At 57.0% G+C, this 69,982-nt stretch overlaps 1 protein-coding gene and 1 long non-coding RNA gene across 8 annotated transcripts; one reads left to right on the top strand and one right to left on the bottom strand.

Annotated features, from left to right (window-relative positions):
• Nucleotides 1-26,627: 26,627 nt before the first annotated feature.
• MTHFS (methenyltetrahydrofolate synthetase) lies at nucleotides 26,628-61,218 on the bottom strand. Of its 6 annotated transcripts, none has more exons than XM_044230420.1 (3): nucleotides 61,032-61,210; nucleotides 55,924-56,185; nucleotides 26,628-26,987 (listed from the first exon to the last, which is right to left on the bottom strand). In XM_044230420.1, the coding sequence occupies exons 1-3, from the start codon at nucleotides 61,149-61,151 to the stop codon at nucleotides 26,752-26,754; spliced, it is 618 nt and encodes a 205-aa protein (XP_044086355.1). In that variant the 5' UTR covers nucleotides 61,152-61,210; the 3' UTR covers nucleotides 26,628-26,751. The 6 variants fall into 6 exon arrangements, with proteins under 6 accessions (XP_044086355.1, XP_044086358.1, XP_044086359.1 ...); XM_044230423.1 differs by lacking the exon at nucleotides 61,032-61,210 and adding an exon at nucleotides 60,779-60,857; XM_044230424.1 differs by lacking the exon at nucleotides 61,032-61,210 and adding an exon at nucleotides 60,384-60,456.
• Nucleotides 61,219-61,285: 67 nt separating this feature from the next.
• Nucleotides 61,286-65,702, top strand: LOC122894277. 2 transcript variants are annotated; one of them, XR_006381760.1, is made up of 3 exons: nucleotides 61,286-61,348; nucleotides 62,032-62,131; nucleotides 62,248-65,702. It is a non-coding gene; the product is annotated as an uncharacterized LOC122894277 (long non-coding RNA). The 2 variants fall into 2 exon arrangements; XR_006381761.1 differs by having other exon boundaries at nucleotides 62,032-62,142.
• Nucleotides 65,703-69,982: the final 4,280 nt, after the last annotated feature.

The raw sequence follows: 69,982 nt of genomic DNA, 5'->3' as shown, positions 1-69,982 counted from the left end.
GCTTCCAAGTCCAAGCGTGGCCTCCCTGAACTACAGCCAAGGGGTCAGCGAGGCTGGCTCTTTCTGGAGGCCCCAGCAAAGAATCCGTTTCCGGGCCTTTTCAGCTTCTCGAGGACCCCTGTGTCCCGAGATCGGTGGCCCGTGAGCTCGTCGCCATCTCGCGCCTCCCTGGTGTGGGCGCCTCCGTGATGAGCGCGCGCCCAGCCGGACCATCCAGGACGCTCTCCTCGCCTCGTCACGCGCTCCAGGGGGGAGGACACAGATGTCCTTCAAAGCCATTGTTCTGCCTGGCACAGGCTGTGAGCTCGGGGCCCTCGGGCAGCCGTGTGGGGGAGCCTGACCACAGGAGACGGGGTGAGCGGGAGAAAAGGGGCCGAGAGAGCCAGCGGACAGCACCCGTGAGCCTCCGGGTTCCCCGTCCCTGAGGGAATGACAGTGTGGAGCCCCTGGGCCCGCGTGGAGGCAGCCGGCCGGGAGACGGGGAGGGGCGGCGTTAGGCCCGTGGCCCCGCTGGGCTTGGGTCCAGCATGTTTGCGTCACTAGCGATCAAAAGTGAAAAAGTACCATGTTTTGGTCACGAGGGAGGTATAACCACCACTTTCTAGTGTCAGGCAACTGCCCCAAAGCTAGTCCTCAAAGGTAAGGACAGGGGAGCAGTGAAATCGGGGGAGGGTTCTGGAAAAGGTGGCTGGTACCCAGGGGGACTGTATGAAAACACCATTCATCTGGGAAGTTACAGGTCCTTGTAATTTTTCCAAATGACGTAATGTTTTATAGAAGAGACACCTCCCATCGCTTCCCCTTCGCTGTCATCCAATTCTTAGAAAGTACCTCCATGATCGATTCCCCACGGGCCCCTCACCACAGGGCCACTGTGGATGGACTGGGCCGGGACCCACGGCACGCGGACCAACGAGGCTGCCTCCCGGGCACCAGAGACTGGACCCCAGGCCGCTGGTTCCCGCTGCGGGGTACATAGCCCAAGTTTTCCACCACGTCCAGAGAGGGCGGGGGAGAGGGATGTTGTGAATGTGCAGAGGAGCACAGGGTCGGCAGAGCAGAGAGCGAGACAGCGACGGACACGCGGAGACACACAGATGCATGGACAGAGACGGACACGCGGAGACACACAGACGCAGGGACAGAGACGGACACGCGGAGACACACAGACGCAGGGACAGAGACGGACACGCGGAGACACACAGACGCAGGGACAGAGACGGACACGCGGAGACACACAGACGCAGGGACAGAGACGGACACGCGGAGACACACAGACGCGGAGGCGCAGGAAGGCAAAGGCAAGCAAACACGGTAAAACTGTAACACTTGGGGAATCTGGATGAAGCTCGTCTTGGGATTCTTTGTTCTATTCCCGCAACTTTTCTGTAAGTCTAAAATCATGCTAAAATTCTTTTAAGATTCAGGGGCGCCTGGGTGGCTCAGCGGGTTAAGCATCTGCCTTTGGCTCAGGTTATAATCCAGGGGTCCTGGGGTCGAGCCCCGCATCGGGCTCTCTGCTCAGTGGGAAGCCTGCTTCTCCTTCTCTCGCTCCCCCTGCTTGTGTTCCCTCTCTCGCTGTGTCTCTCTCCATCAAATAAATAAAATCTTTAAAAATTTTTTTTTTTAACTTTTAAAAATAATGTAAACAATGGAAACACTCCAAGAACAAGACACTGTTCAGGAAACGCCAGGGGAGGGCAGGCTAGGAGAGACCCTTTACAAAACCCACATCCGACAAGGGACTTAAACCCAAAACACATAAAGAACGCCGCCATCCAAACGATGAGGCGACAACCTCAGTTTTCTTGGAAGGACAAACAATTTGAACAGTTCGCTCGCCAAAGATGAGTAAGCGGGAGTAAGTACAGGAGAAGTGGCCAACATCGTGGATCGTCAGGGAGTGACGACTAAACGGCGCTCGCCGGCCCGGCTGAGAGTAAAGCCTTGGCCTCACACGGGTAAGCGTGTGGGACCCGCAGGCTCACACCCTCTCTGCCCCCGGCACACCCTGCGGGGAGTTTGGCTGTTTCTTAGGAAATCAGACACACACTCGCTCTGTGACCCAAAACTCTCACTCCTGGGGGTTTACCATGAGATGGGAAAACCCAAGTGCACAAAAAGGTCTGTCCTTGATTCGGGGCTAGCAACGACCCAGATATCTACCACCTGGTGGGAACCGCACGGAGCCTGCAGCCAACAAGGCCGACAGGCACGCAAGTGTCTTGCTGAGGCAAGCGGCAGACACAGCACACACAGGGCGCAGAACCCGCGTAGGAGACACGGGATGCAAAGCCAAACTAAAGCGAAACGACTGGACACAGAGACACCAGGGACCCACGTGGGGCTGGGACCGGCCGCCCAGGGGCACACAGGAACTTCCGGGGGGACGGAAGTGTCCTCTCTCAGGACTGCGGCCGTGGTCCCGTTATCGTGTGTCCTTCTCGAAGCTGACAGAGCTGTACTTTCAGATGGAAGTACTGTACGTAAATGACCTCCATGAAGAGGATTTAAAACCCTCCCCTCTCCTAGAGCAGAGGACACGCCCGACCTCCAGCAGTGTGGAGCAGCCCTCCCCAGAAGGACGGAGAACACCCCTCACTTCTCCGGCAGGTAACCCCCCATTCCGAAAACCTCCCCCTTCGCCTTGCTCTGATGTATGGTGAAAAGGCTCCGGCTACAGTATTTCTTGATGGGAAATTAAGTTTCTTAAGTAGCCCAGGAAGTCCTAATTACCTAGAAATAGAACATCACAGAATCTGCTAATACTGCATTCAGACGGCGGCTCCCGTCGGCTAATTCCAGCACGCCGCGCCCCTCCTACCGCTCGGCGCATAATCAGAGCGATTCACCCTCCAACTGGCAGCAAGTCCTTTTGAGAGAGAAACTCATCAGACTATAATGATCCCAGAAATTAAGATGTTCCGGGCAGATCGGTCCCCGTGTTCATTCTTCCTGCACGTCACACAATTTGAAGTTCAATTCTCCATGATTACTCGGTTGTAGTCGCTCCCGCGCTACCCATCTGGACCGTGGCCTCCACGGAGACCATGGCCCTCCTCCCGGTCACTGACCACGCGCACGGGCTCGGAACCACAGCAGCGTTGGGCAGTGAGCACCGCAGGGGGTGTCCCCCCACGGCAGGAGGGCTTGCTGCTGCATCAGCATTCCACGGGACACCCACAGTTTCGTCCATGGAGCCACCCTGGGCACGGAGTGGGACACTCTCTCCGGGTGTGAGCCCACCGTGCTGGGGGAAGGGGGTGGCGCTCGTGGGCGGGGAGCTGGGGGAGCTGACAGCTGCAGACCCTGCCGTTGGGACTAAGCCCCCCACTCCGCTCCGGAGCACAAGGCCCGAGGCTGCGTCTGGTCCTGGGGTACGGCAATAACACCGCAAAGCTGGGTCTCTCAACAAACACCCGCGTTCTGGCTGGGCCTGGACTCCAGAACAGGAAGGGCAGAGAGGGCTGTTCCAGGCAAACGTGACCCAGAAAGGGGGCGCCCCCAAATCACCGCCTCTGAGCACCTGCTCCGGGCAGACCCTTTGTTGAGCTCTGCGGACGCGGTAACAAGTGAGACAGACCGGGCTTTGCCCTCTGGGAGGCCTCATGGGGACGCCCCACTCACACTGTCGCAAGGACAGGTGCGCGGTTACCTGTGGGGGCCGTCTGGGGCGAGCAGGGAGACAGCAAGCACATGCCAGCAAAGACTCTTCCGGGTAAGTGGCATCCAAGCTCAGACCTGAAGACTAAGTGGGAGAGGGAAACTCCAGGTATATGCCTGGCATGTGCAAAGGCCCTGTGGCAGTGAAAAACCCAACACTGAGTGTTGGAAAATGTGCCTGCAGCCAGGGAAAGGAAGCATGGCACGAAATGAAGCTGGAGACATGGGAGGTCGAGCCCCGCAGCCTGAGCAAGGCCACAGACCTTATCTGAGCGCCACGGAGGCCGATGACAGCTTCGCAGCCTGGGAGCGGCCTGATGAGACTGGGGTTTGGGAGAGCAAGTACGTGGGGATGGGACAGCTGGGGCAGCGGTCCCCGGAGGAGCGCTGCACAGAAATGACGAGTTCCACGAGCGAGGTCCAAATGAAAACATCCAAGGAGGTGCAGGGGATCCGAAAGGCCTTTCCGGGCGGATGCCATGGGAGCCAGGCCTCTCAGGGTGGGCGATGGTGGGCTGTGGCTGGCATGGATATAGTGTCCTGGGCCGAGGGGCCAGACTAGGTAGCCGTCCTCCGTGCACGCCAGGAGGCGGCCTGGCAGCAGCCTAGCTCCACGGCTCCTCCTGCTACAGCCCGCAGCAGCATCGTGGTGGCGGCACTGCTCACGGGTGGCTCGCACGTCGCGAGGAACGGTCCCCATCCCGCCGGGGCCGCTCTGACCACGTAAGCTGGGCTGGAGTGCGAAGACACTGGGAGGCAGCAGGAAGCCACCCAAGGGCGTGGCTGGGCACCTGCCGGGTAGGCTGTTTGCTGGGCTCCCCACCCTCTAGTCACAGTCCCTTGCTCCACTAGACCGGATACGGGCCATCGGATAACCACCTAAAACTGGTTTTCCGTCGGGTGTTTCAGTCGATGTGCGCGTGTGTGCGCGTGTGTCCGCGTGAGCCCGCGTCTGCACACGTCCGCGGATGAGGCCCCCGGCCAGCGGGTGAGTAGCTCACAGCTCAGCTCCCGTCACTCATCGGGGGCTCCATCTTTGCACCCGGGTCCCCTGATCTGGTCCTCACAGAGACGCCGTGGCTGGTCCGGAACCCCGCTGTGCCCACCTCACTGGTGAGGGGAGCCAGGAGAACTGAGATGCGAGGGTGCAGAAGGCTTGCGGGCCCCCAGAATCCCAGGCCACGCGTCGGCTCCTGGAAGGAACGAGAGTCTCATCTCAGCCAGCTCGGGCGGCACCACGCCAGGCCCCATTACCAGGAAGCCTTCCAGAACCCTCCCCAGCAGCTGGCTCTGAAATACCAGGGTACCGGTTTTCCCGCGGTCCGTCACCGGCTGTCTGCCCAGTGCCCGGGAAATGCTGCCGTCCTGCGGGGATGGAGGGCACGGCCCGGTGGACCAGCACTGGCGGGCAGGGCCGCGGTCTCTCCGCGCTCAGGACGCAGCTTAAGACTTGTCGTCCGTGGTGTGTGCTCTGCGAACACCGTCCGACCCACAGCTCTCACAAAACAAACAAGTAAAGTTTAATTTGTTCAAACACACACTGTTTTTCGGTTTCCGACACGTGAACAAACACCCCGCAGGTGAAGGGCAAAGCATCCAGGGCCCGTGTTTCCACTCCAATACCTCGATTCGGCTTCGCGCACGGCTCTGGGCGCTCCCAGCTGACCGGCACGAGACGTGTGTGCACGGGCATCGGGGGGCGTGACGCCGCTGGCACCCCCCGTGCCGACCCCAACAGACCCGGCCGGCCACGGCGAGTCCACACTGGCCCCTTCTTCCCTGGGGACAGCGCTCCAGCCCGGGCCCGGCTGGCACTCCCTGCAGCCAGCACCACGGCCGCCGCCGCTGTGGGCTCTCCTCTGTCTGCCTGAAAACGTGCATCCCCCCAGCCCACGGCGGAACGAGCCCAGGACTCAGCCCATCCTGCACTGATCCCAGAGGCCCCTGCATCCCGCTGCCCTCACCTTCCTGGACATTCTCCCTGCGACGCCAGGACCTCGCACTCTGCTCCGGGCCTGCGACGCTCGTGCTCCCGGGCACCGGACGGGCGGCTCCAAGCCCCTTCACCACCTCACATCCTGCTTTTTCAGAGCGTCAGAGAAGCAAACCTGACCCCTGTCTGGAGGGTGGCATGTCCCATGTCTTGTGCATCTACCTGGGGGACAGGAATGCAGGGAGGCATGGAACCGTGTGCCCAACCTGGCGCGTGAGTCGCGCTCGGGGAAGTGGGATGCACGAACGCAGACAGAGGGTCTGAGAAACCCCTGTGAGAGGAAGGGGCCGGCGGAGAGAGACCAGATGCTCTGGCTGGGGGTCCTCACCCACCCTCCAAGCCTCTCAGCCACGGCCCGCGTCCCTCCCCAGCCAGGATGCACACAGCGCTGGGGGCTCCGGAGCCCGGCTGGCTGCCCCGCACTCCCTCTGCCTGTGGCTCCCAGGAGACGCCCGGTGCTGCTCCGTAATATCCAGGCCCCGTGTCCACCCTCTCCTCCCGCCTCCCTGCCGGGGAGCCTCACCACATTCTGACACCACTGCTTGGCATGGCGTGCCAGGCTCCCCACGGTGGGAAGGGCCCTGTGGGCAGTGAGGGTCCCCAGGCCGGGGCATGAAGATCTAGGACCCCAAACCCCTCTGGTGTGAAGGCAAAGGGTGCCCTCGCCGTGGCTCCTCAGAACACTGCACACAGAGTCGCCGTGGGGCCTGGCTCCGCTGCACTTGGTGTGCGGCCAGACGGAGGAAAGCGGGGCTCACACAGACCCTCGCACGCCCGTGGCCGTGGCAGCGGCACTTGCGACGGCAGAAGGCAGAGGCAGCCGTGGGATCGACAAACGGACTGCGGCTGCACATCTGGTGGGACACGGTCGAGCCCTGAGGAGGAAGACCAGGCTGGCACCTGTCACCTCACGGGAGAACCTGAAGACGCCATCGCAACAACCTGCGGTGCCTGCACAGGAGCCGCCAAGTTCAAGGGGGCAGAAAGCAGGATGGCGACACCAGAGCCCGGGGCTGAGGGTGTCACAGAACTGAGCTCAGTTCAGCAGGAGGACAGAGCGCGGGAGCTGGCGGGGGGCTGGGGTGCAGAGCCACGGGCCCATCTTCACGCCGCCACACGGTGCGCTGAGCCACGGGGAAGGCGGTCGGCTTGGGTTACGTGTGTATTTTTTTTAAAGACTCTATTCATCTAACATAGAGAGAGAGACAGAGAACAAGCAGGGGGAGCAGCAGAGGGAGAAGTGGCTCCCCACTGAGCAGGGAGCCCGATGCGGGGCTCGATCCCAGGACCCTGAGACCATGACCTGAGCAGAAGGCAGACGCTTCGCCAACTGAGCCCCCGGGTGCACATCACATGACATGGTGCAAACTGAAGAGACAGGATGAGAAGCTGGAGACGGGGTAACAGAGGCCTAGACCTGGAGCAGGAGAGGGTGTGCAGCGTCCTTCGGGAAGAAATGACATCGTGGCTCTCACAGCAGAGGAGGGACAACGGGCTTGGCCCAGAGAGGCACGTCCCAGAAGAGAAAGGGGTGGGAGAGGCTGTGTTCTGGTGGGAAGGAGAAGGTATTCTGGGGGGCTGAGAGGTCACAGAGCTCAAGGCAGAAAGCAGCCGGCAGGGTGGGGGGTCAGAGGGCACCCCCACCCCGACATGAGGCTGCCACAGGCTCCCTAGGGCTGGTGCGCCCTCAGCGCGACACAGCAAAGAGCACCTGGGTGGATGCCAGGCCCAGCACCCGCACCTGCCGGGGCACCTTCCCAGGGCGGGCTCTCATTTAATAGACACCCCCCCCCACCGCTGCCCAGAGCAGAGGGCAGCCTTCGTCCACTCTCTTGGTGGTAAAATCTCCAACCCTTTGCACCCAAATAGGACCTTAGTCCCAAGAGGCTGCTCTAAGATCTCCCCGGGGAAGCCCAGCAAATCCTCAGGCAGCGGAGTTCCAGGAGCCTTTGTGCACAGAGGGAAAGCTCCCCACCACCCCCCCGGCCGCACCCAGCCTGCCCACTTACCAGCACCTGGCGCTCTCCGTGTCACAACGGGGTCCTCACTCGCTCCGACGCTCCCTCCCCCTCCACCCGTTCTTGGAGTCCTGGCCCCTGAGCCCGCAGCTATGCTTTCCAGAAATCAGGGGCCCCGTGGCAGCCTCCAGTCCCCCAGCTCCTTCAAATCTATGTCTTTCTCTCTCTGCTTTGCGTCTTCTGGGTAATTAAACCAAAAGAGCCTAGAAAAACCCCTTCTAATCAATAATTCAAAGTGTTGGTCTCCTGTGACTTTTTTTTTTTCTCATTACAATTCTCTGGGTCAGGCATTCATGAATTCTACAGGATGGAGCTCCCTGCTGGGACACAAAAGTAGAATTAGTGTTGTCTTTGGGTAATTATGTATTTTAAAATTATCCTTTTTTTTTTTTTCTCTAAGCAGCCAGAAAGACTTGTTTATGAATAAAGGGAAATGCTACGGTCTCATGAGTTGAGCACTTGTAAAGAAAGAGACATTGGAGTATTTGCTGAGCCAAGAAAGAGGTGAAAATAGCTCAAGCCCCGTTTAAAAAATCCTGACGTGACATTTCGGCTTTGTAACAAGCACCACTGGGTGTCCTTCCCCTCCGCTCGCCCCAGCCACCACCTCTCTCTTCCCGGCTGTGGGGACCACGCCAACACTCGTTCTCTCCTTCCCTCAACGTTCTATTTCACTAATGGAAAGCTGATTTTGTGCAGCATGGCAAGGTGTACAATTTAAAATACCTCCCAACTCTACCACAGCTAGACGGGACCAGGTGAACGTGTCTGGCCAGCGAGACATGAACAGGAGTCTACTGTGTGAGACCTCGGGGAAGACAAAGCCAACTCGGCTGGCATAGGCTCATGCCTTGCCTTTCCTCTGCCTGGAATGTCAAAGTGATGGCTGGAGGAAGAGCAGCCACTCTGTAACCATGAGGATAAAACCCGTATGTGAAGAATGGCACAGCAGAGCGCTAAAAAACAAACCCAAACCCTAGACCCAGCTGCACGGGTCCTGAACAGACTTCTCTGGGAGTCTTGTGATGTATGAGAAAGTAATTCCTGTGCACTGAAGCCGCTGTTAGCTCACTTTTCTGTTGTGCAGCCAGTGTAAGCCCCAAATGACACACGTTTCTAGAGGAACACACAGAGCCAACTAGACCATCACAACTGCAGGAGCTCTCCCCAGCTGGACCCAGGATTTTGCCGACTCTGTGCCTGGAGGAGACACGGCCATCGTCCGAGGTCATCCTCCACACTCCTGAATGGGCTTCGCTGACCCGCAGGCTGGGAATGCAGAATCGAGTAACACGGTCTCTGAGGTCCACTACTTCCGGGGCCACAGTGACCCTCTGCCACGGGGGTTCGAGCCCCACAATGCCCCTGCTGGAGCCCAGGCTCCTCAAGCTCCCCGCAGTGGCACCTTCCCTGGTGCCCCCGGCCGCCTGAGGTCACTGGCCTCACAGCTAGTCTGACACGGCACCACGTCCCTCTCCAGCCCATGACACCCTGTCCCCTGCCTGTGGCACCCTCTCCCCTGCCTTGCCTCCTCTGCCCTTTGCTTCCCCCCCAGGGGCCACTGTTTCCTCCCCCTCCTCGCCCCCTTGTGTTTGGTGGATTTCCACGAGACCCACCCCGGTCTCCTTCCTCCTGGGACCTCCTCCAGGCCAGGCCATATGATCCCGGGTGCCAGGACTCAACCCCTTCTCTCCGCGCAGCAGCCCCCACTACCTGCACCTGACTGCACCCCTGCAAGGGCTCCGAAGATGCTGACGCCTTAGGGTCCACACGTGAGGGCTCATCCCACGTAAATCAAAGCCACCAAGAGGAGCACTTCACACCCATGAGGACGGCGGTTCTTTATTTATTTATTTAGGCAAACCAGGAACAACCCACCTTGGCAAGGGCGTGAAGAAACTGTTGGCGGGCGCGTGAACTGGTGCAGCCGCTGTGGGAAACAGCAGGGCGGCCCTTCAGAAACTAAGTACAGAATCCGCGCACCACCCAGCGGCTCTGCTCCTGGGCACGCGCCCCGAAGAGGGAAGGCAGGGTTTCCGACAGATCCGTGTCCGCCCACGTTCAGGGCAGCAGCGCTCACAGGAGTCGAAATGTGGACGGACCCGGGGGTCCACGCACAGATGATCGCGGAGGAGAAGGCGGCCCCACACGGTGCAGGACTGCTCAGCCCCAAAGAGGAAGGCCAGGCTGCACCTGCCCCACATGGGAGAACCCCGAAGACCTCACAGTGCGGGAGGGACAGCAGTCATGGGGAACGGAGGAGACGGCGGGGGCCAGGGCTGGGCGCCGAGCAGGAGGGACTTGTGCTGGATGGGGACCGAGTTCTGGTGCGGGACCACGAGGACGTTCTGGAGATGGATGGTGGGGGCTTCCCACCCCCGGGACGGCACACTCACTCAGGAACGGTGAAGAAAATACATTTTATGAGAAATGTATCTTACTACAACTTGTTAAATGTTTGTTTTACTCTCCCTCTCTTCCATCAACCTTCCCTGTTTGTGTGTGCGCTCAGACGCGCTCACCTCCCCAAAACTAGGGAGTCGTCCTTCACCCCCTTCCAACTGCCCACCAGCCGTAAGCAAGCGCCGTCCACACCTCCTGCGACTACGACCCAATGTCAACCTGCCTGTCTTCGCGGCCGCCACGGTGATCCAGCACATCCTCCTGTCTACGCGGGCCGACACTGGAGCCCCGCCTGACCTCGTGGAGCCTTCCCGCCAGGGCAGGCCGCCTCCCTGCCTCCCACCGATCCACGGCTGCGGAACACACCTGCAACCACGGCCACGCCGCTCGGCGCACAGCCTCGTACAAGCCGTTCCCGACTCCCTCTCCGCCCTCCCCTCCCACGCCCCATTCCCCATGGGGCACAGCCCTCCAGCTACCCCACCGAGCACACCAGGGCCCTTGCTGTGGCGCTCCCCTGCGCGGGCTGCACTGAGCACCAGTGCACCCTCCTTAACCTTCGGTGCCTCCCGGAAAGCCACCTGCTCAGACAGGCGTCCCCTGACCCCCGACCGAGGGAGCCCGTCTGCTGTGCTCAGTCACAACATCCACTTGCAATTCCGCGTCTGTGGACCTGTTGACGTGCCTCCATGACCGGACCGGAGCTCCTAGAGGACCGGATGGCCTCTGCCTGTCTGGCACACAGCAGGTGCTCAATAAACGCTTGCTGACCGAATGAAGACGTGGGTACGCCGAGCTCTCCCGATCCGGCCGGGGGCCGGCAGCTCCCTCTGGGGCTGTGATTTCCCCGGAGAGAGCGGCTCACCCGTTGACCGTAGTCACGCACTAGGATCTGCGGTTTAGTGGCACTTGTTCCAAAGGGAAGAATGCTTCCACCAGAGGGCACAACTGTCACTTGTCTGACCTAGAAGGGGACTCCGTCATCAGCCACACTGGGCTCCTCTTGCCACCGACTCAGCAGGCCCGGGGCTTCCTGTGCTGGCTGGGATGACCGGTACCAACTGTTAAGGTTAAAACGGGTTGGTTCTGCGCCACGAAGGGAGGAGGAGTGCGGTCCACTGCAGGATGTTCTCGGGGGTGCCTCTTGGGTGTCCCAGGTCCCGTGACCAAAGTCAACTGGACAACAAGACCAACCCAATTCTAACGGGCACAGCCAGTGGTCAGCCAACTACAACCCACAGGCCAACTCTGGCCCCCCACCTATTTCTGTCAGTACAGTTTTATTGGAACATGGCAGTAGCCATTGGTGAGTGTCATCTTTGGCTGCTTCTGCAGTGTATGGCCCTCAAAGCCTGAATGTTTGCTATCTGACCCTTTACAAAACAGGTGCGCCAGATCCTGGCCTCGGCCCACCGCCGGAGAGCCCACCCAAGGCAAAGGGAATGTGGAGCCAGTAGTGGATTTAGTGGAAGGTAATGACAAAGACCGGCCACGACCAGTGGCCACTTGTAGAAATGAGGCCACAGTACATATGGCCGTTCATTCCCATTTTGATATAAATGTTCGTATAGACAAACCAAATATATTTGATTTTCTCCCTCCATCAACCCTCCGTCGTCGACGTACGATCCACTCACAGCAGTGAACCTCACATCTGTGTGTACACATGTCATATGTATGTCAGAGGGAAGGTTTTAATCAGCCAAGAGACGACTAAACATTACCCCCAAGACAAAGATCGACGTCACGTCCTCCTCTAGGGGCGGGACCGCCATCTGTCTGGTGGCACACGGGTTTGGCCGTCTTGCCTTATGTGAAGCGAGGGCTTTTATCGCCTGTACGTGGAGACTAAGTGTGTTCTAACGAGATGCGTGTGGGCGTCGAGTTGACAGAGTGGACCGCGGTGAGGACATTTCCCGGAGGCTGGGTCAGGCGGGTGGGGTCGGGTGCGGGGTCTGGGGAGCCGGAGGAAGCAGCAGCCGATCTGCTCAGGTGCACGGTCGCTGACCTGCAGGCCCAGCTGGCTGGTGTAACGCGGCAGTGGGCCCCAGCCACCCTGTCGTCCCCAAGTCCTTCTTCAGCTTCCCCCTCCTGGCCCGGGCATGTAGGGTCAGCCCCCGACAGAGGGCCCGGCTCTGCAGAGCGCCTGCACCGTAGGTTGGAGGTCAAGAACAGCCCCAGCCCCTGGCCCATCCTCACGACTCCAGCTCGTACGGGGGTTGTGGGCTGTCCTGTCTTCCCCCATGGCCACCCTGTGGACTTCACGTGCCCACACGGGACCAACACCCACGCTCCTAGAACTAGGCCTACGACAGACACAGATCCCTGTGTGGGCAGCCTCGCGGGGCGCTGTCTTCCTGAGCAAGTGGGCCTCGGGGGGAGCACCTCAGCATAGCTTTTTCCCATCCTGTGTAGAAGGGGTTAATGCGTTTTGGTGAGACGGAGTGCGAAAAGGTCATTCTGCAAATATTCGAAAGCAATTTCATGAAACAGTGAGCTCTCATCCATCTGCTGAACCAGCCTGGCGGGCGCCGTGGAGCCCAGAGCCCGTGCGCCCGGTGACAGGATGACTCCCCCGGGGAGGTCGCGTTGTCTCGTCCGGGGCTGAAATGAAAAGATCTACAGTCCACGGTACGCGCGGGCCCGCGGTGCCGGGGAGACGTCGGGAGCCGGCGCTGCTGTTTACGGAAGATCCGTGATAAATCAAGCCACATAATTTGCAGCCGACGGTTTCATTTGTTCTTTAATGTTCCTCTGATCTTTTGGAAATGAAGGAATTTCACATAAAACAAGGAGTCTGACGAACTTTCTTCTCGCCCATAATTGAATCGTAAAGTCGGGCACGTGCAGTAATTAAAAGGACAGAGACAAAGGAGTCGGCGTCGGGCCTCTGCCAGGACGAGGGGCTCGGCTCAGGGCACACGGCCCCAGGAAGGCCCCAGGAGGGAAGGCTCTGTGGGCATTTGTTTGCTGGATGGAGGGAATCGTGTGCGAGAACCAGAGCCTGCACACAGCAATGGCCTTGAGTGGACATCACTGATAAAGGTCAGGCTTCAAGCAGGGGGAGGAAGTGCCTGATTTTTACTTGAGTGAGTTCAGGCTTGCGCGCCGTCTGCACGCGGGCCCGTCCGGTCCCCACTCTCCGCTGCTCCTCTGCTCCAACACAGCCTCGCAGCCGGCCCACGAGTCCCCCAGGTCCCGTTTCTGGGCTCCCTGCTCATGTCTGCCAGGCCCCTCCCAGCCCCAGCATCTGGCCACCAGGACTCCATGCGGGACCTGCAGTGGCCTGGGGGGCCCCTGAGCGCAAGCAGCTCAGTCACAGCACGTTGGTAGCTTCTCCAGCAGCTGTCCATGCTCCGCCCTGCTCAGGACCACAACTGACCTCTGACCCTCACCTGGTAATGACCCGGTCCCACCGGTGGATGCTCTGTGTCCAGATCCCAGCCAGCTTACTGCAGCTGGCCACGCCAGGTCCCTCCAGCCCCTGCCCTCTGTGGCCCATGGGAAGCTTCTCTGCAGCTCAGCAGGGACTGGACGGGTTCCCGGACACGCGCTGACGACGGAGGAACAGGACGGGTTCCTGGACATGGACTGACGACAGAGTAACCAGGGGCAGGTTTCCGGACACAGGCTGACGACATAGCTGCCGACGGCCTCCGGAAGGCTGGTCTCCTTTGAAAAGGGCTGCAGTGCGCTTGTGAAGACAAGAGACAACAACGGACTGAGGAGGGTCCGTCCCCAGCAAGGCCCCGAGTACACCTGACCACACCTGCCCGGGGCAGATCCACCTGCTCGGAGGTGGGGACCCTGCTGCTCACCGAGCTCGGGCTGGGGACACGGGCCGCGCCTGCACGCCAGCGAGCAGACTGCCTGCACTTTGTCTCGCTTCGAAAATCCCATCTCTGGGATCTCTGCGCACGATGAAGCAGAGATACGGCTGTGCCAACGGTATCGTTCACATTCTTCCATTGATGGTTTCTACAAAATGCAACCGCCAGGATCTTTTCCCACAAAATGTAATTATATTGTGACATACAACTTGGTAAACAGTTTTTTTCTTTTTAACTTCAGAACTTGAACATTCCTCATCTTTCAATATTTGTCAACAATACTTTTAGCCTCCTGGCGTCCACTGGCACAAATGAGCAGCCCGCCACAGCCACAGGGCTGAATTCCACGAGCTCACACCACTCACCCCTGCGAAAGCAGCTCCAGGCTGAACGGCCTTGTACGTGATGCTTTGCAAACAGCTTATATGATTTCAGGGAAAGTGAGAACGCAGGGTCAAAAATCATGGCAAATTATAAGACTTTTGCTACATTTTGCTAAAATGCCTCCCAGAAAGACTGAAGAGCTCACACCCGCGGAGCAGTACACGAGAGTCCGTCTCCCCCCACCGCTGCGCCCGTTAGCTAGTACTTCTCACGTGGTCTCGCCTGTGCTTTTGGTGGTTCATGCAATTGAACGTTTGTCTCTTCTTTTATGAATTACCTTTGTGTGTCTGTTTCCACCAGGCAGAGCTCACAGTTTTCTTCCCAATCTGGGGAGCACTTGCTGGGCCCCTGGAGCGGGACAAGGAGAGCCCGGAGTCCTGCTGGGTGGGCCGAGGGAGGGCCTGTGAGAGCCCGGCCCTCCTGGCTGAGCAACAACGTGGCTGGGAGGGAGGGGGAGAGGGTACCAGAGGGCTCCCCCCCTTCCAATTTCAGAACAGGAAGAGGGGAGAAAGGGAGGGGGGAGGAAGGGGAGGGGGAGGGAAGGGGGGAAGGGCAGGGAGAGCAAAGGTGAGGAGGTCTCAGGAAAGAGAACTCTCCGCAGGATGGTGGGGAGTCCACGGGCTAGAAAGGGCGTCGGCGAGAGGCTCAGAGCCACACCCCAGTCCTAGGACGGTGGTCTAGGACGGTGGTCTGCAGACTGTCAAGCAGGACAACGGAGCTTACACCAGTGGTGGCAGGATGGGAGGTGGTGAGGGACCCCTACAATTCCTGGCCCACTGCGCACCCTGGACGCGCCCTGACGCCCGGCATCTGGGCCCTGCTCCTCTGTCACACTCTGCCTTTTGCACCAAAGCCACCGAATCCCTGTAGCTCCGAGGTGCGCATCATCTCCTCTCCGACCGAAATGCTAGTGAAAGGCCAATCATTTTTCATTTCTGATTAAAATGTCACAGATGAAATTGGGAATAATTCAGCAAAGGAAGCTCCCACTCCTGTTGGTGCGGGAGGCAGACGAGCTTTGGGGTCGGGGGAAGAAGCCACACCCTCCCCCTGCCCAGCAGCACCATGGAGCCCCTCCCCCAACACGGCGGGGTCGCTGCGTGCGTGGGCTCCTGGGGGTGGCAGGAATACACGCGGGCAACCAGAGCACGACATTCCCGCTCAGGGCTCTCAAGAGCCCCCTGCTCAGCTTTTTCCAAGAACGCTCCGTTCGAGGTGCTCGGGACCACAGGCGCTTCTCCGAGGAATCGGACTCGGCATGCCTGGAGCAGGACCGGGAAAGCAGCATTTTAAAACAAGGGCCTCAGGTGTTTCTTACGATCAAGCAAAGAGCTGATTTTTGTCCAGCACTTCTCACATTAAAATTTTGTTAATTTAAAATTAAAGGGAGATTTATTTTATCTTTTTAAAGACTTTATTTATTTATTTGAGAGAGAGCACAAGCAGGGGGAGCAGCAGAGGGAGAGGGAAAAGCAGGATCCCCTATGCCTGCTTGTGATCTCTCTGTCAAATAAATAAATAAAAATCTTTTTTAAAAATAAAAATAAAAATATCCTAGAGCAATAAAACACGGGAGGTATTCAGGCGTCTCAGAGATCTCAGAACGAAATCACAAAGGGGACCCGATACTCAGCACAGCCCTCCACCTTGAAGCATCTACTGATTCCTGGTTAAAATCTAAAAGCTGAGAAGCTGTGCTTTGTAGGAGCTGGTCAGTGCCGACGCCGAGGGAAGGAAGGACGAAATAGAACCAGCAGCCAAGGGGCTGTGAGGCCAAGCATAGCCCTTAGAGTCTGACCCCTGGGAGGGCAAGAACGGGGCTCAGGGTGAGCAGGGGAGGCTGGCACGCACCCCAAGCTTTCAGATGGAATCAAAGCCCAGCAAAAACATACCGGCTTGCACGAGGACCGAGGCCTGGCTTCTAGTCTGCTCCATCCCAGGCTCGGTTAGGACGTTGGCCCCTCCCTCACTTCCGAAAGTACAAGCACACCCTGCACACCCTCTCAGGAAGCAGATGGAGTCACCCAGACCCTCGAGTCACTTCACAGTTTTCACACATCGTACCCGACGTCCGGGAGCAAATCACACAACGGGAGAAGCAGAAGGCTCAGAACCAACAGAAGAAACAGACGTAGAAAGAGACCCAGAGAGACTCAATTTGGGAATTACCAGACAGACGCTTCCAAAATAGCCGTGACAAAGATGTCCGAGAAAACGAAGGACCAGATGGAGAATGTTAGCAAAGAAAATTTTAAAAAGTTCCAACACAAGGACGCCTGGGGGCTCAGTCGGCTCAGTGCGTTCGGCACAGATCATGATCTCAGGGTCCTGGGATCGAGCCCCGCATCAGGCTCCCTGCTCTATGGGGAGTCTGCTTCTCCCTCTGCTGCTGCTCCCGCTACTTGTAGGCTCTCTTTCTCTCTCTTTCCCTTGGACAAATAAATAAATAAAATTTTGAAAAAATAAAATAAGAGATCAAACACGAAGTCTAGAAGTGCAGGATCCAATCACCAGGACCGAGAACTCTATGGGTACGTTTGGTTGCAAATCAGGCACAGCTGGAGAAAGGATCAGTGACTTCGAAGGCAGGCGGGAAGCGAATCCCAGGTTGGAAGAGCAGAGAGAAGAAGAAACAATAGATGGGAAATCCTGGAGGGAGGGGAGTGCACAGGACAGGACGGGGCGTGGTGGGGGCCTGGAGAGGAAAGAGCAAACAGGGCGCAGGAATCTGTACAGAGGTAATGTCAGAATTCCCCGAACTGACCGAAGACATCAAACCATGCATGCGGGAAGGGCTACGAATCCCGAACAGGACACACACGAGGAAAACTGCATCTAGCCACATCGAGCAAAACTGCTAAGAACCAAAAACAAACATAAAAGCTCTATTTTTTTTAAAAAGGTTAAAACTTAAATTTTATTAATTTGTTATTTGCTTGTATTATTTATGAACGACCAGTGACCTCAGCGTCCCTGAGAATTGGGCCAAGACACGGGTGGGGGGTGGTACTTTTTACAAATGTGGGTTCTAGGACCCCTCCACTGGGAGAGACTGATTTGGTCAACTCGGGGCAAGGCCTGCGAATCAGCATTTCCACACGCCACAGAGGTGACCCCGCTGCAGAGGCTCACCCCTCAAGCCACAGCTCCAGGGCACCCCGTGAGCAGGGGGCGGGCTCGGGCGGTCTGGGAAGTCACTCTTCAGACCCGAGGGCGCCGCAGGGAGGATGGGCACTCCCGAGCCAGAGAGGAAACCCCAGCCAGCCCGCCCGGCCCTGCATGGAAGGAGCTGCCCTCACTTGGCACAGAATGCACCGCACAGGCCCGTGACCCCTCTCCAGCCTCTCTGGCCAGGGCCTGAGGAAGGGGGCTCTCTCCCCAGCATTTCCACCTTAGTCCGGTGACCGACCGCCCCTTTTGCCCAACTGTGGGCCCGGGCACAGTGCCAAGCTCAAGCAGCCAGGCCCCCACGGAGCCCAGGCTCCAGACCCCAGAAGAACTCGCCGGGAGGGTGGGGGGTGCAGGAAGGGGTCTGGGGGTGGGGTGCGGGCAGAGAGGGACATGGGCTCGCTTCCAGTCTGCAGCCACCGGGTACTTGGAATATAGCCCTGGCCTCGGTTTCCCCGACTATGGAACAGGCAGGTGGCACCCGAGAGCGCTGTGACACAGAATGCCACACCTAACGCTACATGGAGTTATGTGGGAAGCAGCTGTTGGGCTTCATGGGCTCTGGGAGGAGGACCACCGCCGTCTCCCCTACTCCCGCCGGCCACCTGAGTTTCACACAAGGGACGGAGTGCTTTGGGTTCAGCCTTTATCAGTTCCTGCCTTCTGGATGTGACTTCCCCACAGAAAAGAGTGCTCCCTGCCCTAGGGTCGGCTCTGGCTACCACCGGAGGTGGGGGGTCGGGGGGCTGTGGGCATCTGGCCAGGAGTGCTCATGGCGGCAGGCGGGTGAGGGTGTCCAATGCGGGGACCTAGTGTGGGGCACACCCTCCCATCCATCCCTCCCACCATGAATTCCATGGCGGCCACTGCCCCCGGCCTCCCTCTGAGTCCTGCCCGGCTCTCAGCTCTGCCCGAACTCAGAGGAAGAAGAGAGCCCTTGTTGGTGGTCCTGGGACATGGAAGGCACTCCCTGAAAGCCTGCCACATCCGCAGCTCCCAGGGGCAGGGCCCTCCCACCCAATCTGGCCGAGCTCCTGGTCGGTGATGCACCTGCTGGGCCTCAGGGAAGACAGCCAGGTTGTAGGTCCCCTGCCTCCCCCCAGGGCTCCGAGCCATGGCACCCTATGCTTAGCCCCAGCTCGCACACGCAAGCTCTTCCTCCAAGAAAAGCCGGATACTGTGACCCAAAAGGCACCTGCAGGCCCCCAGGGTTGGGACAGGAGCCCAGAATGTGGTAGGAGCACTGCTTTCTGGTAGGGGGGGAGGATCAGACCCAGCAAGGGGGTGAACCAGGCACGGTGCACAGCCCACCCCCAAGCAAGGGCTGTAACCTTGGGAGAGAGAGCACTGTTCAGCCAAGGGCAGTTCCAGGGGAGGGTCTCAGCTCTGGGCCAGCAGCTTCCGCAGCCCCGCGAGGGGACGGGCAGCACGTGTCAGCACCCGGCCGCTTCCAACAGAGCTCGTTGCTCAAGTTCAGTGTTGGCCTGAAGCAAACCCCCAGCTGTCCTGTTCAGACATGAAGTGGTCTCAGACAACAGCGTCTAATTTACTTTCTGCTCCTGGAGAACCTCTCCAACAGCACGTAGAACAAAGTTCACCCATCCGCCACGCATCACCGCCATCCGGAAACCAGGGGAGCGCAAGCCCCGTCCTCGGGGCCCTGGTGCGGCTGCTGCGCTGCGGGGCTCGGCTTTAGCAGCCGGTCCATACCCGCCTGCTTTCCGTGTGCAGTGACCATGGAGAGGTGTCGGGCGGGACTTCTTCCGGCTGGAGTTCCTGCAGGTTCCACAGCAGGGACGATGGGTGACAGACAGCCACACGCTCTAAGAGAAGGGACAGGACTGTCTGTTTTAGCCCGGGTCCTGGAAACACAGGGCCTGGGACAAGGAGTGCCCGTGGAACGTGCCAGGACACTGGAGGGAGGCCCGAGAACAGGGAAGTACGGGGGCAGCTCACCCCAGGGGGAGGTGTGAAGCTGATCATGACCACGGGCAGAGGTCTGGCCCTGCCTGCCTGGCCACCCCCCGAGGAGCAATGCAGAATGTGCCTCGTAACTGTCTGTCCCAAGGTTGGGAGCAGAGAGACGTTATCCCCTGCCCGCCACCCCCCCGTACTGGTCACCAGCTGCCCCCTGGTGTGTGAATGGCCCCATACATCCAGGTTTGTACATGCGCCCGAGTGACAGGGTTTTGCAAAAAGGAGGAGGAGGAGGGAAGGGAAGAGAATGGGGAGGAGGAGGATGGGGAGGGGGAGGAGGGGAAGCCGAGGAGGAGGAGGAAGGGGAAGAAGAAGGGGAGGAGGGAAAGGAGGAGTAGCAGGGGAAGAAGAGGAGGGAGAGGAGGGAGAGGAGGGGAGGAGGGGAGGAGGACATAAGGAGGAAAGGGAGGAAGGGGAGGAGGGAAAGGAGGAGCAGGCAGAAGGGGAGCGGGGGAGGGAGACGGTGCAGGGGTGGGGGGGCAGCAGGAGGAGAAGACAGCCGTGAACAAGTCCCGAGTGCACTTGCCGGCCTGAGAGTCGTCCCTGAAGCCGACTGCAGCCCCCAGTCCTGGGCGGATGCAGGCGCCTGCAGACCAGAAGGCAGAGGGGACCAGAGCGCACCACACTCGGGGCCCCGCAGCACACCGGACGGCACTGCTGGCTCCAGCGACCGCAGGGAGCTCTGGTGTCCGCGGTCGGCTCCAGGTCGGCTCCTGCTTTCAGAGAACCGCGCCGCGGCGGGCCAGGAGGACGCTCCCATCCCAGCTGAGCTGCCTGTCGGCTGTGACAGCTGCCTAGTCCCACATTCTCCTTATCTCTGGGCCCCAGATCTTAGACCCCTGGACTCTCAGCCCGTCTAAGAACCTGCTGCGGAACTCGTGTCACACGCTGATCCCCGCGCCCTGCCCCCAGAGCTCTGACTGAGGAGGGCCGTGCTCTAGCAGGTGACGGAGCAGGCGGACCTCGCGCTCCCACGGAACTGCACGACTCGGGACGGCAGGCACTCGGACTGTCGCTAGGATGTCTAAGGACGTGAATTTCAAATCTCCTTTATTTTTTTTAATTTTAGAAGCCATCTGTGACTGGGGCTACCACGGGGACAGCACAGCTCAGACCCTGCGGTCAGCAGGCGCAGCCCAGCAGCAGCCAGGCATGGCCGGGAAAGGTCAGAAACGCAGCGTTTTGGGTGCACCTGACACCTGCCAAATGAGAGGCTGTACCCAGACCCATGGGGTGATCTGTCTGTTGACAAACTTTCCGGAACATGCCGGTGCCAGGCATGGCCACTGCCCAAGCGCCCGCCGCGCCCGCGCCCCTCCTGTGACACACCGACTCCCATTCCCGGCTGTGCAACCCGGCCCCTGCCCTTAGCGCTGGGGCCTGGCCTAACGAGCACTATGGGTCTGAGAGGAAAAGAGGCACGCGCGTGTGTCTGTGACGGGAGAGAGGAAGAAACATCCAGGCTGAGTCGGAAAGGCTTCTGTGTGCATGCCAAAGGCTCACACCTCCCTCGCGGAGCCACAGAAAACCATCTGGCGTCGCGAAGCAGACAAGTGACACGGGTCGTGTTTTATGACAATCACGTGGGATGACATGGCGGACGGGGAGGAGCTGAGCACACTGATCTCCACCGTCCGCCGGTTCTTGTGCTCAGCATCACTTCAGGCAGTAACCCCTGCTATCTTACCATACTGCTGGACCTGAATAACAGTAAAAATTCAGGACTTCCAACAGTGTATCTCTCCTACTCTCTCTACTCCTGCAGTCTCCCAACCCAGATCTCCAGAGTAACACAATACTCGTTGTTGCTAAGCTTGGGAGGAAATAAACCCTTTTGCATTTGAGTCCCAAAGAGATTATTTCTCAGTGATAAACCAAATAAATGGTTACAGTCAAGCAAACTCTTTGGGGTCTGATTCACCATCGAAACGACGTTTGCTTCAAAAGCATACTTTATAAATGTACCATGTTCAAGATCAAAAGTATAAAGAAGATATTCACAAGATACATTATAGCCCGAACCACGAAACAGGATGGGTTTTCCTGCAGACACCTTGTCGGTTGGTTTTCCCACGGTCTGTTATCCGAATCAAGCACAAATACTAACATTAACCACAAATACTAAATCTTACGATGGAAACAGCTGCTATGGTAGTGGGATGAGGATGAAATGAAAAGAGAAGTGGGGGACAGAGACGGTGTTTCCAGTCTTTTGTCTCGTCCTAGAAATCCCCGCTGCCCCCAGAGGGCAGGTACTGGTCAGTGGAGGCATGTGCCGGGGAAGAGCCAAGAGAGGGGTCTGCTGCTGCCCAGGTGACAGGGTTCTGGGACATGCTCCGTTTTTAGAGACCTGATCGACGTCGTTCCTTCTATTCAAACACTGTGAGCAGGAGAAGAGCCCCCGGCAGAGCACCCGGACAAAGATGGAGACGGGGGCTGGGACACAGGGGCCAGAGACGCCACGGTCACAGAGGGGCTGACACCAGCAGGAGACAAGACACAGGCCCTAGGTCAGGAGGGGCCAGCGGAGAGCGGGGGCCATCAAGTCACAAGCCCCCTTTGTGGACTGAGCTGCGAGACCAGCCCTCAAACCCACCGGACCATGCGCACGGCCCTCACAGCAGTGGTGTCTCCACATGCAGGACACACGCCAGGAGCCGGCTGGCGGTCCACTGGGGTTTGGGAAGAAGAAACTAGAATCTCTCTATGTACTTACTTTTTTATCTTTGCAAGACAAGGAGTTTTGCTACAAGTTCCAATACAGACTGACATCGGCCCCTGTCGCACCTGCTGTCACAAGTCCCAAGTCCGGCTGGTCTGCAAGCTGTGCTGGGGGAACAGGAGGGGACGTGGGACATGGGCAGGGGCAGGGGCTCGCTGTCGGCCTAGCGAGGCGTCCTGTGCTGCCCCCGGTACGAGGATCTAGCCACGCGGCTCTCACCGCGCCGACCCTCTTAAACTGCGTGAGCGGCTCTAAGAGACTCCGGCAGAGAAACAGCCGGACAGAGACAGCGCTCCGGAGGCAAGCGGGAGCGAGCAGCAGCAGCTGGGGTCTCCGCTCCCGACGAAAGCTACTCGTCCGCCCTACGACCAGGAAAAGCAGTAACATCTGCCAAGAAGGGAGCCCCCAAAGCTGAAATTTTCACCAGGACCCTCCAGCAGGAATCTGTGCTCAGCACAGCCAACAACGAGCCCCTTCCTATACGACCACGGTCGCCGGAGGTTCCAGACCCAGAAGACGAAGACGGACCCCCACGATGCTTTTAGTAAGAGCCGCTATGTCAGAAAATACTAACTCTAACCCACCTTCAACAGTGTTCACTGAAAGGAATCAGAAACGTCTGTAAGCCTCTGAAGAAGAATGCGCAGACAGCACGCAAGACTCGTTCCTCCCGCCACGGAACTACGGGGGAAACGCGTGAAACAGTCGAGGGGGACAAACCCTGAAAAGTAACATCTTCTACTAGATGACAGGGGAAAACACATCCAAAGACGTAAGTTCTGGAATAAATTGTCCAGGGTGGGAGAGGCTGGATAAACGGACAGAAGCTTCCAGCATGTCCCAGCTTATGGTCTCATCGTGAGACGAGCGAATGAAAAGCTGGGATGTGAAAGACGTCAAAGTCATGAGGAGGACAGGAGCCTCAGAATCAGCTGACACGTTCCCCAAGACCGTGTTTTAGGACAAACGGCGTAAGCAAGGCCAGGACGGGACGCCTCTGGCTGGCATCTGCCTGTGCCGGGGAGCGGGGTGGACCCATATGGAGGCTCAGCCGCGGCATCACCCCATCATTCAGGGACAAGAAGCGCACGTGACTGACGGCACCGTGATTCTGTGCCACGGAGGAGTCTACTGCACAGCAGACAACACTGACGATATTTCAGGCTAGGAGAGACCCAGGAGAAATATTTTGGTTCACCTACACTTCTCGGACAATCCCAGGATACAACACTTTTAAAAAGAGCTGTGAAGTTTCAAGATAAATTTGCATGTACTTTTTTTTTTTAAATTTTATGTATTTGTTTGGCAGAGAGAAAGAGCCAGAGAACAAAAGTAGAGGCAGAGGCAAAGAGAGAAGGAGAAGCAGCTCCCCGCTGAGCAGGAAGCCTGACGTGGGGCTTGATCTCAGGACCCCAGGATCATGATGTGAGCCGAAGGCAGACTCTTCGCTGACTGAGCCCCCCAGGCACCCCTGTGTGAACTTTACACAGAGGTGAGTGCTCCACATTTTCTGACTTTTCTGTGGTACAAACGGCCACCAGTGGCCCATTCCCTAAGCACACAGTGCCACAGAACATACAGCTGCTCTTGTGGGGAGAAGTCACGTTCTACTGAAGAGACAGAAGGGAACGTCTGTGACACACGCACGTGCTGGAAATGTGGATTTGGAAAATCCTCACCATTCCATGATCATGCTGCCACAGACCACGTGTGGCACCTGTAAACACGTCCACATCTGCACAACCAAAGCACCAGGGAGCCAGGAGCTCTGACTCGATTCAGAGTCGTTCAAGGTTCATTACGTTTCAAAGCCGCGTGCTGACCAAGGGAAGGTGCCGCGTCTTCTGAGTAACGCGCAGCAACGAGCTGCGTCAAGCCCACAGGTGTTCACAAGCCCAACCTCAGCTTAAAAAGAAAAAAAGACCTCGGCAAACTGGGTAGACAGCAGCGCCGGTTTCAGCAAGTGCCGCAGGGCTTCTGGACGGGTCCGTGCATCTCTGGAAGGTTTTGTTTTCAGCTATAAAGCCCTTCAAACCCAACACTGAGAGAAATGAAATTAGAACCAGGCGTTTCAGTCATTCCAGGGAGACTAAAATAAGGTTTTCAAAAACAGTAAATTTCAAAAAATTTTCCATCACGGCTTTCCCTTTTGGAAATTCAGTGCATCACAGAATACAGATAATCGATGGCTTCTATGGTCTCATCTCTTTTATTTCTGCCTGTTTCCTGTTGCAGCTGATGTTATCTGGAAAGCACTGTTGTTCCTTTTTAAGCATATAAACCTGCCTGGGGAGGGGGCGCCCAGGCAGGAGAGAGCAGCCCTACAAGGGAGAGCAGGTCGGGAGGGACGATTACCATGAGAGGTGAATGGGGCCGAGCAGCACAGGCCACGGGACACGCACGGACCGGTCCAGAAGGGCCACGTAGCCGGCGTAACAGAAACTGTTCTAGAAGAATCCAACTGGGAGACGAGGCTGAAGGACAGAATCCCAGCAGCAGGTGGCGGCCAACGTGCAAAGCAGCCAGGGCACATCACGGACCAGGCCGCCGCAGGCTGTCCCCTCCTTCCTCGAGAATCTACTGGTTATTATTTGGTGCCAGGGACTGGGGTGAGCCCCAGACCCCCGTGACCTTGCCCGTGAGGAGCTCAAGGGCTCATGCAGGAAGTAAGTGCAAAAACACACGATGAAAATACTGTGTGAGCAGCTGGATTTCAACGATCTCTGAACGAGAAGCAGAGAACAGGGCCCAGGACCCGGGCTTCTGCAGGGAGCCGCCCACACCTAGACGCACGCATCGCTCCCGGGTTAGTGGGACCGGGTGACTGGACATTCCTAGTCATGCACGCCGGCGGCTCCCCTCTCCAGTTTACCTTCTCGGTAAGTCACACCGGGGTCTAGGCAGGGCAGCATTGCGGATGGATGCTGGAGCTCTGCCACAGCCCGATGGCCATTCGTCCCCACCTGGACCATCCCCCCACCCACGGCCGGATCACGCTGGCTCGTTCCCTGGGCTCAAGTTCTTGTGCTCAGCCTCTGCTTATGCCCCGATGGGCATTACCCGTGCCGCGGGGGTTTTCCCCTTCCCGATATGCTCTGCATGAGGACTACCACCCAGTCCTGGCCACCAGGGTCACCGCTTCTGGGCAGGAGACCCGCAGCCCTCTGGCCTTCCGGAATCTCGTGAATCTCACAATTTTAAAACATTTTTTACTTCCATGCATAAATCACCAAATCGAATGCTATTATCCGAAGAACACGGATCTGTGGTTTAAATGCATTCCCTCATTCCCACGCTCTCCAACACCAACTGCGCGCGCAGGCGTCCACCACGTATGGGAAACGGCCAGCACCGTCCCTCCTCTTCGCAGCTCACGGTCTGGGGAAGAGGCAGACGTGACAGCCAACAGTCGATGCGCAGGACAGTGTGACAAGGAGGACACGACCGGGGCTGTTTACACGGGTGGAGGGACACTAACGCTGCCCGGGGCCACGGAGGAAGACGCCAGACAAGACGAGACGCCCGAGCTGAGTCGTGAAGGGTAGATGGGAGCGTCCAGGTGAGCGAAAGGAGAGAGGGCATCGCGGCCCACGGGGCAAGCATGCGACCTGCTGCGAAAGGCAAGCGACACCCGCGCGCTCGGGGAGGGGCACAGACACGTGCCTCCGTGGAGGGGGCCTCCTGCAGGAGAAGGCAGCCGGCCGCTCCCCGTGACCTGTGGGCCCTGAACGGCCAGACTCCCAGATTCACGCGTTGTCAGGTCCCTGCCCTGGAGTTTGGGCAACAGAGGCCGGTGCCAGACGGGGCAAAAGAGGCCAAAAGTGGGTCTCCTGCAAAGGCTGCGAGCCTGGACCCCGGGAGTGAGGGGACGGGAGAGGGGAGGGGACGGGCGACAGCGGCACTCCAGAGGGGAACGCCACAGGCCCCGGCACAGGCGGGCCGCGGGGGTCAGAGCAGCGTCTGGAAGATGCCCGGTTTCCGGTCACGAGCAAACCTCCCGCACGGAACCCCGGCGCCCACGCTGGCAGCCCACGGCGCGGGTCATTTCCAAAGCAGACACCACAAGCAAACAAGGAATTTCTAACCCATAGGACATTAGACCGTAAATCCTAAGTGACCGACACACAGACACACGGAGATGGAAGTGAAGCATTTAAGTCCTAAAAGGTCTTGGTCTAGACTGTCAAGAGCTACAGAGTGTCAGACACGGACTCGCAGGGGGAGCAAATGAAGTCACGACGAAGTGCCAGAACATTCCAGGGAAACTGCGCACACACGGACAGGTTGGTGAACAGTCGCTGAGCCTGCCCAGCCTGTCCAAGACTGAGCAGGCCCAGGACAGGATGCGCTGAGACCGTGTCCCCATGGGGCGAGATCCCCGGCCCTCACCCTCAGTTGGGACCACAGCGCCTCCCCAAATGCTGCAGAGACTTCCTGACACGTCGCCAACCAGCAAGACAGGCTGCAGATCCCACCGTCATGGCCTGCGTTTTTATTCGCGTCCCGCCCGGTTTGGGAGGGCGGTTTAGCATCAGCTGTTGTGCAATGACACCGGAAAGCAGGTGGTCTGGGACACAGCCCGGGCCGCGGGCGTCAGGGTTTAGGGGGACGGCTCTCGTACAGGACTTCGTCCACCTTCATGTCATTCTCGTCCACGGGGACCTGCAGGCAGATCTGCTCCCGGAAGGCCAAGGCCATGGTGTAGGGCCCCACGTCCTGCTCCCGCAGACAGCGCTTCAGGTACGCGTCATAGTAGCCCCTGCCTCTCCCCAGGCGGTTCCCGTGCTCGTCGAAGCCGAGACCCGGCACGAAGATGAGATCGAGGCCCCCTGCGGGAGAGAGGAACACAGGTGAGAGGGTGAACGGTCTCTGGAAGGGACGGACCCTCAGGGGTCTGCGTTCCGCTGTGGGATGCCATCTGTCCTCAGTTCACACGACCGCTCCAGAAAGTCCGGTGAGCCCAGGTCAGAGAATCCGGGACGGACACTCAGCGGCTCCGGGAGCCCAACCCCATCTCTCCAGGCGTTCTCCTGTGTACGCCCCGGACGACGCGGCTTTGCGCCGTGGGGGGCTCAACTGTCCTCTGGCTGGAATCCTGCCGGGGAACACGGGGACCAGGAGTGGACACACATTATTGAGACAGAGCAGGTTGCCGGGGCTCGGGGTGCAAGGCAGGGTCTTGGAGGCAACAAAACGCTGGCGACTGTGAGGGGTGTGGGGAGGTCCGTGAAGGAGGCAGGACAGACGACGTGAGAGCTGCTCGGATTTGGTCAGTCCCACTGGGGGCCCTGCTAGCGTCCGGCAGCAAGTACGCGGGACCAGCACAAATCAAGAGCCACCGCACATGCCCGACTCGGGGCTGGGCCCAGCGGCCTCCCCTGCTGGCTGCCTGACGGCTGTGTGGGAGCCTCTGGGCGACCTCGAGCTTGGCACGGACACACTCCCCAGGCAGCCCGCTGCCAAGAACGTCCCAGCTTGGAAGCCGTGACTCCTCGGGGACAGGGTGTTCGGGGAGAGGTGCTCAGACTGCCGGCCAGGCTGGCCCCCCGGGGGCCGCGGCTGCTCGGACTCTGCGCAGACGTGCGGGGTGAGCCCAGCGCACCTGCCAAGCGGCGCCTGCCAGAAGCCCGCAGAGCCCGCCTCCGACCACGGGAGTGACCTTCCGTGTAAACCGGCTGGTCTTTCCTGGCCAAACCTGCTCGCGGGCCCGGGTCCCCGACTTTCACTTTCTTCCCTGACCCCGGCCTGCTCCTCCTCGTCCCGTGGGATGAACGGGGGTGCGTGCACGGAGACCGGGCTCGCTCCGGGTCCTCCCGAGTCGCCAGAGCTGGGGCTGAAAGCTTGGCTCTGTCATCTACACACACGTACACACGCACACGCACTCACACACACACGCGCGCGCACACACATCGTTTCCCAGGCTCCTGCCGGAGATGGAGCTCAGCCAGGGTAAAACGAGCGAGTGTGTGACCCCCATCCCCGCAGAAGCTCTGCCAACTGCCTGAAAGCAACAGGGACAGGGACAGGGACAGGGACAGGGCGCCCCGAGCCTCGCCAGAGGGACAGGCCGTGTGCCGGCTGGTCGGGGAAGGACACGTGGGAACCTTGGCAGGACCTGGGTGTTTAAGGATGTGCCAGAATTGGGTTCAGGTATGTTTCAGAAAGTAAGGGAAGGTCGCAGGAGCAGAGTAACGGGGGTGGGGGGGTGGGGGACACAGATAGGGCAGAAGGACCCCGTTGAGGAGCAGGGGTCACGAGAGAGGAGTCTGCCAGGTTGGGGTATGAAGGTTCGGGAGGTAGAGGCAAAGCGACCCCCTCAGGTCGGCAGAAAAACAACAAACAACCCAACCCCACCACAGACAGAGGACCTGAGCGGACAGTTCTCCAGAGAAGACCAGAAGGGGCCGAAAGACACGTGATTTCCATACATTAATTTTGTATGCGGGACCTTACTGTAACCGTTTATGAATCCCAGCAGTTTTCAGCTGGAGTCTCTCGGACTTACGTACATGGTACCATGTCGTCTGCGGACTGTGCAGGCTTTACTTCTTCCACACCCGTGTGGATTTCTTTCTTTTTCTCGTCGAACTGCTGTGGTTAAAACACTCAGTACTACGTTGAATAACGCTGGTGAGAAGGGACATCCTCATCTTGTCCCTGATCTTGGGGGACAAGCTCTCCGTTCTGATGCTGGCCGCAGGCTTCTCCTCCACGGCCTTCACTGTGTGGAGGCTTGTGCACGCAGGTCCACTTTGTTTAGAGCGGTCATCAGGAATAGGGGTTGGATTTTGTCAGAGGCTTTTTCTGCAGCTATCAGGGTGGCCACGATTTGTATTCTTCACTTTGCTCACGTGAGGACCGTGTGCGCTGACTGGGGAGTACGGAGCCGTTCTCGATACGCCCCGGGATAAATCCCACTTGATCTCCGGGAGTGATGCTGTTACTGTGTCGCTGAATGTGGTTCACCCGTGTTTTGTTGAGGACTTTGGTTCCTGTTCATCAGGGATCTCTTCTGTGTCTATACTGTCTTTATCTGGGTTTAGTAGGAGGATTTGGTTTGGCTGGCCTCTCAGAACGAATCTGGAAGCATTCCTTCCTCTTTTTCTGGAAGATTCAAGGACAGTAAACAGTAACTCGTCCTTGAATGTTTCGTAGATTTTCTTGTAACTCATCTGTCCCTGGACTCTTGTTTATTGGGAGTTTTTTGTTTTTTTCTGGGTTTTTTTGTTTGTTTGTTTCCTTTTTGTTTCTGAAGTAGGTTCCGTGCCTAGAGTGGAGCCCAACACCGGGCCTGAACTCACAACCTGACCATGACCTGAGCTGGGATCATGAGTCAGACGCTCAACCGACGGGGCCACCCAGGGGCCCCAGGGGGCAGCTTCTTGTTTACCAACTCAATTTCGTTACTAGTAACTGCGCTGTTGAGACTTCCTGTGTCTCTCTGATTCAGTTTTGGAGCTAAGAGGCACAGAAGGAGACGTTCCACGTCAGTCACTCCTCACCGGGGAAATGCAGATCAATACCTCAATGACACGTCACCTTGCGCCTGCTGGGATGGCCGTTTAAAACGCCGCATATAATGAGCGTTGCTGAGGCCCTGGGGAGACGGGAACTCTGTGCACCGTTGCCGGGAGCATAAGAAGGTGGAACGCCTATGGACAACGGTGCAAACCTTCCCTACAAAATCAGAAGTGGAACAACTAGGCATACTAGCCACAGAGCGCCCGTGGAACACGGGTCTTGAAGAGGGCTTTGGGACCCCTGCTCAGAGCAGCCTCCCTCACAACAGTCCAGAGGCAGAAACACCCAAACGTCCGCTGACGGCTGCAGGGACAAGCACAGGGAGGCTCGCGCACGGGGTCCTACCCAGCCATGGAAGGACGGAGGCCGCACCTGCTACGGACGCGGAAGACACCAGGTTAATGAAATAAACCAGGTGCAGACGGACAAGTACCGCAGGAGTCCCGCGCAGGCAGTGTCTGGGGCGGCCGAACTCGGACGTGCTGTGGGGTCACGGGAGCCGGGGAGAAAAAGACACGGGGGGCTGTCCTGGGTGCCAGCCTCACCAGGCAGGACAAGAAGACACAGCGGATGCCTGCCGTCCCACACTGTGCCCAGAGCCAACGTGGACGCCACTCTGAAAATTTTGTTGAGAGAGTGGCTCTCGGGGCGCCTGGGTGGCTCCGTGGGTTAAGCCGCTGCCTTCGGCTCAGATCATGATCCCAGGGTCCTGGATCGAGCCCCGCATCGGGCTCTCTGCTCAGCAGGGAGCCTGCTTCCCTCTCTCTCTCTGCCTCTCTGCCTACTTGTGATCTCTGTCAAATTAAAAAAAAGAGAGAAAGAGAGAGAGAGAGAGAGAGAACGGCTCTCACGTTATGTGTTACTTACCACATTTTTTTAATGCAAAGATACCAAAAGGAAAGCCAGGAGGAAATCAAGATTTCCACCTGTCAATACGTGAGGAAGGGAAGCCAGAATTTCAGAGCACGCGCCTCCAGGCCACTAGAAGAAGAGAAGGAAGAAAGGAGGCAGCGAGACAAGAAACTACCTTTCTCAAGTCCCTTGCAGTCCAGGTGGTCTCGCTCCCCCAGTGTCACAGCCCCCACGAGCACTATAGCCCTCACGGCGCTCCCCTGGGTCTGGATGGAGGAGGCGAAGGGCCGGGAAGACGCGAGTGTTGCCTCGCACGGTCGCTAGAAGCGAGCTCTACAATGAGTAAGCACGGAGAAGGGCTCCGGGACTCTCAGATGACAAGAGGCCGCTAGGGGGCCCTTCTCGGGCAGGAGTCCGACAATCTGGGGTGTCGCTGCTGGACCCGCGGCCAACAGCATGGGTAGCACAACTCCCTTCAACCATGGGGTCCCCTGCGGTCCCGCGCCACGTCCTCAGAAGCCCGCTCTGGCCTGCGTCTACGTGACGAATCCAAGTGTCTTCCTGAAACACGGAGACTCCTTGCTTGACTCCATCTGTCTGCTGTCGCTACAAGTTCTTCCTGTGTCCTCCCCTCGTCCCATGCGTGCCCCCACCTCCCCCACGCACACCCTGGGCTGCGTCACGCTGTCACAGCACGGTCCTGGATGCTTTCCCTCCCCAGAGGCGAGGCCCTGACGAGGCCTGAAGGTCACGCACAGGTTTAACGAGCTCCCCTTGCACCCACCGGTCCGACCCTGGGCCGTCCCCACGAGTGGGGGACCCCAGACCCTCCTGAATGCCCTGCAAGGTCAAAACCCGGCAGGGACAGCAGGAAAAACGCTTGGTCTGTGCACAAGTCCTCCAAGCGCCTCTGGTGGCTCCATTTTCACCGCGGGCTCCATGCGAGAGGCAGTGACGTAGGGCTCCACGCGCACGGAGACCCCACCTGATTCTGCTCAGGCGTGCGTGCCTCACAGACCGCCCCGCCGCGCCGGACCGCACCTGCCGCTCAGAACGTGCGCCCTGTCCGGCCCGAGACGGCCCCACACAGTCATGAAGGTGGTTCCGCGCTCCAGGGCCAAGGCTGAGCCTCAGACCCACAACCTGCATCTGCTCAGACAGGGGCTCTCCTCCGTCTGGGTGGGCTCTGGACCGCCAGTGCCCCCTGGAGGCGGTCCACGGCGGTGGTGCTGGGCTTTGAGGTTCCTTCTCCATAGCTCTGCCTCCGCGAGGCTTTCCTGCTTCAGTCCCGAGCGGGGAGAAGCAGCTGGAAACAGTGCCCGCCGCAGAAGGCTGGCCATGACTGTGAGGCGAGGTGATGCCGGTAACTGCCTCTGCCCAGGGCCAGGCCAGGCTGCATCTGATGAGAGGCTGTTGCCGAGAGCGCTCCTTTTCTCATTAAGAAACGTCAGACGTTGTTGCTCCAGCCCGGTGGCTGGGGAAGGGGTGGGGGTCTGCAGTCTTCCGGGCGATGCTCCAGCTGGAGCCTTCCCACCTCCCCTTGGAAGGGGCTGGCACCCGCGCTCTCAGCTCCGGGCACGGAAGGAGACCGGGGAGGGCTCTGTGCAGAACATTTCCCGTACAGTCAGAGAATGAACAATCCAGGCTCACGGCCACAGGGTCCTTACAACGACTTAACTCAGCCCCGTGGTCCAAAAGCAACCACGGACAGTCCGTGCACTAACGCATGTGGCTGTGCTCCAGGAAGGCTTATTCGAGGCCAGTGGCGGGTCCGCTGTGGCCCGTGGGCTGCTGGCTGCTGACCCCGCCCTAGAACATAAGGGAGGAGTTTCAGGGAGAAGGGACCGGAACACTGGCAGAAAGGACGAGTACGGTCGGGACTGGAAAATACGCATTAGATATGGCCACGATGAAACCACAGGGGCGAGGGTGCACCCAGCGGGACACGAGGACAGACACAGGGACACACGGACAGACACGGAGCTGCAGACCTTCATGCACCAAAACAGAAAGAACAGGAACTAGGCCCAGAAAGACAACGAAGACAGAGGGTTTCCTCGGTGCCTAGACGGGGCCCAGAAGCACCGCGCTCAGTGCTGAGGACAGTCCACCGGCGCACGGTGTCCTCCTTCTCCCTGGCCGTGGAGGCGGCAGCTGGCCGTGGACCCTCTTTGGGTGCCCTGACCTCTGACTCCTGCCCTGGGTGGCCTGTCCTTGCCCTAATCCTGCAGAGAAGACTGGAAATGAGGAACATCAGAGCCTGGGAGCCACGCAGCGCTGTTTCCTGCCCCTCTTCTCACTAGCGCAGGGCCGGGGCCAAATCTGCGGGCCGCCCCCTCCAGGTGCCACCGCACCACTGGCAGGGCGCCCGCCTGCACCAGTCTGCCCGAGCGCGCGGTCCTCCCGCAAGCCCAGCGGGCGCCCGCCTCCGGGCCCTGCCTGTCTGGATCCCCCCTCAAACTCAGCCTTCGTCCTGACGCCCCTTGCTCGAAGCCTCGAGTTAATCAGAGTCTCTCAAAGACAACATCCAAGTTCTCTGACTGGGTCGGGGGCGGGACCCACACACCTCAGCCCCATCGCTGCTCCAGCACGGCGGGTCCTGAAACGCCGGCATTCCCGTTGCAACGAAGGGCCCACCGCCCCACAGCCCGGCCCCATGAGCTCCTGCGGGCCAGTCTCGGCTCCTGGTATGCTGTTCTCCACGCCGGCAAGGTCCTCTAATCGCTGGGTTGACCTGTCCGGTCGCGACAGTCCCAGTGTGCACAAACCTCAGTTAAACGTCCACACGACGCCCCCTGCCCATGAACTGCAGTGTGGCCTGCCCTTATCCGACACGGCGAGGAGGGGGAGGAGTCCCTTCCTCGCCCTCTGGGGACAGCTGTCTCCTTTTCCCAGAACGATGCCAAGTCCGGTTCTATTTCCTAGGAGAGAAGCCAGAGTGAGGACAGAGTGACATCTGACTAGATCCGAGTTGTCTCTGTTCGCGCCTCTCATGCACGGACTCTTCCCCACAGTCCAGCGTCTAGAAGGGAGGGGCTCCTTGTCTTCCGCGCCCACGACGGGGCAGGTGCCATGCCACACGCCGGGGAGAGAGGGGTGACTAGGTCGGCTGCTCAGTACATCCGCCGGGTGAGGGAGGAGGCCGGGGCTCACGCGCCCAGTTCACGAACAGAGACCCGAGCTCGGTGCTCAGAGAACCCAAACACCGCCTTACGGGCGCTTAGCTCCAAAGAGAAACAACTGAGGGCTGCCGCCCGGGGGGCACCGCTCCTGCTGCCAAGGGCACCAGCGGGGCCAGGCACAGGGATGGAGGAAGCACCAGGAGGGCCGGTGTGCAGGCTTCCGGGGGGCTGTGGGGCCTGAGTCCCAGCGCCAGCTCGTAGTAGCCGGGAGACGTCCATCAAACTGCATCGACCAGAAACCCGAGCTGGACAGCACGCGAGGACGTAAAGAGTTTCTCAGCTATTCAAGCCACAGGTCAACTTATCCGGTGGCTGTGAGCAGACTCCCCGGCCCGCAGCTCATGACACACAAGGAGCCAGAATCCTGAAATAAAATCCAGAACCAGAAGTTCAGGAGGGCTCTTGCCGCAGAACTCTCAGAAATCCATACCAGATGCTTTGAGCTCATCGGGGGCCTCTGAAAAAACAGAGGGACACAGGACCCCTCCCCCGGGTCCCCTGTCCTGGTGCACAGGGTCCCGCAGTCACGGGATCGCAGTACAAACACGCACGACAACCGATGGGTATCACCATGACGGTTCCAAGCGTTTACGTCCCTGCAGCCGCGGGCTGCCCTGCAGGAGTGGGAGGCCGCGGACACCACCTCGGGCACAGAGCCGGCTGTACACCGTAAACGCGACACGTTCACCCGCCCTGCTGCGTCACGGGCCATTCTGGCCCTTTGGGACCCTCCATGCAGAATCAAATACACTGTAGTAAAAGCCATCTTTTTTTTTATTGGAGCACCTGGGTGGCTCAGGAGGGTAAGTGTCTGCCTTTGGCTCAGGTCATGATCTCAGGGTCATGGGATCGAGCCCCGTGTGGGGCTCTCTGCTCCGTGGGGAGCCTGCTTCTCCCTCTACGGCTCCCCCTGCTTATGCTCTCTCTCCTCCTTTCTGTTGAATAAATAAATAAAATCCTTTTTTTAAAAAAAGATTTATTGGGCGCCTGGGTGGCTCAGTGCGTTAGGCCGCTGCTTTCGGCTCAGGTCATGATCTCAGGGTCCTGGGATCGAGTCCCACATCGGGCTCCCTGCTCAGCAGGGAGCCTGCTTCCTCCTCTCTCTCTCTCTGCCTACTTGTGACCTCTCTCTGTCAAATAAATAAATAAAATCTTTAAAAAAAAAAAAAAAAGATTTATTTATTCAGAGAGAGTCACAAGCAGAGGGAGGGGCAGAGAGAGAAACCCGAAGCTGACTTCCCGCTGAGTGCAGAGCCCAACACGGGACTCACTCTCATGCTTCTGAGATCGTGACCTGAGCCAAAATCAGGACTCAGATGCTCAAGCGACTGAGCCCTCCCCAAGCACCCAAAAATCATCTTTGAAAGACAATCGTCTGTGATTGATCATTTCTGTGTTGTTACTCTAAAATCCACTCTTTGAACACAGGGCCTAACGCTTATGTCAAAATACAGGGACTGTCCTTGTCACGGGAGCATGGGAATCCACGCCGGCCCCGGGAGCTGTTCCCTCCGTGCCCCGAGGCGGGCCACCGCTCATCCGCTAACGAGGTCTTCAGGATGTGAGACGGTCTCTGCATGCCTTTGAGTTAAACCTAAGTGTTGATGAGTTCCAGGCTTTCGTTCAACCCTGTGAACACAGACTACGCGTCCAAACGAACAAAGTGGAGATGACGGGAATCAGACTCTTCTAGAAGGGCCGGAAGCCAAGACAGAAGCAGCGTGGGTGGTATTTGGTGACGGAGCTGCTGAGAGTGTCACCAACGGCACCCCTCCCAGCCGACCCAGGGAGCCTAGAAAACCTCGGGGGCAACAGCACGGAAGCTGAGCTAAGGTGAACTATTAAGGCCGATCAGCCCCTAGAATACGGCTGAGCCTCTTCAGGACAGCTCGGGAAGGGTCCACAGAAAACCGGCGATAGGGACCGGCTCTGGAGAAGCAAACTGAGGGGGAGGAGGACCTCCCTCGTCTCAGTCCGTCCTTCTGCTGTTTGGATTTTTTACCACATTTGTAAGTAACCAAAAATTTTTAAAAGACTTATTTATTTGAGAGAGCGAGCGACAGAGAGCGTGAGTGAGGAAAGGGACAACGGGAAAGGGGGAGAGAGTCTCACACAGGCTCACACTGAGTGCAGAGCCCGGCCTGGGGCTCGATCCCAGGACTCCAAGATCACAACCTGAGCTGAAATCAAGAGTGAGATGCTTAACCAACTGAGCCACCCAAAAACCCTCCCCCCAGATATTTTTTTAAAAACCCTTTGGAAGTATGGACCCTCAAACATTTCTAGGACGAGGGCCTCGGAGGCCATCTGACGCGGCAGGCGAGCGTCCTTCCAGAGAGAACACCGCGTGGGGACCCTGACCTACCAGTGACTTGCCAAGGAAAATATTGCTCAAGTTGCCTGTCTCCCCCTAAAACTCGGTGTCCTCTCCCTAAGATAGAAACCATACCACCACCTGAGGCGGGGGTGTCCAAAGGAGCAGAGGCGGCCCGGGAAGGCGCTCGCAGGTACTCAGCAAACACGCGGGTGGTAAACTCTGGGCGCAAGTAACCCGTTCTCTTCACAGTGACTCAAAAAGTCACTTCTTCTCCAGGAATGCAAACACGTGTGACAGGAATGCTGGGCCAGGGAAGGGTGACTCTCTAGAGCCACCTGCTGTCACAGTGAGAACTTGCAGGCCAGAGATGCCCCAGGTCAGCCGGCACAGAGCAGGGAGCCAGGGCGACTCACAAACACGCCGTCCCCGAAACAGGTGTCACAGGAAGCATGTTCCCCATTCCACCGGGCTCTCTCTTTGCCCAGGCCCCTAGAGGAGAATCTGCTTACAAATCCAGGAAATTAGAGTCACTCTTTGACAGCCCCATTTAAAAACCACGTCAGTGCCAGATGCTGTGCCAGAACATGACTGGCCAGATGACCTACCAGTGCCTCCCCAACAGCCCCGCGAGGGCGGGAATTACTATCCCGGCTCTTCAGATAGGAAAACCAAGGCTCAAAGAGGGCACGCATCTGCCCAAGGCCGTACAGGCGGGAAATGCGAGGGCCGGAGTGTGGGCGCTGATTTCCCAGGGCTTGCAAGGTGCGGAAGCTCTTTGTTCCCTGCCTGGAAGGATAAAGCGGACAAGGACGTGTTCCTTACCGGCCCTGGTTGGGGAAGGGGTCAGTCCAGCGGACACAACCGCGTCTCAGTCAGGTTAAGGTCATGGTGAGAGGCAGACAGCACAGTCGAACTGGGGCAATTCGAGCAGTGAGTGCGGGAGGGAGCGGTCGGAGGGCAGGCGGGGCTGAGGGGCGGCAGACAGGGGGCACATTCCCCCACAGGGAGCCTTGGCCACCCCCAGGCCCGCAGGTGGAGAGGTGGGAGCAGGGAGGGCAAGGCTCTGGGTACTGAGAGCTGCAGCCAGCGGGGCTGCTAGCCGGGATGGGGGTCTGGGCAGGGGAAGCACCGAGGGCAGGGGCAGGAGGGAGCAAACACCCAGCTCTCCCTCCCATGGCCTCTGGTTTCTGTCAGGGCCTCCCACAGGCTGAAGACCCAGAAGTCAGGACCAGGTGCCTGTGACGTGGTCCACGCAGGGGGACTTGCCCCGCACCAAGCAAGTGACAGAGACAGACAGCTGCTTCGGGGGGAGTGGGATTTGCAATGGGACCCAACAAACAATTTATATGTGCCTGTGATCCATGCTTACTTCCAGGTTTGGGGAACTGGATGTGTTTATTATTTCTTTACATTCCTCGGCAGTGCTTGAGTAAGTCTCATCTTTATCGTCGGAACAAAGCTCTCTTCCTTTAGAACAAGAAATCCTTCCAGAGCCCTCAGAAAACCTCTGCGTCTCCCTCTGAAGATGCGCTTCAAACACGTTTGCTTTTTTAGGTATAACCTTTACTGTATCGTAAAGCTGGCTAGCATGGCGTACAAAAAATAAGCCCACAACTTAATAAATGACTGAAAGTCCTTAGGAAATGATCATTTCATTTGCATTTCTCAAATCATCAACAGGACCAACAGCAAGCGAGGCACTAAGGACCCGAGAGGTAGCAGTGAGGTCCCCCACCGGAGGACGGGGCTCAGCCAACCACAGCGGGGGTCAGATCTGCCCGTCGCCTGCTTTTGTAAACCAAGTTTCTTTCTTTCTTATTTAATTTAATTTAATTTATTTGAGAGAGAGAGAGTGAGAGAGACTAACAGGGAGAAGCAGACTCCCCACTGAGCAGGGAGCCTGATACAGGCTCGATCCTAGGACCCTGAGATCGTGACCTGAGCAGAAGGCAGAGGCCTTAGCGACTGAGCTCCCCAGGTGCCCTATAAATCAAGTCTCAATGGAACACAGCCACGCTCCGTGTCCACACAGAAACAGCAAGCTGCATGGTTACAGCAGATAACGGAGGGCGCACGGAGCCCTAAATATTAACCACTGCGCCCTTTACAGAAACCATCTGCCATGCCTGCCCAGCTTTAGAACATCCCCTGTACGTTAGGAAGGAAAAAGGAGAAAGGGCAACAATGTACCCTTAGGAAGAAAAACCCATAAGCGCTACTGTTAGAAGGGAGAAACAGCAACAATGTATGCCTACAAAGGAGAAACAGTAGCCCCAGGCCACTACAAAGGAGAAACAGTAGCCCTGGGGCCGCTACAAAGTTGCAACAGTAACAGCACAGCGCGGCTCCTCCCCACCGAGCAGACGCAGACCACAATCAGTCCTACTGGAGAAAGAGAAGTAAACGGAACCCCAGGCGTGCGGAAGGCTGTGCGGGAGATGGAACTGCGGCAGCGGCCTCATCCAAACGGCTCCCAGGGTCACATTCATTCTGGCTCCGAGCCTGTGACACTGTCCCTGCTGCTGGTCACCACGGAGCCCCTCGGAAGGCCTCTCCCACTGAGAAGACGCTGCGGGACGTCCTGCGATCCCCGCTAACTTCCGGCAGCCTCCGGCCGTGCGCGGCCCCTCGCCCACCTGCAACACCAGTGGACGGAACAATTCCATTTCTCAGCTCGGTTTACAAGCAAAGCTTAGCGGTTTGGAAGACTTTAAGGACAATTCCTCATCCATCCGTGTGACACAATCAAGAAATAAAGGAAGCCAGCAATGGAAAAGCAAATGCCACATGACTGCAGAGAAACGGCATCTTGGAAACAGCTGATTCACCGAGACGGGGAGCAGGAGGCTGTCTGCCAGGGCCCAGGGCTGTGGAGCTCGGGCAGAGGCTCCGACGGGCAAGAGGGCAAGAAGGTAGCCGAGGTCTGTTCCGCAAGGATGTGCACGCGTGGTATGTTCCCGAGCTCCACACGGAGAGGCGGCTGGCGTGGCGAGCTGCGTACACTTTCCCCACAGTCAGAAGCAGATGTAAGAGCTTGGCTGCTCAGAAAAATTCAAGCACGTGGGGCAGGCAGTTTGTCCCAGGCCTGGGCCCTGCGAAGTCGGGCTCTGGGGACAGGACGAGCCTGGTGCACAGGAGAGCCATGAAGAACGGTCCCTCGCGACAGGCAAACCTGCGTGGGTTTCCGGAGCTGCCTCTGCTGTTCCCACGTTTCTGGAGATCAGCCCTCGAAGTGATCAGCCTGAATAATGACGGCATCATCCCTCTGCCTCAACAACTTGTTAGCAAGACGGAAACTTCTCCTGACTTCCGCCAAGTCTCTCGCCAGCGCGTGAATGAGCACTTCGAAGTCCTGCCAACTCTCTGGCTCCGTACATTTTGCTAAAATAAACCACCCAGGACACGGTATCTCTCCGTGACCCCCGGAGGACTCGTGGCCTGGCTGCCATGAGCCGTGGATCGCGTGCGACCGATCCCGCTACTGCAGGCCCGAGATAACGTAACTGGGGGCCTGGAAACAACAGTCGCTGGGGTTCACAGCGGCCGTCTTCCGGCGGGTCCCACGTGCCGTTCACACTCCAGCCACCCCTGCGACCTGCTTCTGGAAGCCTTCTGGTCGGGGAGGAACCTGCCCTCGGAGCCCTTCACGTTCCCCAACAGCTGCTAGAGCGGCTGGACGGGAACGAGGAGAAAGGGCTCGCGGCGGCTCACCGGATGGACACAGCAACTCTCTGGACTCCAGGATCCAACACACCCGACACGCGGTGTGCACGCGGACGAGTGCACACGCCTCACACCCCCACGCTGGGGTGACTTAAGTGACGAGGGAAGAAGCACAGGGGCGGGCGGAAGGCCGGCATCTGCGGAGAAGGGAGCTCGCCCCGGCAAACCTGCGCGTGGAGCGGCGTCGGCCCGACCAGCCATGGAAGGCCGAGGAGGAGCCCGGCACGTCGGGATGGGGAGCCGGGGACGGAGGACCAGGAATGCACGCTAAGAGCAGAGGCCCGGAGTCGGAGAAGCAGGGAGTGTGTTCAGACCGGCTCTCTCTGGAAGGGCCCACCAGTGAGACGTCTGGAAGCGCATGTTAGACCGCAGCGAGACACACCTCCGGTGACAAACCCACGTCATTCTGCGGGCTGAGCTGCTGACGCCCGGGCTCAGCCTCCAAGAGGAAGACCAGCGGCCCCAGAGCCGAAACGGACTGCGGCAGACTCCGAACTCGCGGGGCGCGTGGGGCAGTCACAGACGGAGAGGACAGCATCCTCGAGACCTCAGGAAAGAACCTGACTTTCCTGCCGTGCTAAACAAATCCTACATGGAATACCCCTACTGAAGGAGCGCCGGGCAGCTCCGTGGGCTGAGCGTCCGCGTCCTGATCGCAAGGTCACCAGATCGAGCCCTGCATCCGGCTCCGTGCTGGGTGTGGAGTCTGCTTTAAAAAAAATTAAAAATGTTCCTAGTTAAGCGATTTCATTCCTTGTTAAGATTTGTCACAAACCCGCCAGCTCCAACCATGTGCCAACAGCACCATCTCGGGGGGGCTCCTGGGGGCGGCCTCGGCGGCCAGGCCTCCAAGCTACAAACCCGTCCCTGGACTCCTTAGCCAACAGGAGAACTGGATTCCGCTCAAGCTCCCTGAAACCTTTACAAGGAGGGACACGCCCGCATTCGGGTAGTGCCTGCACAAGCCTGCACGTGTGACAGAACCACACAGAAGCGCACGTACGTGTCCCGCACACTGTGGCGTGCGCGTGTATACAGGTGACACGGAGTCAGCTGCAGTGAGACCCGTGTCCCGTGGTCACCACTCCACCACAGATCTGGGAGATGCCACTGCGGGGGCAGGCTGGGGGAACAGAACCCAGCACCCCACCCCCGCAGCTGTTTCTGTAATTTATTATTTCAAAATAACAAGTTTCCAAAATGTCCAGAAAAAGCGTCTCCGCTATGACCGCCAATCCAAGAATCTCCAACCCAACCAGCTCCCACCTACCTTGGATCTTGCCTCCCTCCGACACACCTCAAGCTCGAAGCACAACAGCATCCCCCCTTGGCTGGGGTCTCCGTGTGGCCGACCGCGGGCTGTGAGCAGGGGACTCTCCCCGCAACGCAGCCCCGGCCGGCCCGTCAGTCGGTGGGTCGCGGCCCCGCGCACCCTGTACCCGCGCCCTCCCCTCACTCGGCTCCTCCGCGGGCTTGGATGCGCACAGCAGCGGCAGTGAGGACAACAGGTGTTCGGAGCCCGAGAGCGACCGTGCCCAGGCCACCTTCATCACAGGATGAAACTGTGCCGCTTTATTATGAGTGTCTGTCGTTCGCCTCCTACGGGGTCTTGTTTACTAACTTGGCTTCACCGTAAGTACGCACAGTGTTTACTAACTTGGCTTCACCGTAAGTACGCACAGACCGGAAAAAACACTGAGTACTTTGGTCCCGGACCTCCATGGTTTCAGGCTGGGGGGCGGGAACACGGCCCCTCGGCTAAGGGGGAGTGATCGTAACGTACTCACTACTCGCCCGGACGCACACGCTCTCCAGCCGGCCACACGCGTGTCCCGCCTGCCAAGTGTCTGTGCTCAGGCGACTCCTAACCTTCCTTCACGGCTCAGCCCACCATGACTTCCTTCAGCTGCACCCGATGCACGGGGCTCTCATGGCCCCCGAGCCCAGGGAGTGCTGGGCTCACCACGGGCGCCCACCGGAGTCCTGCCTCTGCCCTACAGATGACCCCCCCCCCCCGGGCTTCCCACGAGCAGACAGGGACAAGGCGGCCGGCGGAGTTAAGGGAGGTTAGAAACTTCCCGAAACTCGGCATCACCCACTTTCTCACTTTGTCTAACGCGGCCGGTGAGTGCGCCTCTCACTTCCTGCCCTGATCTCTCGCCACACAGAACAAAAAACTTTTTTCCCCTGCTTGGAGTCTTTGCTGGAAAAGATCACAGACTCCTGACGGCATGTGGAACCGAGTGGTTTCTAGGACACCCCCGACCTCCCCAGCCAGGCCGTGCGGAGAGGGCGTAGCTATCCCACTGCCCCCACACACCTGCTAGTGTTCCGTCCACAGCGCAACAAAGAAGGGACACTGGAACAAGGGTCACCCTCGCACCCAGGAATGCTACATCCAGGCAACAAAAGTTAGCTGTTTTCGGTTTGTTTCACCCAATTATTATACCCTAAGAGCTGACGTCATTAAGAGTGTCTAGAGAGCTACCCAGACAAACCAAACAGCATTTCTGTCCCCCACAATGTGACTTCTAGGTGGGGCTACACATTTCTCTTCTCTGTGACTTTGGTGGCTGACTTTTACCGTCATCTGGGTTTTACAAGAACATCTGGGTTTTGGCCTCGCCCTCGTGCCTGTGTGACCTTGGATGGGTCGTTTCCTGTCTAGGTCTGTGCCTCCGGCTGTAGGACGGAAGGACTGAGTCAGAGGATCTCCGAAATCCCCTCCTGCCCAACAGCCCCCGGTGTGCCAGTTAAGTGAATAAAGGGGTGAGATGTGGGATACCGCAGATAAAACCACCTCGGACCCACGCTGACATCTGCAGGAAACTGGGGAACCCTCAGCACCCACAAGTCCAACAGCCCTTAAGGACCCAGCCTGGGACACCTCACTTTGAAGACATGACAGCAGCGATGTAAGCTTCTCATTGCATTACGTTTTCTGGGCGCCTGGGGGGCTCAGTCATTAAGCGTCTGCCTTCAGCTCAGGTCATGATCCAGGGTGCTGGGACTAAGTCCCGCATCGGGCTCCCTGCTCGGTGGAGTCTGCTCCTCCCTCTGCCACTCCCTGCTTGTGCTCTTTCTCTCTCTCTTTCTCAAATAAATGACATTTTTAAAAAAATAAAGATTTCTAATATTCGATTTTCTAGAACTTAAGAAAACGTTGAAGAAAATAACTTTAACGTTGCTTCCAAGACTTCTGGTCCCATCTGGAAATCTGAGCCCACGCTCCTCAGCTTTCCTGCACAGCAAGAACTTGACAACACAATGGAAAAATATTCTACTCACAATAACAAAAAATACTAATTGACTAGGAATGCATTTCACAAGCAACAAACAGAAACAGTATGACTCAAACCAAACACGTCTACAGAGGAACTCGGAACAGGCCTGGGACAACGGGGGAGACCGCACCCCTGCAGACACGTAAATGATGTAAAAAAATGTATTTCCCACAAACTAACCTTGAACTTTAAAACAATTCCAACCAAGATCTCTAGAGGATGTGGGGAAGAAACGGACAAGATAATTTTAAAGTTAATCTCAGACAATAGTCTGCTACATTTTTTAAACTAAGAATTGTGGGGGCTGGACTCCCTCTAGCAGCATCACGGTGCACTGAGGGGTCACACCTGGCCACACCGATCGCACGTCAGCGTTGGGACACACCCGTGAAAGAGACCAACACATCCAGGAACAGACCCAAAACACACAAGAATGTAGTCCCTGGGACGCCTGGGTGGCTCAGTTGGTTAAGCGGCTGCCTTCGGCTCAGGTCATGATCCCAGCGTCCTGGGATCGAGTCCCACATCGGGCTCCTTGCTCTGCCGGGAGCCTGCTTCTCCCTCTGACTCTGCCTGCCGCTCTGTCTGCCTGTGCTTGCTGTCTCTCTCTCTGACAAATAAATAAATAAAATCTTAAAAAAAAAAAAAAGAAAAAAAAGAATGTAGTCCCTGAAAACGGTGGCATTTCAAAGGAGTGGGGAGAGGGCACATTATTTATGAAATGTTGTTGGGACATCTGACTATTTTTTTAAGTAAAAAATTAGGTTCCTCTCATATACATGAACACATGTTCAAAAAGAATTAATAATTTATTTTTTTAAAGATTTTATTTATTTGACAGACAGGGAACACAAGGAGGCAGAGCAGCAGGCAGAGAGAGGAAGGGAAACAGGCTCCCCGCTGAGCAGAGAGCCTGATGCAGGGCTTGATCCCAAGACCCCGGGATCATGCCTGAGCTGAAGGCAGAGGCTTAACCCACTGAGCCACCCAGGTGCCCCCAAAATTAATATTTTAACATTCAAAAATAAAGTACTAGGATAAAATAAAATTTTTTATATTCTCTTGAATGTAGAAAGACTCCCTAAAAATGAAGCCAAAGGCAGAAACTGTAAAGGAAAAGACTGATCTCACTAATAAGGTTTTAATCCATCTATACCCCTCAAAACAGAAACACACACAAAGTTAAGAAGAAAATGATAAAAACATTTACAGCATATACACGGCCGACTCGTGGCTAAATTTAATAAAGAATTGTTACCAACTGGAAAGGATCGTGATGAACACAAAAAATATATTTACTCCCCAACATAAATGGGGCAAAGAACAGCACTTTACAAAAGACAAATTAGGTTAAAAAACACAAAGCTTAGTACAGATTTTGACATCTGCCCTAACGAACAAGTTAAGCACTGCAGCTCTTCAGAGAAGGGAGGAGAGTAGGACGCGATTGGGGGATTCCTCTTGGTTAACTCTAGAAACAGAACCAGAAGCACTGGTGAGTCCGCACCGTTACTTCTAGGCCTGAGGATCCGCGCAGCACGGGTGGGCAGACGCCCAGCGGGTCTCTCCGGAGCCGCCCACCTTCGTCCACGTGCGGCCGGGTTACCGCCGTGGCACCCTGTCTCCTCCCAACAGCGCCCCCCGGGGAACCAACCCCACCGCACGCCAAAGGCCTGGCTCAGCCACGTCCTCCCAGACTCGTCCGACCGAGAGCGCCTCCACCCCGGACCCCCGGACCCCCGGACCCCCCCGTGGCGTGGCCTGCAGCCACCGCCCACAAACAATGAGCGTCGCCGCCATCGACAGCGCCTGCTACGTCACGAGCAGGGTAGAAGCCTCACCCAGAGCTTCGGGCAGCCCTCGCGATGCCTCAGCGACACAGGCCTCGCCGTCTGCATCCCCAAATGAGGGGCCGAGACTCAGAGGGATGACGAGGCCTCCCGCGACCCCTCGGCCAGTCCATGACGGAGCCAGGGACCAAACCCACTGCTCCCCCGTCCTCCACACAGCGGGCTCCGTCCTCCACACACTGTGCCCCAGGGGCCCTGGACCGCAGACCTCGTGTGGCCTTTCCTTACAGGGCATCGCCTGCGACCGGCATACGGTAAGGGCTCACGAGCGTGTGGATGTTCATTGTCGCCGCCTTCATCCATCCGTCCCGGGAAAGGAAACGGCCCTGTTCTGTGCCGGAGGTGGGTGTGCAAAGCCGCCAGAGGTGGGTGTGCGAAGCCGCCGGACGTGGGTGTGCAAAGCCACCAGAGGTGGGTGCGCAAAGCTGCCAGATGTGGGTGTGCAAAGTGGCAGGGATGGGTGTACAAAGCCACCAATGTGGGTGTGCAAAGCTGACGAATGTGGGTGTGTGAAGCCGCTCGGACATGGGTGTGCGAAGCCGATCGGACTGGGTATGCGAAGCCGGCAGAGGTGGGTGTGCAAAGCTGCTTGGACGTGGGTGTGCGAAGCTGCTTTGACGTGGGTGTGCGAAGCCAGCAGAGGTGGGTGTGTGAAGCCGCCAGACATGGGTGTGAAGCCGCACGTCCTCTCCCGGGAAGCACGAGGGACACACCCACAGGACTTCCACCCCCGTCCCCACCGCACGGCCAAGCGGGCCCAATGGAGCGACTCGCGTGAATACACGGACACGCGTCGCGGTGCTCTCTGGGCCGCTGCTTATAACTTAGAAAACGGCAGTGGCCTGATGTCCATCCGCACAGGACCGCTGCGGACAGAGCACGTCGACGCTTCGCGACCCGGACAACACGGAACTGACTGCCGCGCGTGGTCGTGCAAGTCATTCTCGGTTTTCTTAACGAGTGAAAAAACGCAGAGCGGAATGCAGAGCGTCACGCTGCACCGAGTTCTTAAGAAGAGCGCACGCAGGGAGGGGACAGAGGGGGACGGAGGGGGACGGAGGGGTGCCCTGCAGCGTTCACGGCGCTCAGGTCTGGAGAATGGACGGGGCAACTCTGACTGGTCATCGTGTCTCTTGCTCGACCGAAATCACGGCCCCGCGCGTGATCGCTTCCTCGAAGAGCGAAGGAGCTGCTGCTCCACCACGTGGCTCGTCCACGTCCGTCCTGCACCCACAGAAACGCCACGCGGCGTGGACGGGCCCAGCCGCCGGCAGCCTGACGCCCCGGGCCGTCCCGCTCTCCTGCTCACAACCGTATCCTCACCGTGAGGCTGCGGCGGCTTCCGCGCGGACGGACAGACAGTGTATGTAGGTCACGCCTGCCTCCAGCGCTTTTCGCTTTACTGCCAAGCCCAGAGAGGGTGCCCGAGAGGCCAGTCCTGCCGCGGGCGGCTCTTCTTACGGCTTAGCGCTAGCGGACCGTGGAGCCACAAACGCGAAGTTCACGATCGCCCCTGGAGGGCGAGACGTCCCAGGCGCTGGGCAAGCGCAGGCTGAGGTCGTATTTCTAATTTCCCGCTTCCCTGGATCGTACGAGCCCCAAGAAAAGAGTGTCTCGCCGCAAGACACAGCCTCCCTGTCATCTGCTTTTTCTACGGCAAAAGCTGACGGACGGAGAACGACCTGATCCGCAGCCTCTGGAGTCGAGGAGGAGGCGGACGCCCATTTCTGTGGACTTAGAGGCTGTTTTGTCCTTCTAGCTGACCCTTTCCAAATTTATACTTACATTTTCTCCCTACTTTTTGCAAACGATACTGATCTAAGAAATAATTTCAAAAACCCAGGACCTAAAAAAACCTCCTGTAGATGAGGGAATGACCATCACTCTGGCCCGTGTCTGTCACAGTCTCATGGTCCACCCTTCGGCTCCTGCTTATAAAATCGGGGTTCACCCCAGCAGTGCAGAGTCCTACCCCACGACTCCCGAATCCACGTCATCGTTTCCTGACCTCCGGATCTATGCACCCCACTAGCTACCTACAGTCACCCCTGGGGGCCCCAGAGCCCCCTTGACCGGGTTCGCTCCTGCTCCCCACCCCTCCCACACCCCCGGCTCGGTGAAAAGCACCACACCCCAAAGCCGGCTGTGCTCCAGTGGCCTGACGTGGTCTGTCACCAACACAAACCCTGCCTCTGTCAGGGCCCACGTGTCCTCTCCGTCCGTCGAGTGGTGGCCACTTACCCTCCTATTCCAGCACATTCCCTGCTGACGCCGCTCTGCGTCTCGGTGGGCTTTGTCTCCCCAGCCCGCCCCCTCCTAGGGCCAGCAGCACGGTCTTTCCAAAACAGAGACTGTCCCCGTCACTCCCCTGATTACAGTATTTTGGCCCCCCCCCCCCCGGCCAGCACCTGCAGGATGAAAGTCAAGCCCAGATGCAGGACGGCTATGGTCCTGCACGAGTCGGGGCTGCGGGCGTCCGCTGTGGAGGCAGCCCGAGGCCACAGCCAGTGCGGGCGGAGCGTGGCCGAGGCCGCCGCTTGTCCATCTGCACCCCATCCCCCTCTCGCACCCACCTGCCCTCCCTCCCTCGTCGGGGGACCAGAACCTCACTTAGGAGCCCACGAACCCCACACGGCAAGATTCCTGCCAAGCCTCTCGTGTTTACCACACGGCCCCGACAGAATGTGTGTGGACGGGGACAATCGCGGGTTCGCGCCCGTGGCTGAAAACAGCGTGGACGTGGGGACCATCGCCAGGAGAGGGAAGCCAGTCCTCTGTGGTCTTATCATCATCAGCAGCATCATAAAGACGGGGGAGGGAACTTCCGGGGTGACAGCTTCCAGCGCAGGATTTTCAAAAGCAAAACTGTGCCGCCCTCGCGGTAAGGGCGTACGATGCCATCACCCGAGATGCAGAGCACAAATGGCGGGGGGGGGGCATGGAGCGTGCAGCTGAGTTGCTGCATTTGGGGGGGTTAACATTTGAGCTGGGCCTTGAAAAGGGAGGATTCCGATCCCAGCACGCTGGCAAAGACGAGGGGCATTTCAGGCAGAAGGCTCAGAGGCCTTCTCAGAAAGAGGAAACACACGGACGCCCACACGCTCACACCTCTCTGCTCGGTATTGCTACGGAGGCGGGACTTGTGTTCCAGGCACGGCTGGAGTCCAAGCCAGGTGAGTTTTCGGGTCCCTCTGGCAGCAGTGGGAGGTGAGGGCGGCAAGTGCCGGCAGGACGGCCGGCTGACAGGTCCCGCCACACCCTGGAGCGGAGAACTCAGCCCAGCACTAACCGGGCTCCACGGGCAAAGGGGAATTTCCTCTCATCTACCGGCTCAGCGTCCCTGAGGTCACCTCTTACCTTTGTGTTTCCACGCGGAAAATTCTCTGTCTTTCTAGAAAGAACACATCATAATGCATCATAAAGGAACATCCCAGTCTTGTGACCTTTCAAAATGCCATAGTGAAGAATTGTAAAGTGGTGTTTCGCTGCTGAAGGCATTCGAACAGACGCTCCTGGCTCTTGCCACACAACAGAGGAACAAGATGGAGGACTCCAGGGTCCCGGGGTCTGCCCAGGACTGTTCGTTAATCCTTGGGAGAGGGCTCTGCAGGGACGGAGGGACAGACGGACAGAGAATGAGGGACCCCTTGCTGGGCAAGACGAGGCACTGTCTCTGAGGCCACAGGAAGCCGTGGTGCGGCTGGTCCACACACAGCTCTCACCGTTAAGGATCACAATTTACTTTGTTCTAATTCAAACTCCTCCTAAAAATTCTGCCTCTTCTCTGAATTGAATATAGACAAAAATGTACATAAGCCTAATGGACATTTTAATGTTTCTGTCAGAGGTAAAAATAAATGAATAAATAAAAATTGAACAAGAAAAAGCATTTAAAACTTGAGGTTCTGTACGTGGGGAGTTAAGTCACCTGGCTCAGTCCCTTGAATGACGTGTCTGTGGGCACCGGGACCCTCGATGAATCATCACCCGGGACCAGAGCACGGAGCCAGTTTGCCCGTCTTGGCTGGCGTGACAGGCCCTAACCTCCAAGGAAGAATCTCTTCATCTTACTGGGCTGGGAGGGAACAAGAGTGAATCACACTCCGTGAAACAAGCACATACTCCGAAGCTGCTCCCAGGAAGCCCGTCCCGAGGGCGCTCGTCCTTCCGGCAAAGGCCTGGGCTGTCCCTCCTGAGCGTCTACTGGAATATAAAGTAGGAAAACGAGCATCCTGACCTCAAGATCGGCTTTCAGACACGGGGACTCCGTGCTCGCTCTTCCCTGGGAAACCAGGACAACGTTCCCACAAACCCGATCACGCAGGCTACCAGCCCCGGGAATCACGCTCATGCCGAAGGCAGTCGGGACGGAGAAGCACGGCCCAGGGAGACGGCGGTCTTCATGAGGGAGGCTCTGGGAAGGGAAACGGCCCCCCACGGCCGCTGGAGGGGAGGCAGGAGAATGGGGGACCCGCATCCCTAACCGCCCATGAATCCTCGGGCAATCACTGGACCTCCCGTCTGACAACCAGGCAGACGCGGTGAGGACCACAGGGCCTGTCCCGCCTCCCACAGCGCCTACGTCCAGGGACAGCCCCCCACCGCGCAGAGGTCCCCGAAACTCCCGCACGGCCCCAGGGGACATGCTCCAAAGTTACGGGTGCTTTATTTTTAGTCGTGTTGATTTATTCTGAAAGTTCACGTGAAAGTCGTGGAGGGGATTTTTGTGCAGCAAAAGAGACACATCAAAGGTCTGGAAACATCACTTCCAGTAAGAGCTGTCACTGTCAATGCCCCGAAGCATCCGACCACGGAAAACGTTAGGCTGCTTATGTCTTGGCTTAGGAAATTCAGTGAAGAATGCCCAGTCGTCGTGGCGGCGTGGGAGTCCCCACGGGCCCGGCCGGGGGGGGGGCCCGTAGATGGGATTCTGCTCGGCGCTCTGACCCGGGAGACACAAGCCCCTCTCGATCTGGTATCACCACCGGTACACGGCGTTCCGGAGCGGCCGTCCACAGCTCCTTTCTCCCTGTCGCGCTGTGTGCTGACCCCCACACCTCCCACGTCCCACCCGTCTTTCGCACGAACTGAGACACACAGACCCAAGGCCCGCACGCAGTCGCCCAGCGCGGCCATGGTGGTCGCAGCAGACAGCTGGGGAGCGCACGGCACTTAACTTGAACTCACAGTGTCCCCAAACCAGTGCTGGGACAAGAGCAAGTCCCAGGTTATTCCCTCCCAGGACTGGTGTCAGTCAACCCTTTACTCACAAACACCAAGTAAAAATGTCACAGCAGCTTATGAAACAACGATTTCTATTGTTTTTTTTTTTTAAGATTTTATTTAGTCATTTGACAAACAGAGATCACAAATAGGCAGAGAGGCAGGCAGAGAGAGAGAGAGGAAGGGAAGCAGGGTCCCTGCTGAGCAGAGAGCCTGATGCGGGGCTCGATCCCAGGACCCTGGGATCATGACCTGAGCCAAAGGCAGCGGCTTAACCCGCTGAGCCACCCAGGTGCCCCAGTTTCTATTGTTTAAAGAAAGATTTTTATTTACTTATTTGAGAGGAAGCAGGAGCAGGGAGGAGAGGCAGAAGCAGACTTCCGGCTGAGCAAGGCGCTCGACACAGGACTCGATCCCAGGACCCCAGATCCTGACCTGAGCCAAAGGCAGATGCTCAACCAACTGAGCCTCCCAAATGCACCGCCTTTATCACTAAGGAAATTACAAGGGTGTTAGGAGCTCTGTGCCAGAAACCAGCGCCAAAGACCGAATACACGTATTTTGTGTAAATCACAGTTCCATGACGTCTATCAGTAATAAAGGAAATGCAGCCCCGAAGAGAAATAAAACGGGGGGTGCCCGTGGGAAGCAGGTGAGTGGGAATGACAGAAGGAAGGAGTGAGGTTTGGGGGAAGTTAGGAAGGTCTGGAAAAGGCAGCTGAGCTCAGGAGTAGCAACCGCCGTTTCCCGAGTGCCGAGCCCGCGAGGGACCACTCAAGGCCCGTTGCACGCATCCGAGCCCGTCCGTCCTCTCCACACAGGCAGTGGGGACCGAGCTCATCCGCACCTGTCACATGAGACACACGCGTACTTTGAGGCGGTAAGTAACTTGCCCGAATGGTAAGACCTAGACCAGCGCTCAGTCAGCCTGACTCAAAGGTGCTAGACCACAAGACGCTGCCTGCGAGGGACACGTGAGACCTCCTAGCCCCCGAGAAACGGGGGGAGCAGAGTTCACGGTGGCGCCCACAGGATGCTCTGGGAAGACAGCTCAACGGCGGCGCGCATGACGCAGCCCAGCCAGGACCCTGAGCACCAGCGGAGCAGTGACCGTGCCCTGCGCGCGGCAGACACGGCCCCCCGCGAGCTCCCGCACGGCCGTCCGCGGGGGAAGGGACTGAGGCCCAGAGGGCGGCCTGGACGTTTCAGGGCTATCTGGTGTCCCTTCTTCTGGCAAGAATGAGCCAGCAGGAACCAGCGTCGGCCTGGGGATACAGATCTAGCCAGGGCCCAGGAAAAGGCTTCAACAGCAGGGAGGACCTGCCCCAGAAGGTATTTTAGGATGGTCAGTACGTCCAGGAAGCCAGTCCGAAGTTTATTCCAAGGGAACAGATCTGAAGAATCAAGACTGTAGCCAAGATTCCCCCAAGGCTAGAGTGAGAGACAGGTGATCAAAACCGTGCAAAGAAGCATCTGGCGACATAGGAAAGCCGGATGGGGGAAAGGAGACGAGGACGATCCTGTGTTCCAAACCGTCGATGCACAGGAATGGGGGAAACACACGGAGCGTGATAAGGATGAACTCTGACGTCCTTGGGGACAGTGGGACATCTAAGTGGCAATGAAGTGCTGAACGGGGCAGCACAGAGCCCTGGGACAGGCTCGCACAGACCTGTCGGCGAGGACCGCCGGCTCGTCCGCTCTGCGGCGATGGAACCCGTCCAGCCTGCTCCCCGCCCCGACCCTTCACGCTCGCACACACCGGGCACTCGGTAAACGCTTTCTGAACGAATGTTAAGATCCGATCTACCTTTATTTGGCTTATCCTCAAGGATATCATGACTCTGTCCAACACCTCGATGGAATTCACACCCACTCTCTTTATTCTATTCTGTCCAAGGCCGTGCATCCTATTAGAGGAAGGAAAGAGGTCCGTTTAACGGGAATTCGTCTCAGTGAACCGAGGCTCACCCACCCAGCGGCACGGACGGCGACGACGAGGAGACGCCACACCGGTTACGCTCGTCACGAACGTCCCGCTCGATTACTCTAAAGGTCGAGGACGAGAAAGTCTCCCTTATGATTGTTCTTTTAAGTTACATCTCCGGTGCCCACATAGGTGTGACTCCCCAAAGAGCCTCCGGAAAGAGAAATAGAACAGCAGCACAGACAAAGTGACGGCAGCAGCTTGCGATACTCGACGGAATTTCAGAAGGGGGCGTCTGGGGGGCTCAGCGGCTTCAGCATCCGACTCTTGGTTTCGGCTCAGGTCTCAGTCTCAGGGTGGTGGGATCCAGCCCCACATCAGGCTCCACACTCAGCGGGGGTCTGCCTGAGACTCTCTCTCTCCCTCTGCTCCTCACTGCCCCCACCAAAACAATAAATAAATCTTAAACAAAAAAAAAAAAGAATTTCAGAAATGTCCGAAATGAGCAGAAGCTGGTCACGACAGTACAGGCGAGTGCAGACTTGGGACTGTCCGATGTCCATTCCGCACGTGCCAATGCAGAGCCTGTTTCTCCCATGCGACGTCACCACCGGACGCCAGGACCAGTGGTTGGAGCAGCGCAGCAGGCGCGAACACACACCCTCCTTCCTGCTCCCAGTGAGCGGCCCAGGAGCTGGCCTTGTCCACGTGCAGGGCTACAGGGACCGATTTGGGGGATGGCCACTTGACCCAATGTAGGTCAGTGAGAAGAGCAGGATTTACTGGTAGACTTGCTCCCTTCTGCCAGGAATGCGAACGGCAAGGCTGCTGTGGAACCGGAAGCTGCCACGGGCCACCACGGGGCACCACGGATACCTGGAACGGAAGCCAACCCAGTTGAAGGCAGAGTCGGAGCAGATCCTGAGAGCCCTGACTGAGCCATATCAAAGCTAGCCCTTTTGGGGATTTTTCAGTCTCTGAGCCAAAAAAATCCCATTTTCGATTACGTCAGGTTGAATCAGATGATGCACTTTCCCTGGAAAGACTCCTGGCTCACCTCATTGCCCGAGCAGCTCTCCCTCTGTGCTCAGGAAGGAGGCGGCCCCTCCCTTCCACTTGGCGATCTCTTTGTGCTGCTGGACACACGATGCAAGCAAACCCAATGGGACAGTTTTAAGAACTTACAAGGGCAACGACAGACACGACAGCTCAGTCTTTCCAAGCCGTGATAACGCGGGCAAGCCAGATGGTCTGCGCACCAGTCAGCTCGTCCCAGACACCGTGAAGCAAGATTCACAGCTCGGCCCCAAAGCGGCCTCACGCTATGCCGCTGATGCCGAGGAAACCCACGCACCTGCTCAAACATTTCTACCAACAGCGGCAAAGAGCCTCACCCCTCAGACTGCAGGGGCACGAAGCCAGATCGCAGCCCCTCTACCTTTACAACCCAGAGCACAAGCGTCCACCGAGAAGAACACACGGGGAAGCAACCGGTCCCGTAACTACATTGTGGATAAGCGCGGCGGAGGAGGGCAGGACACGAACCGCCTCCCGGGGGGGGGGTATGTCTTTCTGCTCCGGGCCAAGCCCTGAACCTCCATGTTCTCAGCGCTCTCCCGTTTCCTGTGGTACCTGCATCCGACAGGCACTGCCGGCTGGGATACTTTTCCGTTCACGTACGTCTCCCCAGTTAGAGGGTGACCCCCTGGAACCCAGGACCTCATCCTTCCACACCTAACAGTGTCTAACACGATGAAGATCCTCCGGAAATGTCCCTTGGAAATTCTCAAAATGTAACGCCCTTGGCTAGCAACGAACGGACAGTCTGACGAGGAAGTCTGTCTTCCTCGCTCACAGTTAAGAGCAGTTACTACCTGGGATGCCCCGGTGGCTCCGTCAGGAAAGCCTCTGCCTTTGGCTCCGGTCGTGACCTCCTGGGATCGAGTCCCGTGTCGGGCTCTGCGCTGAGCGCGGAGCTGTTCGAGATTCTCTCTCGCTCTCTCCTCCCCCTCCACCCCACCGCCACGCTGTGCACTTGTGTTCTCTCTTTCAAATTAAAAAAAAAAAAAAAAAGTTGACTATTTACCAAATAGCTCTTCTGTGCCAAGTCATGGGCTCAAAACCACACGTAAATGATTTACTCGTTGACTTGGACTGAGTTCATCGTAACGGGAAATGCAACTAGATTGACAGGGAAGATCACGTCTCCTCCTAACTCTTCCCACTGCCGAACCTGAACAGAAACAGAACAACGGCGTACAGGTTCAGGGTGGGACTCCACCGAGAGAGAGGGCGCTCCAGAGTGGGCCAAGGGCTGGGCCCCGGGCAGACCCGGCAAAGGGCGTTTCAGCAGGGACACCTCCACGAGACGGTGTGGGCACGGGAGGGGCGGCCACCATGGAGTCAGACAGCGCCGGACGTCCGGGGTCCCCCGTGAGCGCGCGCACGGCAGCCACTGCACTCGGTCCAAGCGACGTCCTAGCCTCAGCTCCGAGCCTGGCTCATTACCACCCCCTTATTGTCTCCTTGTGCTCAGTGCCTGCGGCCTCTCCCCGCGCAGACACATGGCCGTCCCGCGATGTCGGGGTTCCAAGCAGACGGCAGGGCTGGGTGATAGAGGGGGAGCTAAGGTTGCCAAGCAGATGACACCCCCACCCCGATAAGCCCTGACTCAGTGCCCTCCCATCCCATCCTGTTGCTTTGGTGGGTCGCGGTGTTGGCCGGAAGGGAGCAGAACTAGGGAGGCGACCGCACAACGCTGCCCTGCGGGTCCTTGCAGCCGTGTAAGTCTTAGTCAAACACACACTTTCAAGAGGGTCTGAGCCAGCGTCTGACAAGCTAGTATTCCCGGCTTGTTTTGCTTTCAGCTCTCCAACTTTTTGTTAGCCATTAAATCTCCCATGTGGCTGCTGGCGAGGGGAGAGCATGTGCAAAGGTCCAGTGGTAAGGAAAGCCGGCAGGGCTGGGAGACAGACTCAGAGTGGCCAGAACCTGGGTTACACAGAGCGGGGCTGGAAACAGGTGAAAACGGATGGACGCGCAGTGCCAAGTTGGGAAGAGCCTCATAAGAAGGGGTCGTGCCCCACCCCCACCGCCCCGGGACAGCAGGAGGTCGCTGAGATGCTTGAAACAGGGCGGAGAAGCGATCAGATGTGTGTCTCGGAAATCTCGTCTCATATACTGTGTGGACAGGAGACCGACAAGGAGGAGCGGTACAAGAAGGGACAGGAGCAGCCACGAGGAGCCTGTGTGGACAGCACTGGCAGCTCAGACTGCCGTCCCAAGGAGCGGACATCCTCAACAAACACTCAGCAAGGACACCAGGAGGACTTGGCCACAGACCGCATGAGGGACGTGAGAGAGGGAGGAGGCACGGGGGAGTCAAGGACGATCCTGAGACTCCTGGCACGGCCGGGCACGGGGCTGACGGCACCAGGCACTAAGAGGGACACGCGATGGGCCAAGGGGACAGGAGTCAGCCTGGAGCAGCCTGAAGCCAGGTGACATCCAAGAGGAGATGTCGTCCAGAAGGCAACTGGTTGGTCTGAAGTTGCATCAGAAAAGCCCATTAGCATTAATGTTAATGTGCTCATTAATATACAGAACATAAGGGAGGACATGGGAAGTGATGACATTCTCCGGGGGAAATGTCCAGTCTGACCCCGGGTAAGGGCCAGAGTGGGTACACAGGCACCCGTACCCAGATGCCTTACTCTCAGCTTACCAGGGGAATCTCGCCCTAAGTCGTGTGATCAGGGCATCTCAGAAAGGAAGTGCCACACCGTCCGTCCCCATAGGGAAAGCGGCCCCTACGACCCGCATATCACCATGAGGTCACCGTCTGCCAGCACCCTGGGATGCCGGTTCCAATACCGCAAGCACTCACCTGTCGACAAGGCTTCCTCCCGAACCTCGTCTTCTCTGGGCTGATGAATGTTCCAGGACGTTTTGGGAAGCGTGGAGATTTCCTCGGGCGAGGCCAACCTTACCATGTCCATGTGATTGCTCTGGAACTGGTACCGCGGGATGAAGCAGGTTTTGCCTCGCCGGAAGATGTCCTTGATGATCTCCTCTGTCTCGATCTCGTCTGGCATGCTCAGGAAGATGGAAATTCTTTTGGACTTTTGATACTGACTGTGGGCCATCACCTAAATGGGAAACGGCAGTCACAATGATTCCCCAAGGTGACACTTCCGAACACCAGTGGCTACCCCTTTGCGGTTTTTACCCTTTCTCCCTTCTCCCTCCTCCTTCTCCAGCTTCTTGAAATACAAGTCACCAACGGAGAGCAGAGCTGCCAAGGGGGCCGGGCGGGCCTGCGTCCTAAAGCCCAGGGCTTGGTTCTGAGCCCAGCGATGACCTCTCTGACCCCTTGCCATCTTTCTCACACGCCTGCTCCAGCAGGAGTGACAACTCGTTAAAAAGTCACCATCGCCTTACAGAATCCCAAGCCTGCTGTCCAGCTACCTTCAGTCCGGCCACCTCTGGTCACCCCGCACACCGCCCTGAGCGCCCCCGCCTGGCTTCCCCTCTGCACCTCGGCTCCACGAGCTTCCTCACTCCCTGGATCGTCAGGCTCGCAGCCCCTTAAATTCTGCCCGTTTTAGCCAACTCAGGTGCTCGCTTCCCCTGACTTCAGCAGAACATTTACAACATTTAAGAGTGCGCGGAACACAGGGGCACCTGAGTGGCTCCGTGGGTTAAGCCTCTGCCTTCAGCTCAGGTCAGGATCTCAGGGTCCTGGGATCGAGTCCCGCATCGGGCTCTCTGCTCAGCAGGGAGCCTGCTTTCCCTCTCTCTCTCTCTCTCTCTGCCTGGCTCTCTACCTACTTGTGATCTCTGTCTGTCAAGTAAATAAATAAAAAATCTTTAAAAAAAAAAAAAAAGAGTGCGCGGAACACTTGCTCATGTATTATCAGGCTGATCACTAACTGTCTCACGAGTCCCAATGGCAGTATTGTGACCAGGCGGTAAGCTCCCGGGAGCAGGGGACAAGCCTGTCCTTCTTCAGCTCTGACGACCTCTGTCCCCACCTCCTACAACTCTCCTGTCCAGAGGTTAAAGAGTTTGCGGAGATGGGAGGAGGGGCTACTGGAGAGGTGCAGACCTTCTAGAGACAAGCACCAGGTTTTGAGAAGCCCCAGGTGGGGACACGCCCTCGTGCTCAGTGTCCTCGGGCCTCAGAGCAGTCAATCTCTGAACTGCCCCAGACCCGCAAGGCGGCTCTCAGCGCCCCTTCCTTTCCTGTTCCTCTGAGCTAAGAAGGCAGATACAGCAACCCTGGCCGATCAACAGGTCTGGCAGAAAGAGACCGACACGGAGAGCCAGGTCAGTCTGGAAAGGAGCACAAGCGTTCAGCAGGCGGAGCGCACCAGACTGCGGCCGGGGAAGCGGCTCCATCCTCCCGAGAAGTCCCATCGCTGCCTCGAGGCCTGATAAAAGGCGAAATGAAAAGAAATGCGACCCCCAGACCCTGGGAAGACCTGCGGCTCCTGGCTCCCAGGTGCTTTCTGAGAAAGTTACGTGTCTGTCCTGTCTGTTCTCTTTAAAGAGAATATGAAGCAGCAAGAGCTGAATAAGCAGAAACAGAAATCAGTTAAAATTCAGTGCGAGACCGTGCATATGCATTTATCTTCCTTGTTCCTGACATCTCATTTATGTGACAATAAAGAAGCACAAAAAGAGAAAACCACGATGGCACCGAGAACAGGAGAACAGACACTTGACTAATTTCTGTGAGACGGAGAGGAGATGGGGCGGTATTTCCAGACCAGCAGCAGCAGACACAACACGCAGACGACGTGGCTGGGGGGCTGGCAGAACCCCTCCCCCCAGAGCGACTGCAAAAGGCAAAGGAGATCCCGGGAGCTGTCATACCTTCATTCATAAACACAAGTCCACAATGAAGGTTCAGCAAACATCCTAGAACGTCAAAACACAAAAGAAAAGGAATAAAAGGGGGAAGGGTGATCAGTGGGAAACTGAAATAATTGAGAGAATGGGGAAATTTTTAAATTCTAATTAGTTTTCTCAGACAAATTCAAGATAGTTGCATCTATAAGGTAACAACATGCTATGGAAAAAAAGCAATCCGAAAATTGAGAAATGATCATTGAAAATTAAAATTAAGAATGCCAAAATTTTAAAGTTTAGGAGAAAGCCTTAAAGTAGGAGAAAAAGACAAAGAAATGGGGAAAGTAAAAAAAAAAGAAAGAAAGACAGACAGACTCTTAAAAGACACAGAAAGCCTGTAGGATTTTCACTAGCTGATTCATAGGAATTGCAGAAAGGCACAAAGGAAAAGAAGTAATCAAAGATATAACAGATAAAGATACCAGTCTTCACACTGAACGGAGGTCATGGGTGCTAAGGAGAACAAGGAATATATTTTTAAACTTGAAATTCAAACAGCAGTGAAATATGAGGGTAAAGACTTTTTCTAATATATAAAGTCTTAAAAACCTTACCCCCATAGATATTTCTAAGAACAAAAAAATTCCTTGGTAATATACTCTATCTAGTAAGATGGAGAGAAAGAAATCCAACCAAGAAGACACTGGGTTCGGGCAGCCCAACAGAGAAGCAGGGTGGGAGGAAGTCCAGGCTGTGCACTGCGCACAGCAGAGGGAGCAGGGGCCTGGAGTGCTCTCAGGAAGAAAACTGATTTATTTAAATAGACAAAATGAAAAAGAATCTACTGGTAAGATAAAGGCATATTCTGGTTTTGCCAAAAAGGAAAAATAAAAGTGATCAGAAACTCCTTGAAAACCACAGAGCTACATTAGAAACGTAGACTCCAAACAGGACCAGACTAAAGCCTGTCACGATTTTGAGCCATTTTAGAGCGTAACGAAAGACAGTTCTCAGCAGTCACACTGGAAACATTCTCTGGCTAGCCACACACATCTAGCGACACAGAATCATACATCCTTTTCTGATAACCATACAACTTGGTTCTACAATGAATACTATCTATGTAATCAATACACTGTAAATACTATTCCCTGAAACTCCAAATTTGGAAATCAGCCACTGAAAATGCTCCATAGACCCATTCTAATTATAAAACAATACAAATATTATAAAACTTGACAATTTAAGAATGATGATATAAGGGTCAGAAACTGGCAGATGGAACAGAAGACAGGTATAGGGCACTAATGTCCTTATTTAGTTGAGGAGTCAAGATATGACACAAAGTTGAATTTCTTCACCATACATTGCTTTTCTGATAAATTTCTAAATTATAAAAAAAGGTGCTGTGTCATGAAGAATAAATGTGCGTTGTAAAATACGTTATTGAGAGAATGGCATCACTTAACACCTTTGTTGACTGTGCACTATGGCAAAATAGCGTTCTAATCCCAGCACCTGGATGTCTGCAGCCATGACCCCCTGGTTGGTCATGAAACCAACAGCAGGTTACAAGCAGCTTTTTAAATAAAACAGAACATACTGAAGTTTACTGTATATAGTAAGAACTGTGAAACCCTGGGCTGCGAAACATTTCTTCGGTATGTGTATCTGGAGGGGGGACTATGTACCGAGCACGGAGGGTCCTGGGTCTGCTTTTCAACGTTTCTCTCTACTCTGATGCCAGCTCTGACCTGTCCCCCTGTTCTGTCACTGGTTCTGCTTCTGCACAGCTACTACTTCCACACGGAACTTACGAACTCTCATCTTCCGCAGACAGAGAAACAGCTCATCTTCGTCGTCCCGGCGCCTTTCCCAAGTCTGCCCCAGGCCTTGTGCGCCTCCTGCCTAGGGAGGTCAAACCCCCATTCTGCTCTCCTCTCCGGGACCCTCTGAGCTCCACCGCACCTGTTGCCAGGCTGCGCGGCTGCTCAACTGCGCAGACTCCCGTTTCCCAAAATGCCCGCATAGGCTTCTCCTCAAGGCTCCCTGGAAAGCGCGCGCAGGGCGCCCGACTGGCTCAGTCCGGGAAGCACCTGACTCCTGATCTCCGGGTTGTGAACTCAAGTCCCACTTTGGGTGTGGAGCTCAATTAAAAACAAAGTCTTTAAAAAAAAAAATGTGGGGCGTCGGGTGGTCAGTGGGTTAAGCCCCTGCCTTCGGCTCAGGTCATGATCTCAGGGTCCTGGGATCGAGCCCCGCATCGGGCTCTGTGGTCAGTGGGGACCTGCTTCCCCCTCTGCCTGCCTCTCTGCCTGCCGGTGATCTCTGTCTGTCAAATGAATAAATAAAACGTTTAAAAGTAAGTAAATAAAATAAAACGGGTCGGAGCCGGGTTAGACGCGGACCGCGGCGCTGCGGAGGCCGCGGCCCCTCCACCTGCGCCAGACGGTCCCCGCGCCGCCCACGCCCGCCCTCACCGACAGAACCCATCGGCCTCGGCGCCCGGCGCGCCTCCCTGGGGTGCTCCTCGCTCGGGGCTCAGCACCCGGGTGACCCGCGCTCCCTGTTCCTGCGGGCGCCGGCGGCAGCTCGTGGAGGGACCCCGGGGAAGTCCGCGCCGCTGGGCAGAGCTGGGGGGCCGCAGCCCCGCCCCCGGCCCCGCCCCGGCCCCGCCCCCCGCGGGCTCCCCTCCCGGCGGCGCGCGAGCGCACAGGTGCACGCGCGCGCATGGCACCCCCCGGGCCGGCCGCGCGCTTCTCCGCCCGCGTCCCCGAGGCGACTGGACTCTGCGCCGCGCGTCCGCGCTGCCCGGGACTCGGGGGCCCCTCGGGGCTCAGGGCCCGCGCTCAGCGCGCCGGAGCTTCCTGGCCCCACCCCGCTCTCACCTCGGCCGGCCTCCACCCTCCTCAGCCCTCCTCAGCCCGGGACCCCCTCGCCGCACACTCCCCCGGCGGAAGGACGTGCGCGCCCCCGAACCGCCCGCGGAGAAACGTGCGCGCGCCCGGAGGGTCCTCTCGCGCCTGCGGAGGGACGTGCGCGCGCCGGCCAGCTGCGCCTGCGCAGGCCGTCGACCCAGAGCGGCCCGGCCGTCCGGCGAGCGTGGCAGTCGCTGCGGCGGTCGCCCTCGCGGTCTCGTACCTCCTGGGCCAGGAGGCGGGACTGGCGCAGCCGCTCCTCGGCGCTCATCGCCCGCAGACGCTGCTTCAGCTCGGCCCGCAGGCTCCGCTTGGCGCTGCTCACAGCCGCCGCCGCCGCCATCTCCCGGGCGCCCCGTGTTCGTCCCCGCTTCCGGGTCGCGGGCGCCCGCCCCCAGCACGCCTCCCGCCGGGGACTCCGCGCGGCCAGGGCAGGGTCTGAGGTCGGCCGGGGCCGGGGGGAGGGGCCGGGGGAGGGGCGGCCCCAGAGAAGGGAAAGGGTCCGGGCCCAGTGAGGCCCCCGGGGGAGGAGGGTCCGAGGTGGGCGGGGGACCCCCCAGTGGGTGGGTCCGGGGGAGGGTCCGGGGGAGGGGTGGCTCCGGGGGAGGGGGAGGTCCGGGCCCAGTGAGGCCCCGGGAGGCGGGGGTCCGAGGTGGGCGGGGGACCCCCCCCAGTGGGTGGATCCGGGGAAGGGTCTGGGGGAGGGTCCGGAGGAGGGGCAGCCCCGGGGGAGGGGGAGGGTCCGGGCCCTGTGAGGCCCCGGGGGAGGGTCCGAGGTGGGCAGGGGAACCCCCCCAGGGGGCGGCTCCGGGGGAGGGGCGGCTCCGGGGGAGGGGGAGGGTCCGGGCCCAGTGAGGCCCCGGGGGAGGGCCCGAAGTGGGCGGGAGACCCAGGGAGAGAGTTAGGCCTCAGGGCCGCCCCTGGGAGGGTCTGGGCTCCGTGCCTCCCCAGGGAAGAGGGAGGGTCGGTGGAGGGGGGCTGTGTCCTGCGGGGGGCAGAGAGCGACGGACCGCCTGTGGCCCGTCCTGGGTTCGGGGAGGGGGCGCGGCCGGCCCCGGCGCTGGCCTAGGTTGCTGTGAGTGAGCCTTGGGGCCTGACCGCTGCGCAGGGGCCGGCGAAGAGAAGTACACAGGGTGCCCAGACCTGCGGGTTAAAGGGTTGATTATTGTTCGGTTTTTTTTTTTTTGGCAAAAACACTTTCCTCTCTTTTTCTTTCCCAACAGGTGGGAAGGAGCCGGTTTGTAACTGAGCGACAGGACAGACCCAGACCGTTGAAGCAGCGGGTGCCTTTTGTGCTCACTCCTGGAGAATTCAGGACTCGGAGTAAGTGCCCAGTGCGTGACAGGGTCAAGGTCCAGCGTGTGCTGGCGGTTGGGTGCTGGGCCCTGGGGCCTCCGGAGCAATGAGCAGATGGAGACCCCGAGTTTCCTCGTCTGCAGGTGTTTACCTGGACTGGGAGGAAGGAAGGCTAATCCCAGGGACTCGGTTGGGGAAAGGCTCGTCCACTCTCGATTGACCCCTCCTCGCGCGTTGACAGCAGTGATCCCATGGAAAGGTGAGGGGGTTCGTCATTTAGTAGATGAGGAGCCTGAACTGTACAATAATTAGAAGTTGAGAAAATTTAGTGAGTTTTAAGGTAATCAGGTTTACCGTTTACTGAAGTTCCTGTGGGAAAACAAGCATTCAAGCATAGCCAGCGAAACAAGATGAAAAGCCGCCCGGAACCGGCCCTTCCAGACCTGAAACATCCGGTAAAACCCACGTAACTGCAACAGTTGGGGATTGCCACCCAGTTGAACAATGGAATAGAGCAGAAGCTCAGAAATAGACCTGAAGCCATACGGCAGCGTGGTATATGACAAAGACGGCATCTCAGATCACGGGGCCGGCACCATCTGTGGTCCTAGGAGAGCTGGACAGCCATGGCTTTAAAGGTAAAATTATGTCCATATCTCTCACCATCTATAAGAAAAAATTCCAAATGGATGAAGGATGTCGTGTACAACCTAAGACTGTGGGAGAGAGGGCGCTTCCCCCACAACGGCAGTGTGGGAAGGGCGGTGAGAGAGAAGACTGGTAAGTTCGACTGCTGACGAGTGTCTTGTAACTTTGCACGGCACATGCACAAAAGACCACTGACAAACGGGAGGAGATACGCGCAGCATAAACCGCAGACAGAGGGTTAATTTCTTTTAATGAAGAACTCTTTAAACGTTGGGTTCCAAGGCAGTTAGGCCAGAAAAATAATAACGGGCAACCAGCCTGGAAAGAAAGAAGTAAAACTTCTCTGCAGACGGCATGACCATGTGTACAGGGAATCCGGAGGAACCCATCAGAAAGCTGTGAGGACTAGTACACTGGGGCTCGGCGAGGTCGCAGGATAGGAGACCGGCCTCCCAGCCTGGCGCGGTTTGCATGGGATGCGTTGCTGGTTCTTCTGGTCCTGCAGCAGCTCCTGGCCTTTGGATTCAAATTAGGACCACGGCTCTGGAGATGTTGCTGTCTCCAACATCACATGCGCCCGTCCTTTGTAAGTGTGGAACCAGCCCTACTGGTTCCTTCGAGCTACACACACAGGTGACCCTCAGATAACATGGGCATTCGGAGCACTGACCCCTACACAGTCACCTCTCCAAAAACTTAACTACTAATACCCCACCAGTGAGGGAAGCCTTGCAGACCACATGCACAGTTGATGAACACCTAGTTTGTGTATGTGTTGCAGACTGTGCTGACGATACAGTGAGTCAGGGAAGGGACTGTTGTAAGTCATGAGAGAAAATACATTTATAGTACTGGACCGTATCAGAGAAAAATCTTATGTGTAAGTGAGCCCATGCAGTTCCTGCCTTTGTTGGTTATTGATCAACTATATACTTATATATAAAACAGGAGATAAAGTAAGTAGGAGATTTATATGTCTATCTCATATGTTATTAAATGCATATAATAATAGGTGTATATAACAAGACGTAAGTTATACACAAAAAGACTATATGTTCTGATTGATTCCCTTTCTCTAGAGAAGCCCAATACAGATTTTTGTAATAATCCAGAGGGTCTCAAATTTGAAAAATAATTCCATTTGCAATAGCATAAAAAAAATACTTAGAAATAAGTTTAACAGGTGTTAGAGTTCTGGAAACTACATGGCATTGTTGAGAGAAAGGAGGCCTATATAAACTGAAGGACATCCCACATTCATGGGTTGGAAGACTTACTATTACGATAGCATTGCTCCCTAAACTGATCTGTAGAGTCAACGCAATACCTGTCAAATTTGGCTTTATTGCAGAAATCGACAAACTTATTATAAAATTGTCATGGTAAAACAAGATACCCAGAATAAGCAAAACAGTCTTGAGAAAAGAGAACAAAGTTGGAAAACTCACAGAACTGAACTCGAGAAGTTAATAGAAAGCCACAGTAATCCAGGCAGTGTAGTCCTGGTATAAGGAAGAGAAGGATAGGTAAATGGCGTAGAATCAAGAGCCCAGAAATAAACATTCACATTCACGGTCACTTGATTTTCCTGAGAAAGAGAGCCAAGATGATTCTATTGGGAAAGAATGGTTTTCTCCAACAAACAGTGATGGGACGTGGAGAACAAGGAAGTGGGATCCTTACCTCACACCATATTCACAGTTTAACTCAAAGTAGATCAAAGGCCTAAAGGTAAGCGCTCAAACCAAACCCTATGAGGAAAACGTAGGCGCATATGTTCATTACCGTGGACTAGGTAGTGGCTCCTTAGTTAGAGCACCAGACACAAGCAACAAAAGAAAAATAATCCGACTTCATCAAAATTAAGCATGTTCGTACGTTAAAGGACATCATCGCATATACGAGGGAATTAAATCCGGAGTATGTAAAGAGCCCTTACAACTGAGCAGTAAGAGAAGGTAATCTAAACCGGCCAGAGACTTCAGTACAAACAAGTCTCCGCCTAAGATGGCTACCAAGGACGGAGTAAGATAGCAGCATCCTTCGTCCTTAGAGAACTGCAAACCCAAACCACAAAGGGACGCTGTGCACGCACGCGGGCGCGCGCACTCACACACACACACACACACACACACACACACACACGGCTGTAATCAGAAGCACAGAGAGTGTCGGTGAGGGTGTAAAGACGAGATCCCTCCTGCTCCTGGGAACCTGGGACGCTACAGCGGGCATGGCCCAGTGACAGAGGCCACATACTGCATGGTCCCATTTGAATGAAATACCCAGGACAGGCAAATCCACATAGACAGCAGGTGAGGGAGTGGTCGCCCAGGACTGAGGCGGGAGTACGGGGCTTCTGTTTGGGGTGATGAGAATGTTCTAAAGTTACACAGAGAGGCTAGTTGCGAAGCACTGTGCGTAAACTAAAAACTGCTGACTTGTGCATTTTAAAAGGGTGACTTTAATGTCCATTACATCGCCATGAAATAAAGAACAGCAGAAAAGAAAATCTACAAATATCCGCTCATTTCTGAAAGAAAAAAATGCAATAAACATAAACTGGAAACAAACGATGGGTCCCCATAGGGCATGGGTGAGGGTTAGCGTGGGGCAGCGGTAAGGGAGTAGCCGAGTGACGGGGACAACGACATTTCTTCGAGGACACTGGTCTGGGTAGCTCTGATCCTCAGAACCATGCCAACGTCTGCCTGCACACGTGCACACGTCCGCACAGCCAGGAGCAGGGCCAGTGGGATGAGACGGACGTGCACTGTGATGGTTGACATACCACAAACGGAGGAGGAGGAAAGAACTGACTTAGGTAACTGCTGGAAGCAGCATTCTGACCGTCCCCTGTAAGAGTGGGGGCCGAGGCAGCTGTACCCTGACAGCGCACTCCAGTTGAGACGTTCATTTCTCATCAGGTAATAAATCAGTAATTGTGAAACTACTTTATCTGTGTTCCAGAACTGAGCAAATAAGGAACTGCGTCATAGATAATGAGAGCGCCAGTGTCTCCCCATCAGGAAAAACAAGTACAAATAAGGAAGGAGTAAAGGTTGGAATGAGCCCTGTTACGTTGCCTTGGAATGGGAAGTGTTGGTATAAATTTGTGATTTTCAATAGATACACAAATGGACAGAGAAATAGAGATGTACATTTGATGCACGGACTTAGGTTTTCTAGTTCTGTACGTGAGAGCACACAGAAGCAGCGACCCTCCAGAGCAATGAAATCTAGCGTCCAGGTCTTGGTTTCCGAGTGTCGTTCTCCAACAAGGAGTAGGGCTTCCAGCGTTGAGGCAGGAGCAAGATGGGCCTGGAACAGCTCATGGCGCCACAAGGTAAGGAAGTGATCCCAGCAGAAGGGAGCACATCAGAAGGGAGCCGGGACCCAAACTGGAGTTCCCAGAAGCTTAAGCTGGGACAATTTGAGCGACAAAATAATAATTTTACTCTATAACCCATGAAATAAAATAAATATCCATGGTCCATAGTGATTGATAAATAGATAATGATAAATAAAAAAAATAACAAGTAGACATAGCTCCTTGTCCTATAATTCCAGTTAATAAATGTCGAAGGAATGGTGGAAATCGAGAATCACCATCAGGCAGAATTGGCACTTACAACCAATCAGTGCCAGCAAGAACCGTTGATAGGGGCTAAAATCAGCAGGCAAAAGAAAAAGAAACAAAAAGATCATTTTTGTGGTCTCGAAGTATCTCCCCATAAGATACTTACTGGATGTTAACATGGGATAAGACACATGTGCCCCCTAATACGGCCCACTGAAAAGGACACAAATTCGTTTATGTGCTATTCCTTCCGCCAGAAAAATCAGGAAAACCTCAATCATGAAAAAAATCAAACCCAAACTGAGAGACATTCTCTAAACACCTGACCAGCACTCTTTAGAAATCTCAAGGTCATGAGAGACCAAGAACCTTAGGGACCGGAGATGAAGGAGATGGGACAGTTAAGGACATTGAGCCGTCCTTGGGCTTCTGGACCAGAGAAAGGGCATTGGTGGGAAACCGGTGGGATTCAGGTAAGGTTTGTACATTACGTAACGGTGTGGTGTCGACATTAGCTTCTTTGGAAAGAAAGCCGTACCGTGATTACGAGGGATGCTGTTGGAAGTTAGATGAAGGATATACAGGAAGTCTGTTTTTGCAAATTTTTCTGTAAGATTAAAATTAGTTCAAAAAACCTGCTAGGTAAATAAACTTGGTGGACGCATGGGATGGGAGAGATGACCCTGTGAAAAACTAGAAGTTCTCGTTGACCCGAGTGTACGTCAACACACGTTTCCTAACCACCCGGTACAGCAGCTCCTAACTCCTCTCCCAGCGACCAGAGTCCCTACAACCCGGTCCCCGCACTTCCCTTCTTAGGAAGAAAACACTCTCGTCCTATCACTGTCTCTAGAACCTTCCTCTGGTGAAAGCCTGTCATCATCGGACCCTGCTCCCCTCGGTGACCCATGCGGTCCTGTCGCCGTCTGCTACCTGGTGCCGTGCGCTGTGCTGCCCGAGACCCCCAGGCCTGGCTGACCACAGAGCTGTCCCAGTGCGCTGAGGGAGAGCGTTTATTCACCAGAAGTCCTCCTGGGAAAGCACCACCTATGTGACCTTTCTTTCTCTTTTTTCTTTTTTGAAGATTTATTTATTTATTTATTTGACAGAGATCACAAGTAGGCAGAGAGGCAGGCAGAGGGGTGGGGGGGAGCAGGCTCTCTGCTGAGCAGGGAGCCCGATGCAGGGCCCAATCCTGGGACCCTGGGATCATGACCCGAGCCAAAGGCAGAGGCTTAACCCACTGAGCCACCCAGGCGCCCCATGACCTTTCTTTAAGAAGAAATACTTTGATAAGGCACTTGGGTCACAGACCGAAAGCCACAATCACAGAAAGATGGTCCCTAAACAGGTGTGTAAGACGGGCAGAGGCGCATCCGTCGGTTCCCAGAGGGAAGGGGGGAGTCCAACAGAGCCCGTGACGGAGCTAATGCAGTGGGTTCCGGCGCACTGGAGGGGAGAGAGAGGGACAAAAGTCCCTGGAAGCCCCCGCCAGGGAGAGGAGCTCTGGAAACGTCCAGCAGGGACTTCCTCGCTGGTGCGCTCCGGTGCTTGACGTGAAACCTCGCGACGGCCTGCCCGGTCCGGGGCAGAGGAAGCAGCCGTCGGAGCGAGAGGAGCACGTGGGTGACGGCCGGCGGGGCCGGAGGCTGCTCTGCTTCCTCCCGCGCGGAGCCCTGGACCTGGAAACTGTGATGTTTTCACGGAACAGGAAATCGGTTTGGACGGGCCACGTGGCTCGCCCAGGCTCACTAAGTGGGGGGCTGCTACGTGAAAGAAATCGGGACCTCCAAAACCCATGCTGGCCCGCCGCCTCTGTCCCAGCCGTGTCCCAGACGCCGGGGGACCGTCAGCCTGAGGCCGTGGGTAGCTTGTACCCTCCGTGCTCAGCCCTGGGCCTGGGAAGCATGGGTGCTGGGGGGCTGCTGGGCCAGAGCAAACTGAGGGGGGAGCAGCCGGCTGAATCTGGGAAAACCTCATGCTCTGCCTGGAAGTTGGGGTCCGGAGGGAAGAGCCCGCGTGCTCTGCACCACAGCTGAGGGCCGAGCGACTGGACACAGCAGGCAATGTTCAGAAAAGGGTGGCAGGGCGCCTGGGTGGCTCAGTGGTTTAAAGCCTCTGCCTTCGGCTCAGGTCATGATATCAGGGTCCTGGGATCGAGGCCCGCATCGGGCTCTCTGCTTAGTAGGGAGCCTGCTTCCCCCTCTCTCTCTATCTGCCTGCCTCCCTGCCTACGTGATTTCTGTCTGTCAAATAAATAAATAAAAATCTTAAAAAAAAAAAAGGGTGGCAGGCAGCCATTCCAGAAATCTAACAAGAAAGCCCACCGTTTCGCGTCCGTGATACCGAGCTGGTCACACACGTTCCATCCGACAGGTTTTGTGGAAACTTGCAAGTGGGTGAGGACGGGCAGGTGTGAAGGAGGAGGAGCGGAAACGAATAGTTTCCACTGTCAGGAAAGAAACACACTGAACTCACTTTCACACACGGCCTCGTTCTTACCTGCATAGACCAAGACTTACTTTCCATCAGCACACCAAAACGCCGTGCATCCACCCACGCCTGCTACTCCGAGCCCGGTTCGTGAGCCAGCAACGTCGGCACCACCGGAACCTCGTCTGGCACGCGGGGTCTCGGGCCTGAACCTGTATTTTAATCTTAACAGATCCCCAGGTGATTTGTACTCGTATTAAAGTTCAGGACACACTGCCACAGCCTAGTGTCTAAACCAAGCGGCAGTTTGCAGGAAGAACTAGAACGACGTGCAGACTGTCGGTACCATCAGCCGGCGCCCCTCATTCCCTCCGTCTAGACCGCTCGGGGGTCTGATGACCGCGGCTCCTCCCCCACCACAAGCTCCGCCCCCCGCACGAGGAAGCGGCCTCGCCACCGACGGCCTGAGGTTGAGTAAGCACTAACCCCGCAGCAGAGAGGGGAGTTTTCTAAGAAGAAACAATTCCGTGCAAAGGCCCGAGAGGAAACAACCATGGGGCGTTCCAGAGGAACCGAGAGATGGCTGGAGAGCTTCATGGGCAGAGAGAGGCAGGAGATGAGGCCGAGGTGTGGGGTCTGGAGGATGGAGGGCGGGGGAGGTTCATTTGTCTCTTTGTGTTTTTTTTTTTTTAAGATTTTATTTATTTATTTGATAGCGAGATCACAAGTAGGCAAGAGAGGCAGATGGGGGCGGGGAGGCAGGCTCCCCGCTGAGCAGGGATCCCAATGCAGGGCTCGATCCCAGGACCCTGAGATCATGACCTGCGCTGAAGGCAGAGGCTTAACCCACTGAGCCACCCAGGCGCCCCTTCTCCATGATTTCAATGCCAGTGGGACGCGTCTACCGCACTCTGGAGGCATGGTTCTCCTGGGCGTCCGTGGCTACTCCGGATGGCTCTGTGTGCTGCGTAGACGCTGTAACAAGAGAAGAGCCTCGTCTCCTTCATCGTGCGTTGCCTGTCTGGGGGAAGAGAGCCTTCCTGGTTTGGTCCCAATCTTTGAGAACCAGTAACAGTGGGGCAGGCCTTCGCGGCCTCTTGCTCAAGGACTGTGCTTCTGGAAGCCCGAGCACCGTCGCGCACACCTGCAGCAGTGGGGGCTGCAGCTTAGATCTCTAATCCCCAGAGAACTGTGGGCGTGGGATGGGGCCTCATGAT

Source organism: Neovison vison, chromosome 13 (assembly GCF_020171115.1).
Source record: "Neovison vison isolate M4711 chromosome 13, ASM_NN_V1, whole genome shotgun sequence".
Taxonomy (NCBI): Eukaryota; Metazoa; Chordata; class Mammalia; order Carnivora; family Mustelidae; genus Neogale; species Neogale vison.
The sequence above is the reverse complement of the archived record's forward strand: the minus strand, read 5'-3'. Positions and strand labels throughout refer to the sequence as shown.

What these genes read in the sequence shown, in the direction of transcription:
- MTHFS (XM_044230420.1), bottom strand. Translation starts at nt 61,151, where the DNA reads ATGGCGGCGGCGGCGGCTGTGAGCAGCGCCAAGCGGAGCCTGCGGGCC. An exon ending in CCCGCCTCCTGGCCCAGGAG is followed by an intron (nt 56,186 to 61,031) that starts GTACGAGACCGC and finishes TTTCCCATTTAG; the next exon opens with GTGATGGCCCACAGTCAGTA. An exon ending in GGAGGAAGCCTTGTCGACAG is followed by an intron (nt 26,988 to 55,923) that starts GTGAGTGCTTGC and finishes TCTCTCCCGCAG; the next exon opens with GGGGCCTCGATCTCATCTTC.